Source organism: Medicago truncatula, chromosome 4 (assembly GCF_003473485.1).
Source record: "Medicago truncatula cultivar Jemalong A17 chromosome 4, MtrunA17r5.0-ANR, whole genome shotgun sequence".
Classification (NCBI taxonomy): domain Eukaryota; kingdom Viridiplantae; phylum Streptophyta; class Magnoliopsida; order Fabales; family Fabaceae; genus Medicago; species Medicago truncatula.
In genome coordinates, this window is record NC_053045.1 from 35,202,949 (window position 1) to 35,275,037 (window position 72,089).

Genomic DNA, 72,089 nt, shown 5'->3' on the forward strand with positions numbered 1-72,089 from the left:
CTATCAGTAACTATATAAAGGGAATAATTCTCTCAAACTGTTCTTTTTACATTAGCATTTAAATTTCAATATCCGTTGGTGACTGATATTGATCCATATGCTCATTTGGTTATCATAAGATATGAATTTGGTTTTAGTCTAACAAATCAAAGGAATAAAATAGGTTAGTTTTGTGCACTGTTCTTTTAATCGTTTCTTTTTCTTCTCCATCCTCCTTCAATCTCCTTTGTCATTATCTCTTGTATTGAGTACTGCATAATTAGTCATATTGACAGTGGGAGATTTAAGTTCTTTCATGGCAATGGGAGGTTTTAGTCATCTCTATGCATCTTTAAATGCTTGAACCCTTAACATATTATGTTTTTAAAAGTTAATGGTTTGTTACCCTTCCTTTATTGTGCCCTTAAAAAGTTTCAAGGACTTATACCATTTGTTTTTTATGTGCAGGTAGCATAGCCATTGACTGAAATAACAAGTTTGATCTGTTGTTAACAGATTTAGAGAAAATCAACAAGGGCTGCAAGCGATTTTAGCATAATTATGCGGCGGTATTCCTTTTGGCGAGGTGGTGCGGTTGGATCGTCCGGCTGCTGGTTTTTTGGTTTTGTGTTGAGGTTTGTTGCTAGCCGGTTTTAGGTGCAGAAGGTGGAGTTTCACTATGACGTTGGGGTATTCTTATTTTTGGTTTCGGTTTCAGCTAGAAGCTTGCTGTTTTGCTGTTTGGCTCAAGCAAGTGTGTGGTGTGGATGTTTTAAATTATGTTGGAATATGTTAATTAGCAACATGTTAGATGGGATGGGTTGTTTAGTGCTAGCTGGTGTGCTTTTGTAGTTAGGATGTGTTGTTGCTTCTGTGTTATTTTCCCTTTAGCAGCAACTATTTTTGGGTTATTAAGCTTATGTTTTTTGCTTTGTTATGGGCGGTTATGATAGCTGTTTGTTTTAGTGTTCATGTGTACTCTTTCAACATATTTGCTTTACATTTGTAATCACCTTCATTGTTGCAATAAGCTTCAAATTTGTAATAAGCAGTTCTAATTATTTGTAGCAAAATTGATGTATTCTAGATTCTAAATTCTAATAAGAGTAAGTGCAATCTCTTAAACATGTTGGAATATATCTTCCAACGTATGTGCTTTCATATTATCAATTATACGTTGCAATTTCATGCGTTACTTCACAGTAAAAGTTAAAAATATTAATAACCAACGAAGATGGTGAAGATGCTACTATAACTTCAAATGTGATCTAAAGAAAAGTATTTCGTAATTATGATAACTAATTTTGTCTTCAACTCATTTCCAAAAAATCTGCAACTCATTTCCAAAAAATACAAATGTACTGTACTAATATGGTAATACAATTTTGTCCTATGACTTATTTAACATCAATGAAAATATATAATATGACCCCGTGCGGCGCACGGGTCAGCGTTCTAATTATTATTAATTTAATTAATTCTCTTGACTAGGTCATATTTACTGTTACTTTTATATTTCCTATTCTTCAGTTAGCCGTTTTACACATGTTGAAATGATTATCGAATGACTTTTTCTTGCTTTTAATCCAAGCTTTGATTTGGTCTTTATAACAACTATTTCCCATATTTTCGGTTAGATTTTGAGTTTGGGTACATCTTTATACTAACAATTTAGAGTTCTTAGAAATAGCCTATTTCAAATTCCTTTCCTCTAAGGATGTCCACCTCATCAAAAGCCTACTTGGCATATGTTCCTAAAATTCCTCCTAATTTTTAATACAAGCTTAATAATTTTAATTATTATTAAAAACCGTTTTTTATTTAACATTAAATTGTTCATAAAGTAAATAGTTGGTTACAATCAGATAATGATTAATATAATTACTGTTTCGATTAAAATTTATATTTTACAATAAAAATTTGAACGTTACAAATCAAATAATTATTAATCTAATTAGTATTCAATTAACATTTATATGTAACATTTATATGTAACATTCAAAATTTGGTTGGTTACAAAATTATAATAAATAAATTGAATAAATTATATTTTGAATTTTGGGACGTTACACTAAGGCATTAACCTACTAATTAAAAAATTAATTGTATTAATTAGTTTTTAAGGTTATATAATTAATTTTTGTTTGTTACAAAAGTATATTACATAATTATTTATAAGATATTATTAAATTAATTTTCAAATGTTATGAAGTTAATTTTTTGTACGTTACATGAAATATAATTTAATCGTTTAAATCACATTTTATAATATTAAAGACGTTGATAATATTAATTTTAAAACTGTCAAATTGATAATTAAATTATATTAACCGTTATGGTACTATTTTTCTATATAAATAGTAGAGATTTTGGGTATGAGTACACAACAATCACAAAATATAGTTATTCGTTTTCTGTTCTTTGGTGCTCTGATATTTATATTCTAAACTATTTCTGTAATTTTTCTATTGCAAAGGAAAATGTCAATGAAACACAACTTCATCTCTAATGTTTCGCCAAGAAAACAATCGTGGACATTGGTTGTGAGGGTTGTTCGTGTTTGGTTTGGTCAAGACTAAAAAAATAAAAAAACTACCATTTTCCATGGAGTTGGTTCTAATGGATCGAAAGGTACATTTTTCATATCATTTTTCTTTTTTGTTTTTTTTAGTATTTTTTGTTTAAAGTATAGTGTTCTCATATTTTTTATCTAGGGTGATCGAATTGGTGCGTCTATACGAAGAACATTGATCTACAAGTTCAAGGAACAACTCTAAGAGGGAATGGTGTTCACGATTTCCTCATTTAATGTTGCTAGCAACAGTGGTTCGTATCGACCATCACGCAACGAATACAAACTGAATTTCACAATCAACACAAAAGTCAAACTATCTAAAATTGTTTTGGTCCCAAAAAACATGTATTCGTTTACACCTGCACCTGATGTTTTCAATGAATCTTACGACAACAACTACTTAGTTGGTAAGTGACTATAATTTTCTTCGTGTAGATTTTTTTAAATATTATTTTTGCTTACAAGAATAACACAATAATTTATATATTGAATTAATAAAATGTTTTGTTTAATATGATTCAATTGTACGTTATATTCTTTTAATAATAAATAGTAATTTGATCGATATTTTAATGTGTGTTATATATGCAGATGTAATTGGAGTCATGATTGGAGTTGGAGTTGAAAGAGAGTACGAAAGAGATGGTGTAAAAACTAAAATGAATGTCATTGAATTGGATTCAAATGGGTAGGTTTGATTTATTTTTTTTGTAATTGTAATTTTTCAAGACCTGTATTATAATATTTTTATTAATATTTGTATAATCTTTGACAATTTTAAATAGGTACGTACCGTTTTAAATGTACTCTTTTTGGAGAGTATGTTGAAGAGCTGAACTCTTTCCTATCTTCCGGTGAATCTCAAAATGCTGTTGTAGCCATTATGTTGACAAAAGTTAAATTGTTTCAAGGTAATAATTTATGACTAGCAATTGTGATTGTTTGTTTATACGAATATATATACTTGATTCATATACTTTTGAATCTTAATGATAGGAAAACCAGCATTGCAAAATGCATTTTCTTCCACTAGAATCACATTCAATCCTGAAATTGGTGAAACAAAGGAACTAAGGAAAAGGTATATATATATTTTTTAATATAACATTTTTTTTTCTTAAGTTATAATATTATTGATTGATACTTTTTATTATAGCTTTCTTAGTGCAAATACAAATTCTCCTGCATCAGGATTGATCCAGTTACCAAATTCATCTCGCATACCTGTAAATGAGGAGTTTCTCTTACTTACTCCTTGGACCACTATTGAGGAGTTGAAGAATGTTAATAAGGTTTTTTTTTTTATTACAGGTTTATTTTGGTAAAGTTTGTACACCTTTTGGTATAATGTTATTTTGTATGGTGATGCAGGGCACCTCTTTTATTGTCTTGGGAATTTCAATTTTCAATTGAACAAATCGTTTTTGTTGCATGTATTGACACTTTAATAAAAAATAAAATAAAAAATCAGTTTTCATATTTTCAATTTACAATTTACTTATGTCTTAAACTTTACACAAATTCTAAAGTAAATACAAAAATTAAGTTTCCCTAAGTGTGAATAATTAGCGATAACCTATTATTTTAAAAATATTGTTTTTGTGTTTTAAACTTATTTTTTGTTCACAAATATAAAACCAAACATGATTTGTTAATGCTTTTTTTATATTCAAAATTTAACATAATTTTTTTTTTTTAATGAAATACAAAATATACATATATTTATGAGGTAAATTTTATTCAAAAATGTGCTTATTTTGATAAATTTAAAAAATAATGTCAATGAATATTATTTATGAAACCAATAAAAATAATAGATGTAACTAAAATTTTGAATTTAAGTTTTTTTTATTTATAATTGCGATCATAGAGATCATTGTGATTAAGTAAGAAATTAATATTTTTATTTAGAGTGAAAAATTAAAACATAGGTAATATATCCATTTGATATATTGAATGACCGACAAACCAAAGCTAATACAAACTCTTACTAATTAGTTAATTTTTTAGAAATATATTAATTATTTATAGTGTTTTTATCTTTTGGATTTAATTGTACTTTTGTTGATTATTTTATCACTCTCACAAAAATAGTCATCTATAAAATTTAACTTTTTGATCTCATTAAATGATTATTTATTGTTCCATTTTAAATACGAAGATAAAATACCACATAACGCCAAAATTATGGATGAAAAGAAACAAAAACAATAATATTTAAAAAATCTGTTAAAATTTAAATCATATTAAAAAAATTTAAATAAAATGTATCCCGTGCTTGGCACGGGACGTTACACTAGTGTGTATACATATGTGGGTTTGTGGAAAATACCAAAAGAGAGAGAGAACGGAGACATGAGTTGCAGAAGTATACATATATCTTCTTCGTTTCTTGCTTGCTTGCTTCAGTTTCATCTATAATAACAATTAATAAAATATATATTAAGTTCCCTTGAGCATCCAATAACTGTTCTTGTGCCCTTACTAGTTCAGGTACAATATTAGTGAGAAGTGGTTGTTGTATCTTGGAGATTACTAGCTTTGAGGTCAACTACATCAGATGATTGACCTGACGAAATGCTTTAAGCAAGTGTGTTTGCACACCTCAGCCAATAACGATAAATTCTCCCCTTCTTCTTTATTTTAATAAGAATTATATATCTATAATTGCTGCTATGTTTCTCTATTATTATTGTTGCTATTTATTATTTAATTCTATTTCAATTTTCCATCAATTTGTTGTGCACGAGCGTATCATTACCACTTTCCATAGGTGCAAATGAGGAGTGTGAATTCTGCCTATCTTCCCTAGTTCTTAGAGAGATGTGAAACGAACCTCCTCTTGTACAAACAACTGTGAATACGAAATTTAGGTATGGATTTCACCTTGTTCTTTCTAACTTTATAAAGTATTTATTTTATATGATTGCATGGACTGTAATTTAGGAACCACAACTTTCATGACCACTTGCTTGTTTTAGTTGTAACAACCATATTCATTGAGATACAATTCTTACTATTCATGTTTTGATGATTACAAAGAAAGAGATCAAATTGACTAACTGATTGTTTAAGAGTGCAAATTGGATATATACAAATAAGAAAAGCACAATCAAAGTCTATATTATTTACTATCTATTATAGTAACATAAGTTGTTGTGACTTGGTAATAATTATAGTAGTATATTTGTTCTTATCATTTCTTTTTTTTTTTGAACAAATTCTTATCATTTCTTTGCATTAAGACTTCTTAATAAATATCATTTTTTAATTATTCCATGAATTGAAATTATATTTGTACTCTCTTTGAAACATGAAGAGCTTGATGATTATTATCAACATACACATGACTTTAACGTGTGTGAGATTAGAATTCCTGTCCTTAATGAAATATACTCAAAAGCACACATTAAGTAACCATGTAAAATTATAATCTTAATCTTTTAATACAAGAATTTGTTTATCACTTAAAAACAATTTCAAAGAGATTTTTGCTACAACAATCTTCCCTTTTTTATTGATGACAAACTTTTTAAAATTAAGATTATCCAAGGGGAATTGAATTAAAAGGAGTTAACAGCTCCCCCTCTTAACAATATAAATGGAATTTTAGATTGAACTTTTTATTTTTTTTATCCTTCGTTGAACTATTATTTCATTTTTCTTATATTGTTTGAATCGTTAATTGAAAATGTAGCAAAAAAATAAATAAATTAAAAAGTGATAATAAAGGATAAATTTAAAACCAAGGTTAGTTGAATCGCAAGCTAAAATTTAGCTCCCCCTACACATACGTGTGCAAAATGATTTGAATTCATGATAAAAGCATTTTACAAAAATAAAAAATAAAAAAAATTATACATTGGGCACGTATACAGTTTTTTTCCCTCTACTTTTCATGAGCGCACACACACGTTGCATCACTCTATTGTTTGTGAGACTCTTCCTCATCCACTATTCATTAACTTCCCACACTTTTGTTTTGAGACTTTTTCATTTGTCTTACCTTCACCTTCTTTTCCTCACAACTTCACTCTTTATTCCTTAAGAGGTAAAACCATTTTACTTGATCTTCATTTCATTACTTTTTATTTTTTTAAGAATTCATTTTCATTTTATTATTTATTTACTTTGATAATTATCATGATAAAACATTTTAAAGTTGTTATATAAAAAGACATCTTGCTAAGTTATAGAGAGCATTTTATATGTGTGTATGAGTCCATTGTCAAGAAGTTATGAATGACTACTAGAATCTATTTAAGATTCTTGTTTTCTTTTATATATATGTTCTGTGTGTTGTTCCTTTGGATGGATTGTTTTCATGTTTGGTTGTTCACATATGTTGATCTAGACCTATGTTATGTATATTTCAATGATTGAATAAAAAAAAATGGAAGAATTAAACGTGAGTTTTTTTTTTTTTTTTTTTTCATTCAGCCATGGTAAAATAAAACGCCGACAAATGGAGGTTGGCAATGAATCAATTATGTCACTCTCTTCTTCAGGCAAAAAAAAAAAAAAGGAACCATTTTTTCAAGGAATACCTTTTGTGATTTATAATTGTGATTTATTTGTCTATTATTATTATTATTATTTCTTTAATTAGTTTTTATTTTGGTAAATATCTTGATAATTTTACGTACCTTCCTTTCGGAAAGAAAAAAACACCATGTACCTTTGCTTGTTTATTTTGACTTAATATTTTCTCAAAAATTAAGCGTACCTTTTTATTAGCTTATTTTTTTCAACTTCCATTTAGATTTGACCACGTGATATATATATATATATATATATATCAAAGCAAGTAATAAGTTATTTATTTTATTGATTGAACTTGCATTGAAGAAGACACAGATATGGATTCAAACAAGGAAAAGAAATATTTGATGATTGAAATCCAGATGAAAAAAACTTTGGCAATTGGAACACAAAAACAAATGATGATCAGGTAATCCATTTGTAATATTAATTCATACGGTTTATCTTTCTTATATGCACTTTACACATAGTTTTGAAATTTTTGCTAAAATGTGAACAAGAGCTAAAACAAAGAATGTCTAAGATGGAGCTATCGTTGGAAGAAATCAAAGGGATTTTGAGGAACTACATGTGCCAACCAGTTATGATGTTTGGTGTCAATGCTGATGGAGAAAAATCTTGCAAAAAGATATTGATTACAGAAGATAGTAAGGATTGTTAAACTATATAAGGAAATGTTTCGAACAGTGTTTTTACCATCAAGTAAAAACAAAAACGACAAAGTCAAGAAACTCAGAGTAAATTATTTGGACCGTTTATTCCCAATGTATGTAATTTACCTTTATGATACTCATTTGCAACATAAATGTACCTAAAAACTTTGGCTGCTACAAATGAGTAACATAAAGGTAAATTACTTAAATTGGGAATAAACGGTCAAAATAATTTACTCTGAGTTTCTTGGCTTTGTTTGGATCTAATGTAGAACCCTATTGGAGTGCTTGTTACTACAAGAGATGTGCTAACGTTTTTGTTTTTACCTGATGGTAAAAACACTTTTTGAAACCTTTCATTATCAACAGGTTCACAATCCTTATTTTCATCTTCAGTAATCAATAACTTTTTGCATGATTCTTCTCCATCAGCATTAACTCCAGACATCATAATTGGTTGGCGCATGTAGTTCGTCAAAATCCCTTTGATTTCTTCCAACGATAACTCCATCTTAGAAATACTTTGTTTTAGCTCATATTCACCTGTTAGCAAATTTTTCAAAACTACGTGTAAAATGCTCATAAGAAAGATAAACCATATGAATTGATACTACAAATGGATTACATGATCATCATTTGTTTTTGTGTTCCAATTGCCAAAGTTTTTTCATCTAGATTCCAATCATCAAATATTTCTTTTCCCTTGTTTGAATCCATATATGTGTCTTCTTCGCTTCAGGTTTAATCAATTAAATAAATGACGTATTACTTGCTTTGAAATATATATATATATATATAATCACGTGGTTAAATCTTAATGGAAGTTGAAAAAAATAAGTTAATGAAAAGGTACACTTAACAACTTTTTGAGAAAATACTAAGTCAAAATTAACATACAAAGGTACATGTGGTTTTTTTTTTCCTACCCAAAAGAAAGGTAGGTAAAGATTTTATTTTTTTTTTTGAGAGAAGAAAGGTAGGTAAAGATATCAAGATATATTTACCAAAATAAAAACCAATCAAAGAAATAATAATAATAATAATACTAATAATAATAATAGTAGACGACAAACAAATCACAATTATAAGGAAAAATATGAGTACCTATCTGGTGCCAAATTCACAAAAGGTCTTCCCTGAAAAAATTGGTCTTTTTTTTTTTGCCTGAAGAAAAGAGTGACATAATTAATCCATTGCCAACCTCCATTCGTCGGCGTTTTATTTCAACCATGGAGGAATGAAAAATATACACATATTTTTGCTGTGTCAACTAGCGCGAAAAGAAAATGGTATCATAAAATGAGTTTGTTAAGTTTATAAAGGTAGTTCCGAATGACAAAAAATATCAAAAAGCGCATTTAATTCTGTCATATTTTTTTATTCAATCATTGAAATATACATAACATAGGTCTAGATCAATAGCATGAAAACCATCCATCCATCCAAGAATCTGAAATATATTCTAGTAGTCATTCATATCTTCTTCACAATCGACTCATACACACATATAAGTTGCTCTCTGTAATTTAGCAAGATGTCTTTTTATATAACAACTTTAAAATGTTTTATCATGATAATTATCAAAGTAAATAATGAAATGAAAATGAATTTTTTAAAAAATAAAAAATTATTAAATGAAGATCGATTAATATGATTTTACCTCATAAGAAACAAAGAGTGAAGTTGCAAGGAAAGGAAGGTGAAGGTAAACAATGGAAAAGTTTCAAAATAAAAGTGAGGGAAGTTAATGAATAGTGGATTAGGAAGAGTCTCATGATAGTTCCGCAATAGTACGGAAATATCGGTTTTAATATAAAAGATGTTGAATCCCACATAGACTAATGTTAAGTACCGTTATCTATTGTCGCGATGTTTTTATCTAAGGATGCTAAATAGTTTAGTTGCAAAATTGGGAAAATAACTTTGTTTTTAATTAGTTTTAATGACAAGAGATCGGAATATAATTCGCGTCGACCATGAGTACTAGTTAAGTTATATTTTATTATTATAACAAGAAAATATTCTCGCGCGTAAAAAGGATTAAATTAAAGTGGTGTCCGCTTTCGCTTGTTCGACACCAAATCTTGACTTTGTAATCTATTCGACCGTTTTCGCGTGTACGCCTAACAACTTCAAAACTCCGTTTGAAAAGGAATCAATTTACGCGCGAAAGGTTTATTCCTAGTAGAAAACAAATTTAAAGGTAGAGTTGACTTTCGCGCGCTCGTTACTGTAGTTTAAACTCACAGGAACCCGCTTTCGCGCGTAAAAAGAATTAAATTAAAGTGGTCGTCAGCTTTCGCTTGTTCGACACAAAATCTTGACTTTGTAATCTTTTCGTCCGCTTTCGCGCGAACGCCTGACAACTTCAAAACTCCGTTTGAAAAAAAAATCAATTTACGCTCGCTCGTTACCATAGTTTAAACTCATAGACACCCGCTTTCGCGCATTCGACTACAAGTTTGAAATACCTTTTTAAAAATTAGTAATTTCTAAATCAATTAAAGAAAACACTTTCGATGTATTTCAAAATCAATTTCTAAATTTTCTACGGTACCATACAGGTTTTACTCTTTCGATATGAAAGAAAGAAATATCACTTTATTTCAGCTTTATTTGTAAATATTTATTGTTAAAAATCAGAATTTTCAGACTTAAAAAATAATTCCTGTATTTTTAATCATACAACTTAACATAATATAATTGATATAACGTTAATCATATTCCGGATTCGATAAAAATCTACTCAGACGTAACTAAATTTATAATCCAAATTCATCTTTTTGATAAACTCATATTAAAAATAATAAAGGGGAGAAGAACCTGTGTTAAGTTGGATACGGAAATAAAGAAAAGGAATGGCCGCGACAGGAGCAAATCACAACTGTTAATGATGGATACTTTGGGCAAGTTTATTTTAACACCTACTCTAAATATAAGCAAATTTTATTTTTAGATTCATTCAATTAATGTTGTATGTGGTCTATATTATAAACCACATACATATTAATTGAATGAACCTAAAAAGTAAATTTTGCTTATATTTAAAAACAGATGGAGTATGTATAAAGGAAATAGAAATATTTGGTTTTTTTTTCTTTTCAATTTTATCCTTTATATAAATTATTTTATTTTCTATACAATCCTTTTTTATTTAATTAAATAATCAAAAATATCACATATCTATATAGCTTTACATAAAAAGATATTAATTTTTTGTGTAATATTTTTCTTCCATTTTCACTCTACACTTATTTCATACTTTTTCACCATTTTATACTTCCATACAAATCAAATAACTTAATTTTTAACATAATCAGGTAATATTTTTCAACTAATATTTTTATCATTAAAAGAAAGATGGACATGTTAGTCTCCATCTTGATGATGATGACGATGATGATAAATCTCCACAATAATTATAATAATGATAATAATAATAATAATCAGAATATTAAAATTCAGGATTTGGATCTCACGTTTCTCATGATTCCTTTTAGAATCTTCTAAAATTCTTCATGTTGAGCTTTATGTCATTTATCAGGGACTCTTATTGTCTAGACATATGCACCACCATGAAGTCATTTGTTTCACAGACTCTTTACATTTCATTGTTCTTCTTCAAGATCAAACTCCAAAATTTCACAAATTTGCTACATTAATCAAAGGCATAAAAAATCTTTACATCAAAATTGGCATGTCTGCATCACCCACACTGTCTGAGAAGAAAATAATTGTAATCATTTTCTTGCTAAGCTATGCGCTTCTTCCAATATTGGTCTCATGGTCCATCAAACTCCTCTAATAAGTCTCTTTAACCTCCTCTACTCGGATTCTATACCTATTTCGATATAATATAGTTTTTTCTTTTCTTATTTTTACTTTCCTTTTTTACTTTTTGTCCTTTAGCTTTGTAAACAAAAATTCCTTCAAATGGAAAGAAAATCTCAAAATTTTAATACTAATTAATAAAAAGCAATTATTTGATCCTTATAAACACTTCCCTTCTTCTCTACTCACACACCACAATACCAATGGAGTTCATTCTGCAATATGTTGAGCCTTCAACTCTTATTTTTCTTCTCATCTCTCTGGCAACTTATGTTGTCTTCTCACTTGGCCTCCATAGAAAAAAACTCCCATACCCACCAGGCCCAAAAGGACTACCCATCATAGGGAACATGTTGATGATGGACCAACTATCCCACCATGGTCTGGCACGGCTAGCTGAAAAGTATGGTGGATTCTGCCACCTCCAAATGGGTGCCATCCACATTGTGGCCGTTTCGACTCCGGAAATGGCCCGCGAAGTCCTTCAAGCCCAAGACAATGTTTTTGCAAACCGGCCTGCCAACATTGCCATCACCTACTTAACATATGACCGGGCCGACATGGCGTTTGCAAATTACGGTCCATTTTGGAGACAAATGCGTAAGATATGTGTTATGAAATTATTCAGCCGTAAACGGGCTGAATCATGGGCTTCCGTAAGAGAGGAAGTCAAGGCAACGACTAAAATCATTGCCTCGAAATCTGGTTCTCCTATTAATTTAGGTGAACTAGTATTTTCTCTTACGAGGAGCATCACATTTAAGGCCGCATTTGGATCCAATTTGAAAAAAGGGCAAGAGGAATTCATGGGAATCTTGCAAGAGTTTTCGAAACTTTTCGGAGCATTCAACATTGCCGAATTTATTCCTTGGTTGGGTTGGTTTAATGGGCAGGATTTCAACAAAAGGTTGGCTAGTGCAAGAAAAGCACTTGATGTGTTTATTGATGAGATTATTGATGATCATGTGACAAAGAGGAAGAAAAACATGGAGAACAAAGATATTGAGAATGAAGCAGATGTAGACATGGTTGATGAACTAATGGCGTTCCTTGATGAGAGTAATGGTGATGGTGCTGCTACAGAAATTTCACAATCAGCGCTTAAGCTTACTAGAGATAATATCAAAGCACTTATCATGGTAAGTACGTACAGTTATATTTTGTTGTTTTGTTAAAAAAAAAAAGTTATATTTTGTTGTTTGAATATATTTTTTTATCAAACAGTATTTACCAATCTTTCATTTCAAAAATATTGATTTTTGTCGTTTGAATTTTTTTATCAAACCAATATTTTATTTCAAAAATATTGATTTACTAAGTTAGTATATTTTTTAGGAAATTAACTATTTAACTATTTAAAATATAGTAACACAAAAATAACTCATAACTTTTTGACCAACATTTAATTATAGTATCTTTTATATTATTATTTTTGACTAAATGTATTTTTATATTATTTTTTGTCTTTATTTATTTATTGTTTTATACTTTTTTGACTAAATATCTTTTTATTTTATTTTTTGAAGGAAATCTTTTTATATTATTGTTTGTCTTAATTTACTGTTTTATACATTTGTGCAAATTATCATCTATATTATTTGTACTCTTATATGTTTATATATTCACTATTATTTTTTCCTTTTCTTTCGTATGTTTTTTTTATGATACCCTTTTCTTTCATATGTATCGACAAAGAAAAAAAATATCCACTATTATTTTTATAACAATAACTAATGCCTGCCTTTTATAGGAGAAATATTAAACTAATCATGTCAAAATTAAAAGAAATCAACATAACAATCACTTGTATTATTCTAAGAGAAAAGATGATGTAAAAACTCTTAAAAGTCACTACAAAAAAAACTTAAACTAGTTAGGAATATTTAGTTGAATATAACAGTAGATATTGATTCAGAGCAACAAAAAAAAAACTCGAGCAATTGGTGTTAGAGAGGGTGCAGAGGTCAAGATACGGTAAATTTTTTTTATTTTTATTTTTTTATGAGGAGAAAGGTCAAGATACGGTAACATAAAAACTATAAATATTTAAAATTCACTATTTGGGAGTCAATTATATTGCGATGAGTCTTTGATAAACAATTTTTTTTAAAGGAAAATAGACAAAATAAACCCATTAATAATAGGGTTGTTAAAAACAAACCTATTAAAAGGGTTGTTGCAATTTAAAAAGGGTAATAGTCATTTTGGTTGTTGTGTAACGAGTAATCACAATAATTCATTAATGTATCGAAATTTTAAAATAGTCTCTTCTGATTGTGTGCACTTCGTTAGTCAAAATAGTCCTTGAATATATAATTCAACCAACAAAGTGCACAATCGAGGACTATTTTAAAATTTTAATACATTGATGAACTATCATGACTACTCCTTACACGTTCATGAATCAAAATGACTATTATACATTTAAAAAATCCGATATAGGAGGAGTAAGATGTTTTAGACAAATATAGGAGACAATAGAGTACGGTCCAATATAAAAAGGTCCAACATAGTGGGCGACTTAGATATGTAGGAGATGCATATATCATATACGCATTGTCTAAAGATTCATCATTGGACTCAACTTCTTGTGCCACTATATCTTCTCTAAGATTACCAAAATGGGAGGAACTATTAGCATTCAACCTGTAATTGGTCTCAATAGTACTGTATTGATTCTAACACCTAAAACAAGTGGTAAAATGACCAAGAAAATCAATCTTATGAGTTTAACAAGTTTCATCATAAATTAGTTTTTCGTACCTATATGATTAATACCCACACAATTGTGACTTGTATTCTTTAATATTTTCATGTCTTTCTATAGTTGATAAAGTTTTTAACGTGATTTATATCTTGGTGTGGGATTGTACTTAATAGTCAGTCAATGCTACCACTACAACTGATGTACTTTCTTGTGTTTGAGTGAGAGGCCTCGTTCAATTATTAATTATTTTTATTTGGACTATTTGATCATAAAAAGAGACAAGAAGTGCAAAAATAGTAGGTAAACACTGTAGCAAATCAAATATATACCCCAACCATCACTTTTTATAAACCCCATTTTTCACCTACCGAAAGGGTGTTATTTTATTTTTTGTCTCGCTAACAAGTTTCCTAAATAAGTCCTCAAATTTCATTAACTATTTCCATCATTCAAATTTTTTGATTTTATTTGTCAGTTTTATAACTTGATTCATAAAGGTAAACAAATGTTTTTAAATGGTATAGGATGTGATGTTTGGAGGAACTGAGACAGTAGCATCAGTGATAGAATGGACAATGGCAGAGCTAATGAAAAGCCCCAAAGATCTTCAAAAGATTCAACAAGAGCTCACCGATGTTATTGGTTTAGGTCGAAAGTTCAACGAAACCGATCTAGAAAAATTGACTTATCTCAAATGCATTATCAAAGAAACATTGCGACTCCACCCTCCAATTCCCTTACTTCTCCATGAGACAGCAGAAGATACTACCGTATCAGGTTACTTTATCCCAAAATCAACACGTGTTTGGATAAACGTGTGGGCAATTGGACGCGACAAAAGCGCGTGGGACGAGCCAGAGAAATTTAACCCGTCAAGGTTCTTGAACGAGGGTATGCCGGATTTCAAAGGAAGTAACTTCGAGTTCATTCCTTTTGGGTCAGGAAGAAGGTCATGTCCAGGGATGCAACTTGGACTCTATGCTGTGGAAATGACTGTGGCAAATTTGCTACATTGCTTCAAGTGGGAGTTACCTAATGGAATGAAACCAAGTGAGCTTGATATGAATGATGTGTTTGGTCTCACTGCTCCTAGAGCTGTTCAGCTTGTTGCTGTACCTAGTTATCGACTCAATTGTCCTCTTTGATTTATTTTCTAGTTGGTTTTATAGACTGTTTCATGATTTTTCAGCCAAAAATAATGTAATTGGGCTCTCCAATTTTAATAAGTTGTAACATTTTAGACTCTTAATAAATATCACTATGTTGTGAATCGTATTTATCAAAATCACTAGCATCACACATTTCAATAGGCCGTAAATAGGAGCTGAGTGTCTACGTTGGCAAGCATATGAGCACAACGATTTGCCTCTCTCGAAGCATAACAAATTGAACATGTCCGGTCTCTACTATGAAATAGAGTATGGATTTCGTTGAGCAGAAGAATCAAAGGAGTATAAATGGTATGGCCTTTCATGACCATATGAGAAAGAGCAAGAGAAAACTTGACTAAAATATATCATTTCTTTTATTATTTAAATGACTTTTTTCTAAGACATTTTTTAAATGAAAGATGTTAGTAACCAAGTCTATAATACATACACACTTTTCATTTGTTAAATTTTATGCAAATCTCACTAAAATATACATCTGTTACTAACATTTAGTGAGACTTGCATATTTAGTGAGATAGCATAATAGCACTCCTGTTTTATTTGTTGAGAATAGGGAAGTGTTACAAAAACAAGCAAAGGTGAAGTATACTTGTTAAATTATTTTCCTTTTCTTAGTGCTTAATCATCATTTGCTGTTATCCCAATGTCACTCTTGTGAATTATTAGATATTAAAAGAAATGAAGTATATAATACACAATTCTATTTCAGTGATCAAATCAAACTACAAAAATAGGAGAAATTAATTTTCAATATTCAAGTTTGATAGTTCATCTTCATCCATCATATGATCTGATCCATTTTCAGTGGCTCTAACACTACAAAACTCGCAAGAAATATTGGGAGGCTTCAAATGCAAGCATTGACCAATCCGTTTCTCCAGCCAAGCAAGTCTTCTTTCAAGGTTCAAAACACCAATATGCAAAATCCGAATGTCATCAACATGCGCAGCTCTGGCAAAAGCCCGAAGCAAAATGTAATAATCAGCATGAGCAACATAGGACAGGGCACCTTTATCCTTCTTTCTGACATAGTGAACATAACCAAGCTTTTCCTGCTTGACACTAGGTGGTATGTAACAAAATCTGTTTTCCTCCATGTCTAATTTCAACTGTCTAATAGCTTCTGGCAAACTTCCTGAGGGATTATCATCACTCAAACATTTTCTTTTCTTCTTTTCCCTTTTAGACGTCTTTCCCACACATCCTTCATCTCTTGACCCCGTTCCGCTAAAAGAAGAATGGTATTGCTTCTCAGATTCTGATGGTTTAGTATTCTGAAAAAAAGAAAAAAAGATATCATCAATGAGAATTTATTTTGCCAAATGCCAAGCAATCTTCATAATGTAGTCAACCCAAAAAAAGGAACTCTCATAAACTAGACATAACATACAGATAGACTTGAGTTAAAATTTAATTTAGTTTGATAAAATATGCTCAACATAATTATCAAAGACTGGACATACACCCTTACGCCCAAAATTAGACATCTGGAGCGTGACCCAACTGGTAAGATAACAGGTGGTCCAACAGATCTAGGGTAGGCTCCAATACCATATTAGGTTTTTATAATGGGTCTAACTCATCCTTACAAAACCGACTTGTAAGGTGAGATGTGTCACTCTTTATAAACTTATTTCATGCCCTACCTTTATCATGTGGAACTTGGGTTTTTCCCAATACTATATAAGCAGAGGAGGAAAGGTAACATGTGGTGTAAGTTTTCCTGATCATCAAAACAAAAGTTGTTAAATATTAGAAGCCTCGACATTTTTGCAGGAAGAAAATTCCTTCCTTTATTCATATGTTTTTGCAAAATTAGCCCATAGACAATATTTCATTCTCCATATTACTTTTTTGTTCTAGTTTGGCGTCGTTCAAGAAATTATGCTGTAACAAATATAGCTTTTTAAATTTCACAGGTAAGAATTAAAAATCTAGATCAGCAAGGCAATTCAACTTCTTCATTGAAACACCCCAAAAAAGACTAGAAAGAAGTTGAAAGTAATTCCAAGATATTCTAATTACAAATGTTTGTGCATGCCTATGTAATAATTCATTCAAGTCTTCAATTACCTCTTCATTCTGATAATGTTTCCATAGGATTTCCATCATATTTGTTTCTTCATAACTCCCTAAAGATGGTTCTAATCCAGCAAACACAACATCCTTACAGTATTTGAGATATGTAGGTAAGTCCTTGGAATACTCTGTCAAAAACACAGCATGTTATGCTAGCTAGATAGTCATTAAACTGTTGTCAGAAATAGGAGGAAAGAGAATATAAGCTCACACAACATAGGTTGAACAAGATGATAAGTAAATAACTTTACCATGGGTGTCTGCAATCTCATTGTATATTGCATGAAGGTGTTGGAGAAGCCCCGTACAATCCAATTCGTGTTTCTGTTGTTCAACTGGATCTTTAGCTGAATCTTTGGCACTATCATTATGAGATAAACTTTTCTCCCATTCTCCATAACCATTGATGTTATACAAAATCCTTATTGCTACCACCAGAACTGATACAACACAAACATGAGTAGGTAGCTTAAAATAATCCTTGGATAAGGATAACCACAAATCTGGAGACATTGACCATTCATAAATGCGGCATGCGTATGGAAGAATCTTTTCAACAGGAAGAGATAATTTTTCAAGATAACGATAAGCTAATGCATAGAAGTTCACAGGAGGTAACTCCAAGCCTATAAACTGAGAAATGGATGAAGCACATGACTCTAGTTTATGTACCGAAAGAGCTCGCTGAGGCCTGAACATTAAACTTGAACTGATAGGACAGGCAACTGGTGGTCCCATGCGGCTTTCAAGTTCGAGAAAAGCAGAAAAATATGGAAGCTTCCCTTCACATGTCCACTTAATCATGTCTGACGGCATGATGGCTTCCCTGGCAATATGACATGCCAAATATGAAACAACAATAGTACAGACTACTGGAATCCTATTCCTTAAAGACCTAAACCATATAAACGCAGCTCGCTGACCAAACATATTGTGGGGTTCTGATTTGTATTTGCCACGTATGTTATAATCTTCTGGTTCTCCTGAAAACAAAAAAGAAATAAACATAATGAATTACAAGATATACTTGAAAATATGTCAACCATCTTCAGGGTGCCGAAAAAAACTATAATAGACACTTGATTAACATGAAACATTAAGGCAAATTTCAAGTCATATCATATTGTTCTTCCCGTTTACGGGCACATATTGAAGCTTTAATAATTCTAAGGTAAGTTGCACCAAATCAGATACAAGATGCAAGTGAGAGTGACCTTCCACAAATCCACAACACAATTGAAACTGTTTTTGCCCAAACATTCATAATTGTAATTTGAAAACTCCATGAACTCTCGAGAAGTTACTCTAGTTGCCACCGCAACTGCGTCCGGAGCATTGGCCTCTGCAATCGCTCTCCATTTCTTCTACCGCTCTCAAACTCACTCATCCAAAACCAATCCCTCGCAAAACGGCACCATATCTTCTTCTCGCGTTAGAAGTTCTGGGGACCCTTTTGACCCCACCAAGCGCAAAGGATACTTGTCTTGGGATGATTATTTCATGGCTATTGCGTTTTTGTCTGCTGAAAGATCCAAAGACCCTAATAGGCAGGTGGGTGCTTGCTTAGTGAGTCAAGATGATATAATTCTCGGCATTGGTTATAATGAATTTCCAAGAGGTTGTTCTGATGACAAGTTACCATGGGCCAAGAAATCTAGGACTGGGAATCCTTTGGAGACTAAGTACCCTTATGTTTGTCATGCTGAAGTAAATGCTATTCTTAACACAAACCATGCATCTGTGCTGGACAGCGGCTGTATGTGACCATGTTTCCTTGCAATGAGTGCGCCAAGATCATAATCCAGTCAGGAGTTTCTGAAGTCATTTATTTTGTGGAGAAGAAATTAGAAAATTCAGATGTTACATATACTGCCTCTCACAAGTTACTTTCATTGGCTGGTGTAAAGGTCAGGAAACTCCAACCAGTGATGAGTGAAATTCATCTGAAGTATGAGGATCACTAGATTTGAAGCTTGTCATGACATGTAATCAACGTTTGTAGTAACTATATTCAAAAATCAGAATTATGGGAAGATGATGACTGTGGCAATAACTTCAAATATATTTGATTTTCTCCTCAAAAAAAAAAAAAAAGATGCAAGTGAGAGTAAAACTTTCAGTTAAATATCAGGTTTCTTAAAAATTAAAAAGAAACAAATCAATACAAACCTTTCATGAACAAGACTATGTAATATCCCCACATATGTTGCAAGCAAATAAAAAATAATAATTAATTCGTACATTATGTTCCAATCAAAACCAATAATATGCATTAATATTCATGTTGAGAAATTGAATTTTTCATACAGAAACAAATAGGGATACACTTATTCTAATGTAGCAGAAATATTAAGGAGGAAACTAAATTTGACATTATTACCTTCGTTCTGCATCTCAGAGTCATGAATTGCTTTATCAGCCCAGTCATCATCGAAAACACCAGTCTTTGAGACAAACCTCAACCAAATTGGTCCAACCAAGCCACATATTAACGGGGTAACCTTAAACTCCTTCACCAGTGCTTCACATTGAAGCTCAATCATCATCTGCAACCCCATTATGTACCGCAACCTTATCTCCTTGTAGTACTGTTCAATGCTTACAACTGTCGAGCCTCCAAAATCTGCGGGATTCGAGGGATCACACTGGGATTGGTCAACATTCTCGGCTTTTACTTTAACCTGGGAATCATCTTCTAGCCCAAGTTTCCGAAGAAAATTGGATTGGGATGGGTTACACTGAGAGATGGGTTGCACGTAAACTGCATCAGTAGGAGCAGCTGTCCTGCGTTGGTGACTGGCCAAGTAGATACCGGCACCGATAGCATCTTCCTCTTCGGCGCCAGTGTCGACAACATCAAGATTCTTTTCTCCACAGGCAGAGCAGTAGTAGAAGCCATCCGATTCCAAAGCTTCACCCTCATAGGTACAGCTTTGACAAGTAAATGTAACCACATCAGCCATTGGAGGAGCAAAACCTTTGCTGGAAATTTTTAGATTTCAGTATTATTCTGAGCCTGGATATACAGGGTTGAGAAACAAATAAGAGAAAACTAAAGAAAAACCCCCCAATTTATCTACTATAATTCAAAGCTTTCAATTTTATACACTAGCATTATTCAGTGAAGTTCCCTAAGTCATAACATTAACATTTATGAACAAATTCGGAGGCATAAACAAAACTAATAAAAAAAAATGAGCAAGCTGCTATTACCTTCAATGGAAAGAGAGTGGAGATTGAGCGAAGATAGAACTAACCAATAGTGTAGCCACAAGGATCAATGCAACTTTGTAGGAAACCATTGTAGAAAATTGAAGACGAAGAATTAAAAATTAGGGTTTATGAAAAAAAAACTATTGAAACAGTGAAAAGATTGAGGAATCCTGTTTGGTTCTGCGTTGAGATGTCTCAAACGTGCGTTTTTCGCTGCAAACCGGATTTCATAGCATTTACCATGTGTAGCTTTTGCGTCTGGCTACAATCAATTTTATGGAAGTCTCATCATATTTTACAGCTGTACCCTTTTCATGTTGCGCTGATTTCTATCTGTTGTAATGTGCTACAGTGCCCTGTCTAAAGTTTAGGGAAGAGGAAAATAATGGACTTTTTTTGGTAATAATGAAAAATTGAAAATTGATCTACATAAAACCCATTTTGGTAATTTCCACCTTTGAATCAATTTTGACACAAATGTCCAAACATCATCTTACATACAAATCACTTTTGCTTTGATGTAACCAAACATAAATCACTTATAACCAAAATCAATTTTCGTTGTTGCGTAACCAAACACAGGTTTAGTTGTTGTTTGTAACCGCGTGGTGACGCATTCTAGACTCGGATGTTTGTAAAGAGAAAAATATTTACAATGAAATCATGTCCTATTTTGTAAAGAGAAAAATATTCACAAGAAAATATATTGATCTATTATAAGGTAGGGATGGACATGGCTCGGTTTGGGATAAAAATTGAACTGAACCGAATTGAATTGTTTGATAAATTTAAAATTATTAAACCGAATCAAATTGTTTGTATTTTGAACTAAATCAAATTGTTTCAAACCAAACCAAACATAAATGTTATCATTGATATCGTTGAAAAAAATATAAAAAATCAAACGGAATCGAATTTTAGAAAATTTTAAAATTGAACTAAACTGATTTGAACCAAACCAAAATATTTCAGTTCTGTTCCAAAACTGTTAGTAATGGTTCATTTTTTTTTGTTTTGTTCGGTTCAGTTCAGCAGTTCAGTTCGGTTTTTTTGCTTTATTGCCCACCCATAGCAGCGGGAAGAGGAGACGTGAGGGAACGCCGACACAACAAGGTGCTATCGTGGGATGGACGGCAGCCACGACAAAGTTTTCCGTCGGGTGGTTAGGGTTCTTTCATAAGATGAAAGAGAAGGAATGAAATCATTTTCTTTATGTTTTGTTTTTTAATGGGATAATTTATGCTTGTTGGTCAGATTGGGAATAATGTTTTTGATCTCGAAGTTCTTAAGATTCGTTTGATACTATTCACTTCTTCACGAGGTTATAACTTTTTGGAAAATGCTATCTTGTATCGTATAAGTTAAAAAATCAAAGGCTTAATTGCACTTTTGGACCCCTATCTTTCCAAAAGTTGCGGTTATGGACCCCTAACTAATTTAAATACAAAACAGCCCCCTATGTTTTGATTCTTTGGCAGTTTTGGACCCCCAAGGCAAAAATAAATAAATAATTTGACACGTGCACCTCACTTAGGGTGCCACGTCAGCGTTGACCGAGTCAACAATGGACTGGGGGTCCAAAACTGCCAAAGAATCAAAACATAGGGGGCTGTTTTGTATTTAAATTAGTTAGGGATCCATAACCGCAACTTTTGGAAAGATAGGGGTCCAAAAGTGCAATTAAGCCAAAATCAAATACTAAAGTTTTTTTTAATACATCTAATACCTTAAAAGTTTCAAAAGTTATCTTTTCAATATTAAGTTTGTCTTTTAATTTTATTTTTACCTTCTTAACTTGTATCTCCAAAGGACGCAAGTTAGCATGATCCAACTTATTTTTATAGTTTATAGCGATTTTTTTATAAGTTAATTCAACTAATTTTTACAATTTTTAAATTATTTTGACAAGCTAATTCAACTGGTTTATAAGTTATTATTTGTTTATCTTAATTTTACTTGTGCAATCTTAATTGGAAAAAACAATAATTAAATATATAATTTTTATGTTATTCCATACTTATAAATTAGCTCAATCTCTAATTTTACCAAACAATATAAATTCAATCTTTTATAAAAAAGAAAATATAAATTCAGTCAACTAACTTATCTCCTATCAATTATAAAATAATTTATTCACTATAATCTCTTTTTTTTTTTTAAGGATATAATCTCATTTATTATAAACTAGCGTATTATTTATTCACTGTATTTTACCAAACAAAGTCTTTGTCTAAGTAAAAAAGACTAATCTTCTTCTTTTTTTTTTTTTTTTTTTTAAGGAAAAACGGACTAGTCCTTTAAAAATTTATTTTAGATTATATTCAAAATGAACTGTCTTTGACGCAATTACAACCTCGTTTCAAATAGTTGTTTTCCTTACTTTAGTCTGCTTAGGGGTAATTTTAAACGAGTAAGAAATTCAATGGGTGCATCATAATGAACATGTTCAACATTTTTTTTTTTCATCAAGAAAGTTTGACCAGAGGTAGCCGTTTGAAGAAAATTTGGAATCTAATTTAGGTTGATATGGTGTGGTGTATGTGGTTGCTAATGAATAAAACCATATTTCAATATGTTTCATAAGATAAAATAGCTACCTTGCAATTTGTAGTAAGGGTGCGTTTAATAATCGTACCACAATTTCTACTTTTTGAATAATAAAAGATAGTTGCCGCATTCATGTCATCATAACATCCGAGACTCTTAGATTGAGATCGGACGGTCTATATTTTATTTTTTAGAAAATTAAAATCTATATTAAAATTTAGATTGTCTGATCTCAATCAATGGTCTCAGATGTTGTTACTTGTGACTGCGCGAATTTGGCAAATTGTCGACGGTAGAAAATCAAATTTCATACTAGTAGACCACTAAAGTACATGGGGATATAACCAAGTTGCTTGGGCTCCAGTGGCAACGAGCTCCTTCCAAGGACGTATCCGGGGAATACCGGGTTCGAGTCCCAGGAGGAACAACGCTTGGCCAGCGCATGCCTCTACGCAGGAGCCAGATTAGTCGCCCACCTTTGGTAGGTCAGAAACTGGTGTGAAAGAAAAAAGAAAAAAAAAAGTACATGGGGATATTCTAGGTTCTCTTTTGCACTAAAAGCAACACATTCTCTTCTACAAGATGTAGAATTTTTTTGGTCTCAAGAACTACAAATCAGCATATTCTGCTTCAACATTTAGCAGAGGGAATTGATGCGTTGAATTTGAAAGTATATGTTAAGACATGGCATGCTTTGATGACTTGGTTACCCCAATCTCACCAAATCCTGATATTAAATCAGGACCATATAAATTATTGAGAAAGAGACAAATCAATTAATCAAATCAGCAAAGCATATTATAACCTCACACACAAAAACTATAATTGGTACACTTTTTATTAACAGTAACACAAGTAGAGAAAAATATATCCCTAATATTATTTTCCTTAGGTTAGAAAAAAACCAATGATTTCAACCACGTAATGGTGATGCATATTGCAGAATGCCAAACAAGCATGAATTATCATCCACATGTCAAGTGAAGATAGGTGAGCTCACACTAGCCGCAAATGAGACATCACTTGACAACTATAAATACAGTGAAAGCAGTTAATGTTTTTGTGTGGTGAAGAGATTGTTGTTTGAGATAAGATTATAGTGTTTGAGTGAGTGAGTGAGTGTAAGAACTATGGCTTCTGCTTCAGCATCTTGTTTCAAGTCATCCCTTGTTCTTGACAAGTCTGAATGGGTGAAGGGACAAACACTCCTACGTCAACCTTCTTCTATGTCTGTTGTTAGATGCAACCCTACTGCTCCATCAGGTCTTACCATTAGAGCTGGTTCCTATGCCGACGAGCTCGTCAAGACCGCGGTACTTTTTTTTCTTCTCTTTTGAAACTGTCCATGTTAGTATTGTTAGTAGTATTATGTTAGAACTGAATATCGAACCTTCGACTTCTTATTATTCCGCTTCTTAGCCACCAAGACCACTAGTTAAAACTAGAAGCATCTCATAACTGAATTTAGTTCTTCAAGCTAACATGCTAGAAATTTTGATTCACACTTATAATTTGTTTTAATTCTTCAAACTAGCTTTGACAATCAAATTGATACATTGTAAGAACACTTTCTTGTATGAAAAATGGTTGCTAGTAGTAAAAGTATAAGATACTTTTGGATAGACATCTTAGTTGAGCACTTATAGATAAGCGCTTGATGCTTATCTTATATGTGATTATATATAAGCTATTTTTATAGTAAAATATAAAATAAAGTCAAAACTGACTTCATATAAGCTATCATCCGTTTTTATAAGCTATCTCGGAGAGCTTATAAAAACAAGTGAAAATAGCTTGTAGTCATGTCATTGTCAGAAACTGTTTTCATAATCAGAAGTGCTTAAATCAGCAGATAAACTAAAATAAATGAATTCAAAGAGTCCTAAGGTTTAAGATAGAGGGAGAATGACTCTGAGTTGTAAATTTGTTGAAACTCTTAAAACTGATGTGATACATAATGGTTTTTAAAATTTTGACAAGTAACTCTGCTCAAAATAATAAAATTCTCTTTTTACATCGTTGTTTCAATATTTTATGTTTCATTGTTCTAATTTCTTGTGTCTTGTTTTTGTTGCTTGTGTGTGGATGCAGAAAACAATTGCTTCACCAGGGCGTGGTATTTTAGCCATGGATGAATCCAATGCTACATGTGGAAAGCGTTTGGCTTCAATTGGGCTAGAAAACACTGAAGCTAACCGCCAAGCATGGCGTACCCTTCTTGTGACAGTTCCATCTCTTGGAGACTATATCTCTGGTGCCATTCTTTTTGAGGAAACTCTCTACCAATCTACAGTTGATGGAAGGAAGATTGTTGACGTGCTTATCGAGCAAAACATTGTTCCTGGAATCAAAGTTGACAAGGTAAGCCATTTGGAATTACCTTCTGTTGTTACTAAAATGAAATTTCAATTTTTGATATACTGCATAATTGATGGAAAGAATAAGCAGGAGTGCTAGCCGATGTATATTATTATGATTATGATGTCTACTTATGTTTAATTCTAATAGAGTGATATCATTCGGATATACTTGTCAGTGTGTCCATACAGAAAGATGTGTCATGTATGCCTAACATAAACAATAATATGGAATGATTATATCATTCAGAAATGAACATTCAGTCAGAAATGATGTTTAACGTATGGTTTATGTGCCATGAACAATAGGGTCTGGTGCCCCTAGCTGGTTCCAACGATGAATCATGGTGCCAAGGTCTGGACGGTCTTGCCTCTCGTTCAGCTGCATACTACCAACAAGGTGCTCGTTTTGCCAAATGGTGAGTGTACCCCTGCAGTATCCCCTTGTGGAAGCAAAATAATAATTTCTCATTTTTCTAACCACGCAAATTTCAATTGCATATTAGGCGTACTGTTGTGAGCATCCCTAACGGTCCCTCTGCTCTGGCTGTCAAGGAAGCAGCCTGGGGTTTGGCTCGCTATGCTGCAATTAGTCAGGTGAAAAAACCATTCAAATTATATAATTGATTTATTTTAATTCATAGTTATTACATCAATAACTTTTGAAAAAGGTCTATGACCTCGATCATTATTTCATTATCATGCAGCATCAAGATTTTTTGTCTTAGCAGCTGCATTTACCTATGTACGAATTGTATTTGACTAGAATGTTCTTTGGTAACATTAATCACTACATGAGTGTGATTTAAAACCTTGGCTAAAATATGTCCATTTAATGGTTTATTAGGACAACGGATTGGTCCCAATTGTGGAACCAGAGATCTTGCTGGATGGAGAACATGGTATTGATAGAACTTATGAAGTAGCACAAAAGGTTTGGGCTGAGGTTTTCTTCTACCTTGCTGAGAACAATGTCCAATTTGAGGGTATTCTCCTCAAGCCTAGCATGGTTACCCCAGGAGCTGAGTCCAAGGACAAGGCCTCTCCTGCAACAGTTGCTGACTATACCCTCAAGCTCCTTCACAGGAGAATTCCCCCTGCTGTCCCTGGTATCATGGTATGTGACACTAACCAAATACATAACATTATTCTTTCTTTGTATTTCAAATTTCACTCTTTGTTTGTTCACGTTCTTACTAAAGTTGTATTCTGCTATGTATAGTTTTTGTCTGGTGGACAATCTGAGGTTGAAGCAACCCTCAACTTGAATGCCATGAACCAATCTCCAAACCCATGGCACGTGTCGTTCTCATACGCAAGAGCTCTCCAAAATACCGCATTGAAGACATGGGGAGGCCGCGTAGAGAACGTGAAGGCAGCTCAAGAAGCGCTTCTTTTCCGCGCCAAGTCCAACTCAATTGCTCAACTTGGAAAGTACACTGGTGAGGGTGAATCCGAGGAAGCCAAGAAGGAATTGTTCGTCAAAGGCTACTCTTACTAAAAATGTTGGTAGTGAATATGATGATATATGTTATGTTAGACAGCAGCACTAGCAGTTAATGATGGTGTTGACGGAGGATGAATATTATTCTGTAAGACTAATTATTCAAAAATGTGTAATATTTTATAGTCTTGGAGACTATTTTTGATTTTTTGTTTTGTTTTATTACATGCACCTTTACGACTTCAATAAAATCTTTTGCTATGAGTTTGTACTTAATCATGTCTCAACATACACCCAATTAAAAGGAGAGACAAAAACTCATAGCCATTTACTCGAAATTGTCCTCATAGATGATGATACATGGAAGGAATGTAGCAGCATGATCTAATTTTTTCCTGCTGAACTTAGTCCTACACATGTTACATAATCTGAACTAGATACTAAATTAGCAAACTCATATAAAAATAAAACAATAAAAAGACATTGGTATCATAGTTCTCTTGAAAGTGCTCCATTCCTTTGATTAATCTAGATAAAACAAAACAAATAAAATTGAAAGACAATGTCATTTCTGAAATACACAAAGCAAAATTACTGAACATAAAAACAACAACAACCAAACAATAGCAGAAAATTACTGAACATAAAAACAACAACAACCAAACAATAGCAGAAAATTACTGAACATAAAAACAACAACAACCAAACAATAGCAGAAAATGAAGACAAATCAACTCATAACATGCCATCTGATTTTGCAGGCATCCTCCTGAGGAAATTTTGTGGAAATGCAGGCATATCGAAGCGAAGCCTTGGAGGTCTTAACACATAAGTGACTGAAATGAAGAGTATATATCGAAAAGGAATGAAATAAGTCAAAATGGCAGCAATCAAACAGAAAATTAGGAACAAAGCCTTTGCTCTTGGATCCCTCCAGCTGATAAGAGATTGCACCCTCTCTCCTTGAGTTGCCAAATCACCCATCACAACAAGCACTCTCCCTGAAATGCCTCTCAATCTATCATACCTTTTCTGCAGATTACCACCGCTAAATTTAGTTGGAAAAGGATCAAACTCTTCTTCAAGTTCTTCAGTAGTAGCTGTATCAGCATGAGACAATTTAATATCCATGAGAAGGATATCTTGGCCTTATTCGGTATTGCCAAATCCCATTGAGGAGTAAGAAGGTAAATGTTAGCGGCAAAATAGCTCCCGGCTTGTAATTGAAAAAGCAAAAGATTGAATAACCACCTATCGTTGTAACTGAATTCTTCCAACTGTGAATTTCCTCAATTAGTTTAACAATTGAAACAAAACCTCTGAGAAGACTTGTGATCCTGTAAAACTGAGCTCTCCCTCTCCTCATGCTCCACACATTTGCCCTCATATCTAGCATGAACTCAACAACCTCTTTACTTAGAGGCGGTTCGGCCCTTCTGAACCTCAATATGGTGATTGCAGCAGCTTGGTTTCGCAGACTGTCGATCTGAAACATCGACAATGGACATATGTAGTGCATTTTTGGGAGCAGAGGTTGAGCATAAGTTTGCAAAACATTCAACAGTGAAGGACAAGAGAATCTCACTGCCAATTGAATTTCTCCCATTTTCTTTGCTCCTTGAGTATGCAAGTTTATAAGTGGATAAGAATGAGTATAAATCCTATCACTTTCGAGTGTTGAAAGCCTAATCCTTACCTTGCCAATTCTCTTATCAACTCCTCCATCACCATTTTTCCCTCCAACATTATTCTTACCTCCTCCATGTAAGTGTCCATTATCAAACACCACAATTGTGATAACTGTGCAAGGATCATAAACTTCCCAAGTATATTGCTCATTCCACCTTGGTGAAAGACTATCAACAATAGTCCTTGTTCTCACCCATTTAGAACCATACTTAGCTACACAATATGCGTCGGTTCGATCCTTCTTCATCGGGGAGAGTCCCACAGCATTCAAGATTCCCAATTCCAAAACACCAATACTTGGTTTGTTCAAATACTTAGATGACGGTCTTAGATCACTACTATAGTGAGTGGCCTCATCAAGAACATGGTACCCTCCATCCAAAGAGATTCTCAAATGCAATCTAGTACTAAATTTAACCTCTTCTTTACCTTCAAGTTCTTTAGGCTTTTGAAGATTGTACCAAACACTAGCTGTTGGAGTTGCATCTATCCTTCTCTCTACATCTTTAAGATGAATCACACAACTTCCCAAATTTTCATGCTTGCTAGAATTCCCTTGCCCCTGTTCAACGCTCAAAAGCAAGGACTCGTCGAAAGGTTCTGCTGCAACAAACATCAAATCCTCATTCCATACAGGGTTTGGATTAATCTTCATCGGACGACTTCTCAAAGATAAGTTCCCTAGAACACCTTGGATAAAGATCTCGTTGTTGCCTTTGAGCAACAAATCTTGGGCTTGAATCACATTAACTCTAAGATACCAAAGTCTAGGAGAAATATACACTTTTGAACGAGTGTAAGTGATGTTTTCAACACTAGTAGTTGTTGCGTCTGAATGCCAAGCATCGGGAAAACTTTCATCAGCTTGAGTTCCCATCCAAACAGACACCATTAACTCTCCTTGATCAAGCTTCACCATATTTTGACCCTCAAGCTTATACCATTGTGGTGCTAAAGGACTATCAGGAGGAACCCTCATAGGAATATCAGAAATTGTGAATGCTACTCGACCAATGACATCAGGGTGATCAGCAACGGGATCTTTTTCCTTCACAACAATCTCCAAAACTTGTTCTTGAATCCTCTCTTTAGAAAAAGCAAAAACTTGGTTCCACTCAGGGTTTGAGATTTTCTCAAAGACCCTTGTTGTCCCTACGAAACTTCCAAGTTTAACTTCCACAAAAGGGTTGCAAGTATCAGACTTACCGGTTTCTGGCAAGTCTTTGGCTCTCACTACCCTTGCAAAAAGAAACTTCATTTGTTCAACAAGATCAAATGTTATTGGAAGCCTATCACCACTTATCACTCTTCCAGCATTGATGTTTGGTGTTGTCTCCTTTAAATCAAAATCTTCCTTTGGCTTCCTTTGGTTTTGATTGTGATTTTGGTTTGCCATGGCGTACTCTACAAAAACAAGAGTGAACACAAAGTGTAAGCCTAAGTGCAAAGTCAAATCATCATAGACATCTATATCTATAACAATATGTAATGGCAATATGCACACAACAAATGCGATTAAATAGATATACAACTAAACACAATTGAAATGCGACAGACATGTAGATATAAGCTTGCGCATTGCGCTAATATCTTGAATATTTAGTTTGTGAAAACGTTAAAAGAATAAATAACTTCTGATTATTCATGGAGTAAAGTTCTTCCCAATATATGAAATTGAAGATAACAATATGAAATATAGGTTGATATTAATAAAAGTCTACAAGTAAGTTCAAACTCACATAGTGAGAGGTGAGGAATGTTAAAAAAATTCTTAAATAGAAAATAATAGAGTTAAGGATTGAGGTTGTTGACATGTCATTCCGACATTTTACACATTAGATTTAATAAACCAAATCCATTTTATCAACCTATTTTCACATCTCTACGTATATGTGCTGGAGTAAAAGATGAGTTATTTTGTTGAGAATATAAAGCATAATCAATCAATTCTCTCCTAACTTTCAAGAGCAAATGCATAAATGAAAATACAAAGATATATATGGTGTGTTCTGCAAAGCAGAATCATCCCATCTCTATTGATAAAGTAAAATAATATATTTGCAAATAAAATCAATGAATCTGAGATAAGAATGCTAACATATTCGATGCTAACACAAAATAATGACCTAAAGGCCAAAAGATACATTATGAATCAAATATCAAAACTGACATCATAGAGCATAAAGACCTAATCATATACTATAGGATTCTATCATTCTAAAATCACTTCATAAACAATGATTTTACAATTATAGACAACATTTCATGCTCTATATTTGCGTTAAGAGGGTTATAATCGTATTCGCATGTATAATGCAAAAATGAAAAACATGAGGATAGACAAAAGTTAATAATAAGGAAGAGAAAGTAAAATTCATACCACTAAAAATCAAAGCTTCGCGTGTAACCGAAAGTGAAACAATATTGCTTGCTAACTTCTTGATATTGAAGGTGTTATGTGACTGTAGAAAAACAAACTTTAGAAGCATTAGCATTTGAAAAACAAACTAAGAACAAATATTTTGATGAAAAATGAGAGTTAGTTATCAAATATTTTGGTAGAAGTACACAGACTAAGAACTAATTACCAGACAAATGGAGCCACCTTCGAAAATTGCTAACAATGTCTTTTGGAATGTTTTTTCTTTTTTGAAACTTTGAAAGAGTGAGAGTGTACATGCGGTTTAAAAATGAGAATGTTAACTGCTTTTTTGAGTTGATACACAAAGATAACAACTACTTAATGAATCGGTTATCATATTATTTTTGTGATAAATGCACATTCAATTAGATTGAATTGTTATAATGTGTGAGGATATGTATAATTTGCATGATTATTGTCAGAAAAAAATGTATAATTTGCAGAAGTATCGGTCGGTTCATCTAAGTCAGAAGTAGAAAAACAATAAAAAATCAAAAGATCCACAATCACATAAAGTCGGCTACTAAAACTATAGCCATAACTTAATTATTCATATACTCCATTTGGACGGACATACATATATATATATATATATATATATATATATATATATATATATATATATACACACACATGTATTCTAACCTACATTTTTCCTATGTGTCACCTTACCAATGCCCCCCTTTCTAACTATCTCTTTATATGCATTCTCTCTCATTCTAAACTACACTTTACTTATGTGTCACCTCACCAATAATTCTTATTTCTTATATGAATTTTATTATATGAATGAATGCATTCTCCTATGGCAGATTTAATTGTCACAACTACAGGAATTTTTTTTATTACTCATCTCCATGAATTGTATGTAACTGCCAAAAAATTATGGAAGGATTTTGTGCGCTAACTTTTGTTTTCTCTAAAAATATCATTTGGTTTTCAAAGTTCATACAATGAAAGGGTTATAATATCTAGTGTGACATAAATATTTTTAAACATGTAACTGCCACAATCCTTCAGAACAACATATATGTATGCAATTTCTCAACAAAAAAAAACATATATGTAACTGCTAAATGCAAGCACGAGTTATTGGCCAAATGAATTGTGATTCACTGATTCGTGACTCCCATGAATTTATTGTGGCAATCTCTGTGCAACTCCCATTTACCAAAAATCATTTGCTAATTTTTTAATTAATAATTACCAAAACTTGAATGATTATGGTGTAGTAATGGTCAGTTACACATCTTACTTATTACCTTTATTATAAGCGGCTGACAATTATATGGGTAACTCCTTTTTACCAAAATTATGTACCTTTATTTCTTATTGTAACTCCTTATAGGTTACGGTTTTAATATACCATGCCACACAAAAGTAATGGTCACAATAATCAAGGTTCACAATTTTTTTATTTCTATCACCAAGAATGCAATATAAATATAAATAAATAAACAAACAAATTAGAATTTTTTTGGTCAAACAGTTAGTTAATTTTTTTATTCCTATGAGAATGTGAGATTTATGCTCTTACACATGAGAATAAAATAAAATGAAGAAATTATTTGTAAATATCATTCCTTAAGGTTTGTCAACTAAATAAGATTGTAAAACATTACGACGTAATTTAATTGATGTAATCATCCTCTCACTTGATAAAAAAAGATATTAAGATTAAAGTGACTCAAGGAAATTTCTTCACTGCCCTTAAGGTTCCCCGATATTAAGGTTGTCGAAACACATTTTAACATAGTCAATAGGAGGGAGGGAACACGAAGGGAAATTAAGGTTCTAGAGGTTTTTGGTGAGAGATTTTAATTAGGGACACATCATCAACATTTTGGATAGTTAGGAATCATCCGGTAAAGGATTCTGGCTTCTTCATTTTATTTTTTCATTTTTTTAATTCAATAATTTAAAATGTGCCATTTTTATTTTTTTTTAAATTGTTAATTACACACGTGGCATGCCAAATAAACGTTGATTTGGTCAAAATTGACCAAAAGGTTCAAAGGGGCTAAATCTTAAGGGGTTAAAATTGGAGTTTTTGTATATAGAGGGTCAAAATTGCAACTTTTTAAAAGTTAAGGGGAGAAAGTGCATTTTATCCTTATTTTTTAGAGTGGAAATTATTGATGATTGAGAAAAGTAGAAAAAGTAGATATTAAGGTTCGATCATCTTGCCTTGGGGCTAATTTTATGTAACATTTTTGTATATTGATGCTCGAAAAATAGTTATTTGTTTCTTAATACATATAGAGTGCAATTATATATTGTCGCAACAAGTAATAAAGAGTAAGTAGAGTATCGATCCCATGAGGATTGCCGTAGATAAGTTCTATGTATTTTCAAATGTTAAGTTTAGTTGTTTAAGATTCAAAAAGACTAATAACAAAGACAAGGTTTTAAGATACTAAAGTCGTAAAATGCGGAACTAAATAAAGCATGTAAAAAGGTTTTAGAGATTCAAATGAAAAAGTGTGGTTAAGGAATTAACTTGACAAAGATAAAGGTTTGCAAGATTTAAAAAACTACAATTCTGAGATGGAAGCTATAGCTTCGTACAACTTTTGGAGGAATAATGTAGAAAGCTATAGTTTCACATAGTTTCCTGGCAACCTGGTGGTCACTGGGAGTGTTGTGCACTTAGCCGTCACGTTAAGCACGTGAAAATGTATGGTCGGAGTACAATCACATAATCCTAACATGCAACATTGCTAGGTTAGGTCATAAACATTTACCACCGAAGTGTTATTTTGCCGAGCCTTTGGCCTATGACAAGAATCTTAATTAGATCTCAGCGCTTAAAAGGCTCCTCTAAGACCTTGCACTCGTGCAAATTAGTCTCTCTTGTTCCTTTCACCTCTCGATGCGTAGGGACTAACTCATATCAAACAAACATGTTCCATTCTGATACCTTCTCAGTCTCGTGGAACTATAACATTGAAAGCAAAAGAGACCGAGTTTTACTTTCAAAGATTTTGAGTTAAAACTGTTTGTTTGAAAGAAGCTTTGAAGGTTGTAACAAACTAAACTTGCAAACATAATTAATTATCTAACAAACATAATTATTATCTAATCATTCCCTAACCACAAAAAGTGGTTAGTGCAATGAACATAAACACAAAAATTGAAATGGAGGAAGATAAGAGATAAAAACAAAATTGCATAAATCATTAGATAAGATTAGAGTTTACAAAAGAGAAATTACAATCCTTTGAGAATGAAGGTGGGTTCTTTGCAGACCTCCCTTAACAAATTACTCTAATGACTCTAAAACTTTAAGACTCTAACTACTATGCTTCGAAAATGAAATGGATGAAGGTATGAGATGAAAAAGAATGATTTGAATCTCTAGAGATGAAGGTATGTTACCATTATAAAAAGTCATTTTTATCTTTTTATAGTCATTTTATTTCCATTCTAATCCCATCCACAGTGAAAAATAATTGTCTAAATAAAGAATTCTTCAATTGTTTCATACCTTAAAGAATATTGACCAGTTATTTTTAGGGAAACTTTTTTTTAAAATTAGGTCACTTATTATTTATTAGTACAATAAAAATTAATTAATTTTTTAATGAGTCTATGGGCCAGCCCGCCATTGACCGCTTTTTCAACATACCATATGGGACAGACCAACTATGGGTGTGGGCTCAAAACCTCAGCTGAGTCCAACCAAAATGACGAATTAAACGGATCGATCTCACGGGTCAAACCCGTTTTGTCACCCTTATAGTTCGACCCCAAGCAAATTCCAGTTTTCAATTTAAATCCGAGTTTTTTTTTTCTATACACTCTTGAGATATTAACTTGATTATAATTGTTATATGAGTGTTATATGATTTTTGCCCCTGGAAAAGAAAATGAGAACTTTTTAATTGTCAAAATCAATTTATCACACATTTATGATCAATTTTGAGCCCTCAAAACACGAGTACACCCAATTGAATAACACTTTTATAGGTTTGTAAAAAGTGATAAATTGCTTGCAGATATTCTCATCAGGCCATTTTCTCTGAATGTTGACACTATTTCAAGGGTGCAGTGTTGCTTGTTCGTTGCTTCATTGCAGGTTTTGATCGAGTTCATTTGTTTGAGGTAAATGCCAACTTGTTTTTCTATTTTTGTAGGTTACTTTGCTTGGTAGAAGAGACTTTAGCCTTTATGATATGTGGTGCCAAAATTACAAACAAACAAAAGAAGGATAAAAAAAACAAAAATAATGATGGTTGTGCACACAGTTCAAAATAAAAAGTTACTAAAAAAATCTATATATTTTGTGAATCATGTTTAGGGCTTGATAAATGGTTAACATTGGTATTTTGGATTGCAACTATTATTGAAAAAAATTATAAATCACCATACTAGTTAGGTTATATCTTTATGCTTTTCTGTTAATAACTTATTCCTTATTGATAATGAACTTAACACTGTTGTATACCAGTAAAGTACCAGGGGAATATTCTAGGTTCTTTTTTACAGTACCAAGCAACACATTCTATTCTACAAGATGTAGAAAATTTTTGGTCTCAACAACTACAAGATCAGCATATTCTGCCTTAACATTTAGCAGAGGGAATTGATGCATTAAAAATCTATGTTTAGACTTTAGACATGGCATGCTTTGAGTCTTTGATGACCTCTTTACCCCAATCTCACCAAATCCTGGTATTAAATCAGGACCATATATCTTTGAGAAAGAGACAAACCAATTAATCAGCAAAGAAAATTATGACCTCACACTTATTTTTCCTACAAACAAACAACTATAATTGTTACCCTTTTTGGTGCATGTTATACACTTGTACTACTAGTAACACAAGGAGAAAAATATATAAATCTTCAAATTATAGTTCATTTTTTAAACGGTTAGAAAAACACCATCCATTTAAACCAGCAATGCAGAATACCAAACAAGAAGGAGTTATCATCCACATGTCAAGTGATGATAGGTTAGCTCATAGCAGCCTCAAATGAGACATCACTTCCCAATAATAAATAGTTAAGTACACTACAGAAAAAGAAGTGCATAAGTTGTGTGGTAAAGAGGTTCATTGTTTGAGGGATAAGATTGCAGTTTCTTGTTAGACAGTAAACAATGGCATCTGCATCAGCATCTCTCTTCAAGTCATCAATTGTTCTTGACAAGTCTGAATGGGTGAAGGGCCAAACCCTCCGTCAATCTTCGGTGGCCGCTGTACGATGCAACCCCGCCGCTCCATCAAGTCTCACTATCAGAGCTGGTTCCTATGCCAATGAGCTCGTTAAGACCGCGGTATGATACTTAACTTAAAAAACTTACCAATTAGTATAGCTGAACTTAGTTCTTTAAACAAATATGCTTGAAGTTAAATATTCATATCTATAAGCAAGTTTGAATTCTTTTTTTGCATAGTGGTATTCTAGTTTTCAAAGTAGCATGTTGGTTAAACCATGTATAATATTAATGAACTTCAATTATTATTGTCCATGTTTATCTACTTAGAGCATTTTCAGTAGTGTCTTGTTGAGCTCTAGAAGTTAGGAACAGGTTCTTATTTGGCTTTACCACTAGAGATGGTTGAATTTCATGTGGTTATCACATTCAACAACTTTAGTGACTTAAAATGAAAAAGTAGACTTAAGAAAGTAGGAGAAGGAAAACAAGTTGAAAGTGAGATAAGGTGAGATACATGTTACATAGTTGGAATAAAAAATTGTTGAAATTCTTAAAACTGATGTGGCATGGAAAGGGACATTAAAAATGGATGAAGCTATTATGATTCTATTCAATGTTGGACAAGTTGTAACTTCTAAGTGATGATGATATTCCACTTTCGCATTGTTTATGCAGTGTTGTATGCATCATTATATTTTTTCTAGAATGTATGGGATTTTTGTTGAGAATTTGTAGATGCCCTAAGTAACGATATTCCGATTTTACATTGTTGATAAAATATTGTATGTTTCATTGTAATAATCTATTGAGTCTTATTTTTTGTTGCTTGTGTGTGGATGCAGAAAACAATTGCTTCACCAGGACGTGGTATTTTGGCCATGGATGAGTCCAATGCTACTTGTGGGAAAAGTTTGGCTTCAATTGGGCTAGAGAACACCGAAGTTAACCGCCCAGCATGGCGTACTCTTCTGGTGACAGTTCCATCTCTTGGAGAGTACATCTCTGGTGCCATTCTCTTTGAGGAGACTCTCTACCAATCCACAACAGATGGAAGGAAGATTGTGGATGTACTTATTGAGTAAAACATTGTTCCTGATATTAAAGTTGACAAGGTATATCTGGAATTACTCTATGTAACTACATTTTTTGTTAGATGATGAATTTTCAATTTGTACTATGCTGAACAAATAATGCAAAGAATAAGACCGAGTGCTAGTTGATACCATTATGATGTCTGTTTATTTCTACTATCATTCATACTTACGTGTCTACTTATGTTTATGTTCTGTGACTATGAACAATAGGGTTTGGTGCCCCTTGCTGGTTCCAATGATGAGATGGTGCCAAGGTCTAGACGGTCTTGCCTCTCGTTCAGCTGCATACTACCAGCAAGATGCTCATTTCGCCAAATGGTTAGTGTCTACTTGACCCCCTTTGGAAGCAAAATCAAAATTTCATGCACTTATTTGTCTTTTTTTACTGTCAGTATTTCTTGTCATGCTCATTTTTTTAACTATTCAAATTTCAATCACATATTAGGCGTACTGTTTTGAGCATCCCCAATGGTCCCTCTGCTCTTGCAGTCAAGGAAGCAGCCTGGGGTCTGGCTCGCTACGCTGCAATTAGTCAGGTGAGAAAACCACTCAAATTATACAAGTGATTTCTTTTAATTCATACTTATTACATCTGTTGAATATTAGCACAGAATCAATCAGATTTTGTGCTGTTTGACTTATTATAACTGGTTGTAAATACTAATTAATTGTAATTAGCTGTATTAGAATTAGAATTTAAAGGGAGAATAAGTAGCATTTATAGACGGAATAATTTGTTTTATTTTCTGGCTAGACTAGCACTCTGCCTACAGTCCCTTGTATTCTATAAATACCTCCTATGTACTGTTTTATATATCAATGAAATATAGAGCATATTTCCATATGGTATCAGTGGCAGCAAGAAATCCATAGGGTTTATTTTGCTTCCGTATTTTTTTTATCCATCCCACATAATGTCTGATTCCATGTCTGATAGTGAGTCCCAGCATTCACCCAAACCTGAATCACCCCAACCTGTCAAGACATACCATGAAAACCATCCTGTTCAGATCACAACAATTCGGCTAAACGGTGCTAATTACTTTCGTTGGTCACAGTCTGTTCGGTTGTATATCAGGGGGAGAGGAAAGATTGGCTATATCACTGGCGACAAGAAACAACCAGACAAGGTAGGCGCAGATTATGATACATGGGATGCTGAAAATTCCATGGTCATGACATGGTTAGTCAATTCTATGACTGAAGAGATAGGTGCGAACTATCTCTGTTATGCTACCGCAAAAGATCTTTGGGAGAATGTCTCTCAAATGTACTCTGATTTGGGAAACCAGTCCCAAATTTACGAATTAACTCTCCAGCTTGGAGAAATTCGGCAAGCTGAAGATTCAGTCACCAAATACTTCAGTTGTCTCAAACGTATTTGGCAAGATTTGGATCTCTTCAATGAATATGAGTGGAAGTCACCTGAGGACTGCAAGCACTACCAGAAGATGGTGGATGTTAGCCGTGTCTTCAAATTTCTTGCAGGTTTAAATGTTGAGTTTGATGAGGTTCGTGGTCGAATTCTTGGTAGGAATCCTATCCCTCCAATTGGTGAAGTCTTTGCGGAAGTGCGTCGCGAAGAGAGTCGTAGGCAAGTGATGCTCGGAAAGAAGAAAGCTGCTGTCCCGCCACCAGTTGAAGGATCTGCCTTGGCCGTTCCTCAAGTCAATCACAAATCTTTCTGTAACCCACGAGGTGGTGACAAGACTCATTTAGTTTGCGACTACTGTGGCCGCAATCGTCACACCCAAGAAACTTGTTTCAAACTACATGGTAGGCCAAACAATAGCAAGGCTGGTAAGTTTGGTGACCGACCTATGCCTACAACCAGCAATGCTGCTTCATCTCCATTTACTAAGGAGCAGATGGATCACCTTCTTAAGCTTCTAAAGTTCAATTCATCCCCTAATACTCCTGTTGGTACTGTGGCACAAACAGGTAAGGATTCTTGGGCACTATCTGTCCAAAACCACTCCAACCCCTGGATAATAGATTCAGGGGCATCTGAACACATGACTAATTGCTCTCATCTATTCAGTTCATATTTTCCTAGTTCAGGTTCTGAAAAAGTTAAGATAGCTGATGGTAGTTATTCCAGTATTGCAGGCAAAGGCAACATAAAAATTTCAGAGCAAATCACTTTGCAATCTGTTTTACATGTTCCCAAATTTGCTTGTAATCTTCTATCTGTTCATAAACTGTCTGAGGACTCTAATTGTTCTGTTCTTTTTCGTCGTTCTACTTGTGTTTTTCAGGACCAGAACTCGGGGAAGACGATTGGAACTGCTAGAGAGATTAATGGACTGTACTACTTTGATGAAACCCCTCTTGGCAATACAGCAATGTTTGGTTCAAGCCGTACGAGTCCACCTCTTGTTTCAAATAAAATCATGTTATGGCATAAAAGATTAGGTCATCCTAGTTTTTCTTATCTTAAGCATTTGTTTCCTGAATTTTCCAAAGAAATAAGTTCTTCACAATTTCATTGTGATGCTTGTCATTTAACTAAAGATCATCGTGTGTCTTTTAATTCAAGAGGTTATTCTGCTTCCAAACCTTTTTATCTAATTCATAGTGATGTTTGGGGTCCTTCAAAAATTAAAACTTTATCTAGAAAAAAATGGTTTGTGACATTTATTGACGATCACACACGGGTTTGTTGGGTTTACCTCATGGAAAAGAAATCAGAAGTTGAACAAAGGTTTCAAGATTTTTTTAACATGATTAAAAATCAATTTTATACCACGATTGGCATTCTAAGGTCTGACAATGGCACTGAATACTTCAACAAATATTTAAGTACATTCCTAGTAACTAATGGGATAATTCATCAATCCACTTGTCGTGATACTCCACAACAAAATGGTATTGCTGAAAGAAAAAATAGACATCTCCTAGAAGTTACTAGAGCTATTATGTTTTATATGAATGTACCTAAGTATCTTTGGGGTAATGCTTTATTAACTGCTTGTCACCTCATCAATCGAATGCCATCCCGTGTGTTACAATATGAGACTCCCGTGCAGGTTTTACAAAATAATTTTCCCACTTCTCGCATTATTACAAATCTTCCCCTTAAAGTTTTTGGTTGTCTCTGTTATGTTTACATCCCAAATATTTTTCGTTCCAAGTTGGATCCTAAAGCTGAAAAATGTGTCTTTCTTGGCTATGCTTCCAATAAAAAGGGATACAAATGTTTTAACCCAGTTACAAAGAAATTTTTTGAAAGCATGGATGTCCACTTTGTTGAAGATCAACCTTTTTTTAGAGAAAATTCTCTTCAGGGGGAGAGTCAGAGTAGTAATGAGGAAGATAATTTTTGGGAAATTTTACCTGTTCTTGATGATATTGTAACAAATGATCATCTAGATGCTAAGATAACAGAACCTAGAAATCCTAACCTTGAATTGCTAGAACATATGGTATTTGAAACAGGGGGAGAAGAGGGAGAAACGCTGATTAAGAATCCTGAACTTAGAGTGTATGTTCGGAAAAAAATTCATAAAGATGGTACAGATCCCATTGTCTTTCCAGCAGAAGTTCAATCAGATTCTCCAAGTGAAGGTCCTACTGATAATCCATCTTCTAGTTCCTCCGGTAATTCTTCTCACTCATCCAATGATTTACCTGATTTGTCTTTTCCTGATATTAATCTTCCGATTGCTGTGAGAAAAAATATCCCTGACCTCAATATTCCTATTGCTGAAAGAAAACGTACCCGTACATGCACTAAACACCCCATGTCTAATTACTTGTCGTATGACAAGTTATCCCACAGTCACAAAGCATATGTGTCTAGGATTTCTAATTTGTTTGTGCCCAGAACTATTCAGGAAGCATTAGGTGATCCGAATTGGAAATTAGCAGTGAAAGAAGAGATGAATGCTTTGAACAAAAATAACACTTGGTGTATCACTGATCTACCTTATGACAAAAAGGCAGTAGGATGTAAGTGGGTCTTTACAGTGAAGTGCAAGGCTGATGGAAGTGTGGAAAGATACAAAGCAAGATTAGTAGCAAAAGGATTCACTCAAACTCATGGTATAGATTATCAGGAGACTTTTGCCCCGGTTGCTAAGATCAATTCCATCAGAATTCTTCTCTCTCTTGCAGTAAATTTCAACTGGACCCTACATCAATATGATGTTAAAAACGCCTTCTTGAATGGAGAATTACATGAAGAAGTATATATGAGCTTACCTCCGGGATTTGAAGATAAGCTTGGAAGAGGTAAAGTTTGCAGATTGAAGAAATCCTTGTATGGATTAAAACAATCGTCAAGGGCCTGGTTTGAGAGATTTGGAAGTGTTGTCAAGGGACATGGCTTCACTCAAAGTCAAGCTGATCACACTATGTTCTTCAAACACTCACGTGAAGGTAAGATTGCCATCTTAATAGTGTATGTTGATGACATTATTATGACAGGAGATGATATTGGAGAGATTAGTGATCTAAAGAGAAGACTTGAGGCTAAGTTTGACATCAAGGATCTTGGAAAATTAAAATACTTTCTCGGTATGGAGTTTGCAAGATCGAAAGAAGGAATTTTCCTCAACCAGCGGAAGTATATACTTGATTTACTCACAGAGACAGGGATGACGGGGTGTAAGGCAGCAGAAACACCAATGGATCCCAATGTGAAACTAAAATCAGTTGCTGAAGATGAAATAATAGATAGAGAATGCTATCAACGGTTGGCTGGTAGGCTAATTTATTTGTCACATACAAGGCCTGATATAGCATTTGCTGTGAGCGTAATAAGCCAATTTATGCATGCACCAGGGCCAGCTCACTTTGAAGCTGTTTTCTGAATATTGAGATATTTAAAGGGAACTCCAGGAAAAGGGTTAATGTTCAGAAACAGAGGGCATATACAGGTTGAAGCCTATACAGATGCTGACTGGGCAGGTAATATAAATGATCGGAGGTCTACATCCGGATATTGTACCTTTGTAGGTGGAAACTTAGTTACATGGAGGAGCAAAAAACAAAATGTTGTAGCTAGGAGCAGTGCAGAGGCTGAATTCCGATCGGTGGCTCATGGTTTTTGTGAAGTACTATGGATCAAAAAATTCATGCAAGAATTGAAGATTGCAGGCCCAACTCCAATGAAAGTTTATTGCGATAATAAGGCAGCTATTTCTATTGCTCATAACCCTGTTCTACATGATAGAACGAAACATGTTGAAGTGGACAAGCACTTTATTAAAGAAAAAATTGACAGTGGTGAGATTTGTATGTCCTATATACCTACCAAAAGTCAAGTAGCAGATGTCCTCACAAAGAGCCTACCTAAGAGACAGTTCGATGACATGGTGTGCAAGCTTGCTATGAATGACATATTCATGCCAGCTTGAGGGGGAGTGTTGAATATTAGCACAGAATCAATCAGATTTTGTGCTGTTTGACTTATTATAACTGGTTGTAAATACTAATTAATTGTAATTAGCTGTATTAGAATTAGAATTTAAAGGGAGAATAAGTAGCATTTATAGACAGAATAATTTGTTTTATTTTCTGGCTAGACTAGCACTCTGCCTACAGTCCCTTGTATTCTATAAATACCTCCTATGTACTGTTTTATATATCAATGAAATATAGAGCATATTTCCATAACATCAATAATTTTATCAAGGCATTAAAAAAGTTGTGTGACCCGACCCTAACCGCAACATCAAGGTTTTTTATGTCTTGGCAACTGCAGTTACATAATATTATAAGTTGTATTTGACTAAAATTTTCTATAATAACAATGACTGCTACATGAGCGTGATTTAAAACCTTGGCTAAAATTTGTTCATTTGATGGTTTATTAGGACAACGGATTGGTCCCAATTGTGGAACCAGAGATCTTGCTTGATGGAGAACATAGTATTGACAGAACTTTTGAAGTAGCACAAAAGGTTTGGGCTGAGGTTTTCTTCTACCTTGCTGAGAACAATGTCCAATTTGAGGGCATTCTCCTCAAGCCTAGCATGGTTACCCCAGGAGCTGAGTCCAAGGACAAGGTCTCTTCTGCAACAGTTGCTGACTATATCCTCAAGCTCCTTCACAGGAGAATCCCCCCAGCCGTCCCTGGTATCATGGTATGTGAAACTAACCAAATACAATTTTCTTTGTATTCCAAACTTTTATCTTTGTTCATACAATATGAAGCAACGACACAGGTACAGACACCAGGCACGATACTAACACGTTCATATGCTGACCAAAGTTGTATATTGTATTTTGTTATGTAGTTTTTGTCTGGTGGACAATCTGAGGTTGAAGCAACGCTCAACTTGAATGCCATGAACCAATCTCCAAACCCATGGCACGTGTCATTCTCATATGCAAGAGCTCTCCAGAACACCGCATTGAAGACATGGGGAGGCCGCATAGAGAACGTTCAGGCAGCACAAGAAGCACTCCTTTTCCGTGCTAAGTCCAACTCACTTGCTCAACTTGGAAAGTACACTGGTGAGGGTGAATCTGAGGAAGCCAAGAAGGAATTGTTTGTCAAAGGATACTCTTATTAAGATGTCAGAAATCATACATGCATGTTAGTAAACAGCACCAACAATTAATGACGGAGAATGCAAGACAAGTTTGTCAAAATTGTGTAATGTTTTATAGTCTTGGAGACTATTTTTGTTTGTGGTTATATGCAACTTTACAACTTAATAATATCTCTTGGTATGAGTAGTTGTCGTGTACTTGAATGTGTCTCAACATAAACCAAAATGATTTCTTTTTAACATGTATTTTTTAACACACTCTTTAATTGATTAAAGTTTACATAGATCATAATTTATGCAAGATTTATTTAATTTGATGGGAACTGTGTGACTTTTAACAAATTAAAAAGAGTGAGTTAAAAAATGTGTGTTAGAAATTTTGCTAGCACCCCTCATAAATTATTGTCAAAGTTAAAAAGATAGTGGTTTCTATAAAGATTTAACGAAGCAAATAGTTTCCCCCCAAAATCAATTAGATGTTAAATTTGAGTTATAAGTTGGTTTAGTGGTTTAACGGGAAAACAAAGAAAGAATTTCCTTTTTCATCCTCCACACTTCTCGTGCACCCTTCAATTTGACGAAATTACACCCGTTCGGATTTTATAAGCTAAACCATTTTTAAGAATTTTTGGAGTATATAATTTGAATTCCCTACAAATTTATAAAATAAGTGCAAGTTGCCTTGGTTCATCTAGATATTGGCTAAACATGATTCGAAAAATAAAATTCAAATAAATCGAATAGTAGTTTGAATTATATAATCCGAAAGGTAAACCACCCCTCACTCTCCAAAGATCCGTTTCAAAGACTAATTACAATTCATAAGTTGACACGGTTCAGATTATAACATCCAAACTGGTAAAATAAATATAAGCAAGACTTAAAAAAAATTAGTATAAAAATTTACAATAAACTAATTAAATTTAATTCCTTAGAGATTTATGATATGAATTCTTTAAATTAATTTTAGGAATATGACCTAACTTAATAAATCACATTGAGATGAAGCCCAAATTTCATTTTATGTGTCAAAACAACGGAGTATACTATCTCACGTAACTAATTCCCTAACACAACTTGTTCAACTTATGCAAATTTTTATATTTGTTATGTCCAACTTTAATCATATGATACTTTTTTTTGAAGAGGCTAAATGAAATATATCACCACATCAAAAAGTTCTCCCTAGTATAAGGTATGCCAGAGAGAAACACTAGAGTCACAACAGTATTTAGTATTTACATTACAACAAAAAGCATTAACTAAAGAAAACAAATAACTATTAGCATATGTCCAAAATTGTGAATGGACTAAGCCACCAACCATGATAATTGAAGGGAAGTGAAGGAAATTTCGCCTTCAACCACATGAAAGTGATTGACTTAATTTTATCAACCACGTGAACAATTGGTCATTGAGTGCCTTTAAAGAGCATGTTATTTCTTTCTTTCCAGATTTCTCACGTTGTTGCATACCAAAGAACATATGATACTTTTAACTAATATATTTGTGTTTACAGCTTATTGATGCATCATTCAACCTTATAATTAATTTTTAGGGATTGTTTTTCATGACTATCACAAAATCATAAAATAGAAACAACAACAATAATAAAGAATTAGTAAAACAAAGAATGGGGTCCAATGATCAGTGGCGGAGCCCTTCATGGGCTGGGGTGGGCCACAGCCCACCCGGAAAATTAAAAAATCAATGATTATAAGTCTATTTTGCGAGATTTTATACAATTTTGTGTCGGTTTTAGGTTTTGATTGATCAAAATTCCCGTAAAGTGGTGTAGTGGCCCACCCAAAAAATTTAAATAATTCAATTATAGATCTATTTTCGAGATTTTATACATTTTTATGTCGGTTTTAGGTTTCGGTTGATTCAAATTCCCGCAAAGTGGTGTAGTAGTCCACCCGAAAAATTTAAACAATTCAATTATAGGTCTATTTTGCGAGGCTTTAAACAATTTTTCAACGGTTAATTTTAGTGATCCACCCTAACTTTTTTTTCTCGCTCCGCCACTGCCAATGACCGTAAGATTTATGCGTGATATTAATTAATGTAGCGTGACCAATTCAATGGTTTATAAAGACAAACACAACACTTCAAAACTTTAAACAATAATTCTAATTTTAAAAATGAGGATTTTGACATTATAAATGATCGTACAATTTTCTATTGTTACATAGGAATAAGGAAAAATATGGCTGAAATTCTCAAGTTTGTTTATATTATAATTATTTTTCTTTTCATCACTGAAATCAAAGGCGATAAGTTTGTTTTTGACAAAAATGGCGGTAAATTAATACTTTCTGTTTTCTTTCTTTCAATTTTTTTTCTTTTATCTTATACACAAAGTTTTATTTCTATTATTAACATTTATTTTCTATTGACATCACAGCAGATCGATGCCGTTCTATTCTAGATTGTCCTCAAGACAAGTGTTTCCCTCTTCTAACTTTAGTATGCGTAAATTTTGCTTGTGATTGTCTGCACGTGTAGCAAATAAAATCAAAAATAATTCCTTAGTACTCCTTAAAATATAATTGGATTTGAAATTATATAGTTTTTACTTTTATGATTTCTCTCAAACAACAACATTTGTTCTCTCTCCATGAAACAATTGTAAAATGATCATTAGTGCCACCGTAATTAATAATAATTTTTCCCTCAATTTTTATGTACTATGAAACTTAATTATTCGCAAAAAACATAATTATGTCTTATTCTAATCATTTGACACCTCATCGTTTTTTATTCATTTGTGTCTTTTTTATCAAAAAACCTTTTAGATGAGAGAGAAAATAAGTGTCGAAAGATTGAGGTAGTTTTATAACAAAACTTCTATTTTTATATAGTTGTATCCAAACAAATTAATTTTTTTAAAAAAGAAATTTTTATTATGATAAACAAACATAAGATAGATTTTGATTTTTTTTTTTTAATAAATATCTATAAAATTAATCTCTAAATTATTTTTTGTAAAAATCATTTTTTATTTTAATCCGTAACAAACAGGCCATACGAGACCGTTTGTTGTAACTTTTTCAAGAAAAATAATAACTTTTTTTAACAAAATATCACTTTAAAGAGTAGTGTATCTGTTTTTTTGCAGTTTAAAAAAACAGAATCTGCAATCCAGCCCAAATTAATATTTTTCTTCTTCGACAACAATACTTTCATAACAGAACCAAAGCCCAAATTAATATTTCATGGACTTTTGTTTACATGGACCAAAAACACTTTGGTAATGCTTGTTATAGCGAAAAATTCAACCGCAAATACATTCCAAAGAGTGTATCGTATTACTGTATTAAAGTCTCGCTTTTTCCATCCCACCACCTATTTTTTCCGCTAAATGAGAATCCTATGATGGCCATGTTTCGTGAAATTTTTACGGTGTTATTTCTCGCTAGAAATAGTGGTGCTCAAAACACTTATATCTTGTAAAAAGTTTTTGAAATTGAAACTAAAATTAAAGACAAAATTGAACATGTACTTTGTGTAAATTTATTCAGCACTAGCACTCAATCATAATTTGCCAACACAATAAAAATAATACATAATTCCTTTTATTTAAAAACTTCATAATATAACAAATGAAAGAGTTATGATTGAATTTCAATGTGAAATAACTTTACACGACATTGTATATCAATTTATCTCAAAATTAAAAATAAATTAAAAATACATAAGAACTAAACTATAAACATTTCAATTTTATATACAGCTTAAAACATATTTTAACTCTTTCTTACAGGTATATATTGGTAGTGATATATATTAGTCACTTACAGGCATATGGCGTGAAGCTTATCAATAACAATAATTAGAATTATGTTCCACATCGGATAATATGAACGGATAATATGAAGAAATATGCAAAGGTTTGGTCATATAAATAAAAGTCTTGTGTGTTAGTATTTCTTGCACCAATAGTTAGTGGGTTTTTGCTATAGCTAGCATTACTTCTACTATTCAAAATTTGTAATTATTAATTACATTATACAATCTCTTTCTTTTTATATTTTATTATGGTATCAGAGTCTGTCGAATTCAATGATCACCTACCGATTCTGCACCAAGCCCAAAGAATATATTTGGGTGTAACTAAATAAGAATAAAATTGAGTAAATTAAAAAATATGGGGAGCTGTATGCGAGAAATCCCACATGAAACTTCTCTTTATAAAAGGCCTACTAGTCTTTATTCTGAGTTTTGCTTTTTCTTCATCCCCTTGACACTTTTGCATGTGCTGCACCAAAGGCGTTAGTTATGGAATTCTGAACTAGCTTTTTTTTACGTCAGACTTCATAACAAGCTTGGAAATTAATTTACTTTCGTTAGTTAGTAAACTTCATGGGAATATCCAAAATGTCATTGTTTGATCATGGGAATAAGTAAACATCAAAGAAACATATGTTTTTTGCTTTCACTCTAAGCAAATACACGTACATTAACAAGTGACTATATATATGAAGTTACAATTTAAAATGGATTAGCCTATGCACATGTTTGTGTGTATGAACACACGAGGTGGATCGTTGGAGTTGGTGATGTAATCTTCGCGTCTATTGACTGGATTCTACTTCTATGGTTGTATGCTCATTTTTTAAGCGAAGAGGGTGTATCTGTAGAGATACTTGGATGTCAATGTATGAAAGGGTCTAGTCGATATAGTTAGTAAGTGAGTGGAATGACGAGTAATCATACCTTGGTAGTGAACATCCTATTCATAGAATTACTTGATTTTAATACGTTCCATGCAGTTGTTTTCTTTACTAAGCTATCATTGCGATTGTATCAATATAAATGTTATCCTTCAGCGTAACTAAATAACTAGATATGTGGGAGTTTAGGGTTGATACAAAGTATATGTAATTATACTAAATAATTTTTTTTAATGAAACTCACAAATTTTTGTCCTCTTCTACACAGTCTATCGCGGCAAAACGCATGCATAAAACTCAGAAATGAATATGAATAACATTCAATTTTGATGTTAAATGAACTCAACCTAAGTGGTAAGGAGAATTTTTTGATCTTGCATAAATCATTATCTATCACTTCAGTTTGCAAGTTCTTTAGTCCTTCAAACCTATGAAGGAGAAAATCCAAAATGCAATAAGCCATTAGGCCAGTGCAACAATCAATAGAAATATTGTCTTTGACTCATCATCCCCACAATTATACGATCCTTTGTAGTTTCGTTTTTCTCTTTTTGTCACCACTTTATGGTGCGTATAACACATGCTCCGGACTTTGGTCCGTTATCCATTATGCCATTGCCAGCTATTGGGGAAGAGTTTTTCAACCCTACAAACAATTAGCCTATTAGTATTAGGTTGATTGCACCTTGATGACTCATGTAAGAATGTCAATAATTAGAGATAACTTAAGTTATTTAAAGATTAATTAACATTGTCATGTCAAATGTTATTGTGGTTTCTCTGTCACATCACAGTTTAATGTAACCAAAAAAGAGTTTGCCTGTCATAGTAGGGTGAAAACGTGAGCTTGATTTGCGGTGGGATATTTTTTTTTACTACATTTGCGCCGAAACATATGGTGCTAAGATAAAAGATATATGGACGTGAAAATTTAAATATTAAACTTAGGTGATATTTGTTTTAACTTCGATGTTATAGAATTATACCGAAGTACTCATGAATATAATGAATGTTCTTGGAATTTTGTTGGAGGGATAATGTTTTAGGAATGTTATTATCAAGAATACCATAAATGTATCAATAATGAATAAATAGTAAGATAGATATTTCGAACCTCTTAAACAAGTGGGAGAGGATTAGGCTTATTCTAAAAAAAAAGTGGGAGAGGATTCAATCTCTAATTTTATTATTATGGATGCTATTGTCAACAGAATTTTTTTTTATTAAGGATGAGTCACTTATTTTAGATTTTTTATTTTTTAGGGACTTATTTTAGATCTTGCATGTTATGAATATTTAGTGAAGTATGTGTTTATTTATTGTTATTGTGTATTATTGTTTTGATGATTTGCTATATGTGGTTGATGATTTACAAAGTAACAAGGCAAAGCAAAAAGAGAATAAAAAATAAAGTAGAAATTAAGTTTTAAATTTATCTATTAGGATGAGAGGCGGGTAGTCTTAAATATGATCTCCCTCTTTGATCATAAAACTCGAACACATACTTTTGTTTTCTAAGAACATACACATTGATTATATTAGTGAACTCTTCGAAAAAGAAGGAAGGAATTGAGACTATTAAAGATGCAAAGAAGAAACTATAACCAACTAACTGTCTAGAAACTTCGTTCATCTTCGTCTCATGTCAAATATTTCTGATTGAAAATATACTTCATACTTTTACAATCAATGAACACTTAATATCTTGCATGGTCTAAATACACAACTACTACACATAATTAGTTGTGATGAGCTAATAATGTAAATTATTTACATTGACACTATATGAAAATTCATATTTTTTCTTTTCTATAATCAAAGTTGCAAATACCATTTGAAATTCATACATACCGATTTAAGTCAAAGTATCCAAATTTAAAATATCAATATTGTGAATTGAATTAGGTCAACAAACATTAATGAATATGATATTAAATAACACATATTATATTAAATTCATTAAAATAACACAGTTGGTTTTAAAGTCACCGATGAAATAGTAGAAAAAATAAATAAATAAAAATTGGAAGTTGTACCACATTCTTAACTGCAGTGACCGTTACACACACAAAACCCCAAACACAAACGTGCTTCCATGCTCACTCACTCACTCCATCTATAAACTTCAATTTCAACTTTCAATCTGTATTGTATTGTATGGACGGTTTCAAATAACCAGTATGATTCATTAACGCTAGTGGGTAGAAGTTAGTTCTGTCCCCATTTCCTCACGCGCTTAACCCGCGTTTGTATCACACTCGCTTACACCTCCACACAGCACCTTCCATCTGTTTACACCGTCACGTGATCGCTACACCTTTTTCTTCGATAATCCAAAACAAAGTCACCAAAAGCAAGGTCATATTCGTCTTTTTACTTATTATTGTTATTTTTTAATTTTTCCCCCACCTGGCTATGGCTAAAACAAAAGTCAAATTAAAAATTAAAATAATATATACAAAAACTGAAACATCGTAGAATTTTGACACTATCAGATTCATATCAATTCCAAAAAATGATCGTGTAAAGCACAAAAAAAAACTCTCGTCTCACTCACATTGCGTGTTGAATTTGGTAGGTTACTTCTTATTTTCTTTTTTCTTTTCAGATCGTGGCTCGTGAATTGTTTCATATTTTTCAACTGTTTTATTAATTTATTTATTACTAGTAAGTAGTATTTTTCTCATGATGTATCTGTCTTTTTCTTTTATTATTCTTCTTTATGATCTCGGTGTGTCGGTAACGATTTAATTCTATATATCTTTTTCGGTTAATAAATTCCAAGTTTTAATGCTATTAGATTTTACTTCCTCAGTTTCAAATCATTCAGTTCAGTTTTGAGCTTTGATTTGAAACACTTGCAATGTCTCAGACACCAGACACGACACTGACACACAAACACCTAGGATTTTGAAAAACAGAGAAGAAGGATGAGAGAAGAAGGATGAATAGTGTAAACTGAAAAAGAAGGTAGGACCTGTTTTTGTTAGGGACCAGTGAAAAATCTGTTACTTTGTTCTCAAGCATTGTTTAAGGTGGTCGCTGCCAGAAAAAGTTTTCTATTCTAAAAATCATAATTGGTTACTGTAGAAGGAAGGTTTCAAATACATGAGTTTTGGTATGGCCCATCATCACTTTTTCTCTTTTTATTATTCTATTCTTTGTTTGAAGCTTTGTATCAAAGAATGGCTTTTAATTTAAAGCATATTATAAATATGATTTGATTTTAATTATGATTATGATATTATCTCTCTCTTATAACAGAAGTCTTGTTTTTGGTCCTGATAATATTTGCCAACTAACTATGATAAAAACGTAATTAGATAGCATTCTGTTTTTGTCTTTGGTCTTTCTTTTTCTTGGTTGGATATAATCTAAAGTTAGATGGTTGTTGTTGATATTGTCTAATTTTTATTAACTACCGCAATTAATGGGTTTTTGTTACCTTCTTCGTTTGGTAAATCCATCATTATGATTAATTTATGATCATTATGTTATGCAACTTTTCTCTTAAATGTGTTGCATTTTAGGAAATGAAGAATCACTTTAATAATGACCCGGTTCGCTTTTTCTCTTTTAGGAAACATGGGTTGTTTTGAAATGGGATTAGCTTGTTAATTGAGGTGGAAAAAGAGGGTTTGGAAGTGTGAGAAAATGGGAGCTATTGCTGGAGAAGAGTTGTCGAAATGGGAGAAGATGAATGGAGTTAGTGGTTGTGAAGAGAAGATTCTTGTGTTACTTAGGCTTAGGCCTTTGAATGAGAAGGAAATTTCTGCTAATGAATCTGCAGATTGGGAATGTATTAATGATACTACGATTTTGTACCGGAATACATTGCGTGAAGGTTCTACGTTTCCAAGTGCCTACACATTTGGTAAGTTAAATTTCTATTTTAAATCTAAATGTTGCTTTATTTTTCTGAAATTTCTAGAGTTGTATTTGAAGTAGTTTCAGATTCTGCTGTTTCGAATCTTTGACTAGAATGGTCATTGTCCAAATCCGACCGAACTTTGATTTATCAAAACCCCTTCTCCCTTGAACCGAGGATTAAGACTTATAAAAGATTCCACTGCATTTGACTCTCCCTAGCTTAGATGTACACTTCCAAATTTACATGGTCTTAACTTTTGAAAATATTTAATGCTGATATGAACATTTGGTCAATTTTTATTTGCCTGTTGGCTAAATCAATTTACATAAATTGGTAAGGTGTCAATGGTCAAACACATTTTGTTTTTCTTCTCCAAACTTGGATATTTATAATCGATCTTAATTTATTATATTTGAAAATGCATTTTACATAGTTATTAAATGACAACATTTCTGACTTTTTTTATATTATGACACATTATATTGATGGTAATTTATCATGAGCAGAGTTTTTCTGAATATTTGTTGTGGTTGGTGGCAGACAGAGTATTTCGGGGTGACTGTGAAACAAGGCAGGTATATGAGGAAGGAGCTAGGGAAATCGCTCTTTCAGTAGTCGGTGGAATTAACTGTGAGTATAAATTATTATGTTGGCTGGTTGCTTGTGATCCATCTTTCACTTTTTTATTAACATAGGTGTTTATACATTCATTCAGCGAGTATTTTTGCATATGGGCAAACAAGCAGTGGAAAGACATATACTATGGTTGGAATAACTGAATTTGCTGTAGCAGATATTTTTGACTATGCTAAAAGGGTAATTAAACTATTAATAATTTGTATAATTTATAATATGTCAAGCGCTTCAGTATCATTGTTCTCTGGAACTCTAGTTTTTAACATAACATAGTGCTATTAACACAAGGTTCTGCTTTGACTTGTTTAGCATGAAGAAAGAGCATTTGCATTGAAGTTCTCAGCAATTGAGATTTACAATGAAATTGTTAGAGATCTTCTCAGCACTGACAACACTCCACTTAGGCTGCGTGATGATCCTGAGGTGAATGCCTTTTAAATATATTGGACTGATAGATACAAGTTTAATACATAAAGGTTGCATAATTAACAATTATATCATGATTGTTTTCCCTTTTTGTTAGAGAGGACCCGTTCTAGAGAAACTTACGGAGGAGACTCTACAGGATTGGGGGCATTTTCAAGAGCTCCTATCCTTTTGTGAAGGTAAATGAATTTGCATAGCTTTCTTGTTATATATGGTAGTCAGTAGTCAGCGACGCCATTGTATCCAATGTTAAATAGTGGCGCTATAGCGCTGCAGAATTGGAATGTGTCGCTATTGTTATGCGATACACTATTAAATACAAAATGTTGAAAAGTAGTGACTATAACGGCACTATCGCACTATTGCGTTGCAGAATTTGAACGAACCGCCATTTTCTGCGATCTGCAATTGTGTCATACTGATTATATTGTTTACCTTATTCTTGCAGCTCAGAGACAAGTAGGAGAGACATACCTGAATGAAAAGAGTTCAAGATCTCACCAAATTATCAGATTGGTATGTGTCTGCTAAAAATATAGTGCTTTATGTTTCATACTGATAGACTTCAGTTAATGGAGTGTTTTATGTAACCTTTCAGACCATTGAAAGTTCTGCCAGGGAATTTCTGGGCAAAGGAAACTCAACCACCCTATCAGCTAGTGTAGTAAGTTAAAGTTCTTTCAATCCATCACTTATTCAGGGGATAAAATGGTTATCGAATATTATGTAGTTATATAATTTCGCTTTATTTCTCTGCAGAATTTTGTTGATTTGGCAGGGAGCGAGCGTGCATCTCAAGTATCATCAGCTGGGGTGAGATTGAAAGAAGGTTGCCATATAAACCGGAGTTTACTTACTCTTTCGACCGTCATTCGTAAGCTGAGGTTGTTCACTTCACCCTCGGAAGTTTAATTTATGTGGAAGTTTAGTTTATGTTTACTCTTTCTTCTACGAAAAGTTTGAAGTTCCGCTAACATAATGTGTCTGAATGCAGTAAGGGAAGACAAGGACACATCAATTACAGAGATTCTAAGTTGACACGCATACTGCAGCCTTGCTTAGGTGGCAATGCTAGAACAGCTATCATTTGCACTTTGAGCCCTGCACGGAGTCATGTTGAACAAACTAGAAACACGCTTCTTTTTGCTTGTTGTGCAAAAGAAGTTACCACTAAAGCACAGGTTAATGTAGTGATGTCTGATAAGGCCTTGGTCAAGCAATTGCAAAAAGAGTTGGCCAGGTTGGAAGGCGAGTTAAAAACTCCTGCTACCTCCAACACTGATTATGTAGCTTTGTTGAGAAAGAAAGATCAACAGATAGAAAAGGTCATAATTTGCTGTCTGAATTCTTATGCTATATGTTAGTCTTGATCATTGATCGTGTAAATATTCCTTACTCCTTAAATGTTGATAATATGAGTTTTAATTATTCAGATGGATAAGGAGATTAGGGAGCTAACTAAGCAACGTGATCTTGCTGAATCAAGGATTGAGGATTTGCTGCGCATGGTGGGAAAGGAGCAAATATCTAAAAAAGTAATTCACATTTCATAATAGCTGAAAATCTATTATTATGTTTGAGTTTATGCCTCTAAATTTGTATTGCTTGTTTTTGTTCTGCCTTGCATTAATGTTAATAATTATATTGATTTGGCAGGAAGGAGAAGATTTATGGGAAGAGGACTGTTCAGTATCAGAGTCATCAAGCATTTGTGGTCCCAACATAAGCATTAGAGAGTTCAACAATCCTCACTATAGTGGTGGAGACAGTGGAAGTAATCAAGATGGTAAAGTCCTTTCATATTCCTTCATGTATAGTAAATAGTTTGGTAAAATTGATAATGTATTCTTGAGTAGAATTGAATGATGTCCCGTCATTATACATTTGTTAGCTTTTGCTTGTACAGAAGAAGACCTTGATGAATACTGCAAAGAAGTTCAATGCGTCGAGTTGGAAGAGTCAAGTAGAGACAACTCAGAATTACTTGATCCGTCCTTAAATGACAACGGGGATTTGGCTTTGACAGTATCTGGAGGGGAAAATGGAACAAGCCATGAAATGTCTACACATTTGAATGAAGACCACCATGATGAACAATCTCTACATGCCATGTCAGGAAACATGTCAAATTATAAAAATCTCAAATTAACTAGAAGCCGGAGTTGTTCGGAGCATCACATGACTGCTTCCCCTGAGACAGGAGAAATGGAGAGGACACCATTCAATGGGGTTGAAAAAGGATTCCCTGGAAGACCAGATGGTTTATGGAGAAAGTTCAATCCATTAAATTTAGATGGTTCAACAAGATTTTCAAGGAATGATTCTCAGTCTTCTATTGGAAGTCCGTCAGTGGATGACCTTAGAGGCAACAGCTTGAGATCATCTGGTGATGAGGACATTACTAGCATCCATACTTTTGTTGCTGGGATGAAAGAAATGGTCAAACTTGAATATGAAAAGCAGCTTGTTGATGCTCAGGTGAGAATGAATAATTTCAGTTGCCTTATTGTTTCTTGAATTTCAATTGAAGAGTTGACGATCTTTTAATTCTCTGTCCTTGGTAACCGAAGTAGTTCATATGCTATTTTCTGTTTTTCTGAAGAGAACATGTATCATAAAAGTATTGGACACTTATCCTCCTAGGATACTCCTATCAGACAAGTATCTGATTTTTTTATTTTATTTTATTTAAATGTTACTGGATACGTTTTGGATACATTTGATGTGGCATTGCTAGATATGTCTTCATTGAGGGTGGGATGCTGACAGGATAGGATAGAGTGGGAGCATTGCTTTTTTAGAACTCTTTTATGTTTACAAACTTAAATGCATTATTTATAACATTTATTTTATTATTTGAAAGAAAAGAAACCCTCCGGTAAACATAGAGAACCACCATAGTTCCCTTTCTTTGTTGTTACAACTTTTGTGCCAGCGACAACATTAACATATATTTGTATTTTCGTGAAATCTGTCAAGCCTTTTTTTATTACAACTTTCTGTAAATCGTGTACATTGTTGTTATACATTAATGAGGAATGATCAATGTCTCGTTCTTTAAAATTATTTTGTATCTACATAAGTTCTTTTTATATCATCTAAAAAAAGATATTTCTATAAAATTTTGTTACCATATATAGGACTTGTCGTAACTTGAATTTAAAAAATTGCTTGTATCCATGTAATATCGCATTTGACATTATTGTATTTATATCCAGGAACTTGTATATGCCACTATATCTTGATGCTTCACGATGTTTTTGACCACATTCTTTTCTGAATTGCAGGGTCAGGAGACGGATAGAAAACTGAGGAATGTGAAAGATGTAGGTGTTGATCCAATGCAGGAGGCACCGGGAACTCCTTTAGACTGGTCTCTGCAGTTCAAGAGGCAGCAAAAAGAGATAATTGAACTGTGGCAATCTTGCTATGTACCATTAACCCACAGGACCTACTTCTTTCTTTTATTTAGGGGTGAACAAACAGATTCCATTTACATGGAGGTAGAGCTTAGAAGACTATGCTTCCTAAAAGAAACATTTTTTGATGAAAACCAGTCTGAGAAAGACAGCCAGACAATCACATTAACTTCAAGGTTCACTATTTGTCATTCCTACTTTTATTTCAGTATGTGATATATTTAGAATCTAAGTGGTCATTTACTCGTGTACCTGTGTTGACATGTGTTTGTTTTGGGCACAGTGTGAGAGCTCTTCGGCGGGAGAAAGAAATGCTTATGAAGCTTATGCGGAAGAGGCTTTCTGAGGAAGAGAGGAAAAGGCTATTTAACGAATGGGGAATTGGATTGAATTCAAAACGCAGGAGAATGCAGCTAGCAGACCGGTTATGGTGCAACACTGATATGAATCACGTAATGCAGAGTGCTGCAATAGTTGCGAGGTTAGTGAGGTTTTCAGAGCAGGGACGAGCCCTCAAGGAGATGTTTGGACTTAGCTTCACACCTCAGCTCACACGGCGAAGCTATTCATGGAAAAGTTCAAGAGCATCTCTTCCTTAGTCATTCTTTTTTGTTTTGCGTCTCCAAAGTGGCATTGCTAATATACGTCTTCATTAGGAGTGTGTACAGCAGGGTTAGAATTTTTTATCACAGTTTCTGATTGATCTTTGTTCACTCGTTCAAACTATACAAACTACTCACTTTAGTGGAGTTAAATCCTGAAACAAGTGTCTCTACATTGGGATAGAGATGTGTATTACTATTAACCTACATTCTAGGTGGTTGTATTGTATCTTATCATGTCGTATCGCCATTATGGTTATGTTGTACCAGTTGACGAATTTGACCGTCTTTTCTTCTCTTTTTCTTTCTTACCAAGCAAATTAAGGTGTGTTGTGTTGCTTGCTTCACTGTGTGTGTCTTGATCATCCTCCTCCTCTGGACAAATTAAAACATTTTTATAATGTATTATATTTATTTTTATTTCTTATACTTGAGCAGTTCAGTTTAAGATTATTTTAAATTTAAATGCCATCATTGGCAGACTGGATCCTCTACAGTTGAAAGTAAAGTGTTGCAGCTACAGGAACCCTTAGATGTAAAGAGAAAGTTTCTCATTGGAGGACACTCTAGAAGCATTTGGAACATAAATATGTTTTGAATAAAAAGAATCTCAGAAAAATTTAAATACTGCGTTATCCAGTACATATTAACTATCTAGAACAGAATGTAAACTCTAAATTTGAGTTTTCCGAAAATACGGTCTGGAGAATCAAATTTCAAGTTTTTCAAAATGTTTATGCAGTTCAGCTAAATGTGAAAAAACTCAAATTCCATGTAGAAAATATATAAGGCTTGACATAAGTTTATAAAGAGTACTCTCACTTTACAAGCCAACTGTTAAAATCATAATATGGTGCAAGAGTTTATCCATTCAAGGCTATGTATCCACCATGTATAGTCACACACCAAGCATTAATAGTGAGTGTATTGAAAAAAAAATCAACGAATTAAGACTAATTAAAAATCATAATATGGTGCAAAAGTCTATCCGTTCAAGGTTATGTATCCACTATGTATAGCATGCACCAAGAATTATTAGTGAGTGAATTGGAAGGGAAAAAAAAAAAATCAAGTCATATGTATAAGATATTTGTAAATAGTGATATTCCTTACCTTACAAGCTAATTTTTTTAAAGATAATGGATCGTACGAAACCATTTCCTAGAGATTTGACAAAAGTTCTAAGCCTGAGCTAAGTCATTACCGAACTAGGTAACCCTGGCCCAATTTTACGTACTTGGATAATCCTCTGCTTACTTGGTACATGCCAATAATGTATGGGGTTCATATAACGGTCAACAGAGATTAGACACAAAAAAAACACATAACATCTGGTCCGGATTTAATTTTTCGGAAATCATTAACAATCTAGTTCGGATTATATAATCCGAACCAGGGGTATTTTAGAAAATTTTGCAGGGCATACGAGAAGGCAGCAAGGTGAAACAGAAATAGTCAAATATTTTATGTGTATGCCCTTTAAATTTAAAGGGAAAGAAAGATTTTTTTTAACAATTGCGAGGAGGGTAACTACAACTTTTAAAAAATAAAGAGAGAAGAAAGGGGAGGTGTGAATAGTTGCTTTCGAAGATAGGTCGTTTACGTCTCTATTTTTTTGGTTACCGTTTACGTCTCTATTTAAAAATAAATATGAACGTTTATTTTTCAAAAGAAAAACAAATTTGAATGGTTATACTTTAAAAATGGAGAATGTTAACGAGTACCCCAAGGGCATTGGTTAAACATCCAAAATAAATAAGTTTTTATAAAAAAGTTGTGCAATCATTATTTGATCAAAAGTAACATCTTATATTTCCAAGACAAAATTTCTATATGTAGATTCCTTAACCATTGCCCTGAGATAATAAAAAAAATTCATTTCTCGAGTGTGTTTGGATGATATAATTTGAAAATTTTAAAGAATTTAGAATTCTAGGCAATTTAAATGGTTCAATTAAATTACTTTCATTTCTCAATTTTTTTGTTTGGATGAAGTAATAAAAAAATTCATTGTCATCATTTTTCGACAACTTTTATAAATTTTAAATTTTTTTGGCCAAATTTGAAAATTGAAATTAGGGGTCAAATTTTAAATTTCAAAAATTTTTAGGGGTAAAATTATAATTTTTGAAAAAATTGAGGGACCAATTTGCAATTTATTTGGGTCAATTTGAAAAATTTGAGGATCAAAATGCAAAATTTGAAGAAATTTGAAATTCTTGGCTTTTAAATATCATTTGAAATTCTCTAAATTTAACTTGAACAAAATACTTCATAAATTTCCATCATTTTAAAAATTATTCAAATCATTATACAAACAATGAAATTCACCTCAAAGTATTTGAATTCTCTTAAAACATTCCTCCATCTAATAAGTTTTATCCGACTTTCCATGTATATCTACACTTAATAATGTTTCCAAGAATTTGCTTTAATCATGTTTCCACTTGATTATATTCAAGACTTACTCTGTTAGTATACTTCATTTATTAAAATCAACGAAAACGATATGAAATTGGATTTTGCTGCTTGTCTATTTAACTGCACAGATGTGGGAAAAATACTTTGCTTGAAATACACAACGAAGTCTGATTATTTCCCTTAAGAAATTGGTATCAAAGTTGATGGTTACTAAAGGGACCGATTCATTGTTTCGAAAGTCTTTTTGATAATGGTGGTCAGACGACGTGTTTCATTGATGTGGTTGGTGTTAACGACGTGAATTTGGTTCATTTGGGTGTCATTAAATCTTGGGTTAAATAAGTTTTTGGTCCCTTTAAAATTTTCCTGCAACTTATAGTCCCTATAAAATTTTCAATCTTCATTTTTTGTCCCTTTTTTAAAGTAAAATCATATTTAAAATTCATATTTTTTAATAAAATTTTCCAGAAAAATTCAAAATATTATAAGAATTACTTCCAAAAATATTTAGAATTTTTTAACAAAACATGAATTTAATATGAATTTTTATATTTTTTACGGTTAAAAATTCATATTTAATTTGTGTTTTGTTAAAAAATTCTAAAATTTTTTAGGAATTTTTTTTAGAATATTTGACACATTTCTGCACAATTTAATTAAAAAATACAAAAATTAAATTAAAAATAGGGACCAAAAGTAGTGATTGAAAATTTTATAGGGACTAAAAGTTGAAGGAAAATTTTAGAGGGACTAAAACAAAAGGTTGACATATTTATAGGGACCAAAAACATATTTAACCCTTAAATCTTTAACTATATACATATAGATACGCTTCGTCGAACCAACTCACGAATCAAATGAGTCGAACTATATATAGCTCAAGTTTAACTCATTTAATTAACAAACTAAATTTTCAACTCATTTGACGCATGAACCAAGTTCAAGGAGTTAATTATGGTGTCGAGTTACAGACTATATTAACGGTTTTACAAGTGTATGTGGATGAAAACACTTTCACATTATTCATATGAATGAATTGACTCACGCTTAAAGAGAAAGATTGTTGTAACAAATATGATTTAGAAGTTCACATTGGATGAGAAAATTAATGTTGAACAAGATATAAATAAGATGACTCATATACTATGTCTTAAAATTTTGGATAATGATGTGGTGTCAAATTCTTTATCCGATTATTTTTAGTTAATTTTATATGCTGACCTCATAACCCAACATAAAATTATTAGGAGACATACATTATGTATATCCTAGCCCCTGTGACTTTCATACGTTATCCCTATGTTCCTTGAATAATTGATTATGAACAAAATGCAATGAATCATGAATCATTTTTATTACTAGAAGAAAGTATCTTTCATTAGAACAAAGTTGATTTATTGTTTTGTACAACTATCCTTAGAAATATTAGGCCAGACAATACTTTAACTATGGTTCGTTCAATCATAAATCCTTTAATTGCTGATCCACTTAAGTTCCACAATATCATAGAGTGAAATACACGACATGTCTGGTTTATCACGCAACGATGTGTTTAATGTTTATAGTTCATGTCCAAGAAAGAACCATGTGGGCACCCAAGAAGATATATATGCTGAAGTAACCAAATTAAAGTTTTCTTCATCATCAGTTTATTCATGAAATAAAATCATGACCTACTATACCAAATTAAAATAAACTATATGGCCTAATTTTTTCTGGTCATCAACCAGACCCCATACACAACTGTTTTGTCATTTAGCATATAAAATAAAAAGACCCAATCCTCTGAAAGATAATGGTACAATAATATTATGACGATGACGATTATTCGATGATATAAAGTGTAGCATTTGCACTTTTATTGTAATGGCTTAGCTCTTTTTTGAGGGAGGTGAAAACTGGGAACCAATCATCTTGCCAATGATCGTTATCCCGTTTGGTTGGGGCCTATCCCAATCATATATTTCTGGTTAAAGCAGCAACCACACCATACATTGTTAGCCACAAAATAGCAACTATCAATTATATATACTCACTTGTAACTTTTTTTTTGTGGAAAACTCGGTTAATTAATTGATTAATTTTTTTAATTCACATATGAGGAAATGTAGATAAGTTTTTTTTTTTCTTTAATAAAAAACTATGAATGTTAGTATTGTTTACCATTATGTTAGGTTTGAGGATGGAATCATTCATCTTTTTATCATTGCACTTCTTAACTCTTTTACCTTAGCCCCAAAGAAATTCTATCTATATCCTTTAAAATGTACATAAGAAATGTTAGATAATAAAGTATCGGTTTTACACTATTTGATTTTATATTATTAAGTTAACAATTCATTAGGTTTTATTATATATTTGTTTGTATTCTATATGTTATGCAAGGATTATCATTTGTAATCTTTGTTCTCTATTGAAATCTTAAATTGTTAACAAATAATACAATGCATGAAGTGATTACACTTGTGATGACTATTATTGAGAAATAGATATCCAAGATCCAAATTTCTTAAATCCAACAGTTTTAACTTCACCGTAAATTAACAACTATATATAGGGAATCCACTTGGTTAGTTTATTATTTGGGTTATGGATGGTTGTGTGATTTCATGTTGTAAATGTCCACAAAGGTCACATAACATAATGAAAAAAAAGGTCTAAATCCACTTGGTTATTCTTTTAGTCTTTGTAAAAATATACTTTTGATTGTAGTCGTCGTAAATATACCACGTTTTGCTTTTGGTGGGATTACAAGTTATTTTAGCTTTTTATCCCACTTATATTGAAGGGATTAAAAATAAATTTGGTTTGTTTATCCTATGCAATATTGCATAGGTTAAGAAAGCTAAGATTGATAATTTATATCGACATCAACAATGATTTATTTAAAAATCATGTATTTAATATAAAGTGCACAAATTTTAAGATAAACTTACTTTTTTATTTTACTTTTTAACATATACAAGTTTGCATCTGATAAAAAAAATTAGCAAAATATTATATTACATGAACAAAATCTTTATTATAATTAAATTTTATTAGGATTCAAACATAACAACAAGGGCGAAAAATAAATATTTTAGCAAACACCGAAAGTAAAAGGCGGTATATTTGTATGAATCAAATCATATTTAAATTGAAAAATGCATACATAGAAAATAAATAAATAATCAATAAAATTTATGGGACCACAAATGCCATGAAATTGAAAGATGCAAACCATATGAGACAACAAATAGAATGAGTCAAAAAAAAGAAAAGAAAACAACAAGTAGAAAAAGCGAGAATATTAAAATCGAAGATATCCATAAAAGCTAAAGGTTGATGATAGTTTATCATAAGAACTTTTTTGTTTATATAAAGATCGAATCTACGTAGGATTAAAAAAATGAAGAGAAGAAAAGTGAGATTAAAAAAACATACAATGAGACAACAAATGTAATTGGAAAGGGATCCATTCACATCGGAATAAGAATTTTAATTTTGCTAAGCCACTTAATGATATATTATTGTTTAATATAATAGTTTGGTGACTCAAATAATAGGTTGAGATAAACGTTAAATAAGTCAATGAGCAAAAATTAGAGCTTAATTTCAGGATATATAGGTACCGTTTAGCCAGACTTTTTTTCGGTCTAAAAGCTACTTTAAAACAAAGTTAAAATAAAGCTCTTTAAGAAAAAGGTTAAAGCTGTTCGGTTTCTTTATTTTTTGTAGTTCTAAAGTTATTTTTGAGTTAAAAGCTGTTTGGCAAAATATTGTACAAAATTTTGAATTTATTATTTTTTGGTGGTGTCTGGGGTTCGAACCCGGGACCTTGCATATATTTATGCATTGTCTATAAATAAATTTTTTTTGAATTCATTATGAATTAACATAATAAATAAAAAAATGTCTAAAATATTTTTTGAAGTGAAAAAATATTTAAAATATAAAAGATATATTTTTATCAATACTATATTTACTCAATGACGTTTATTTTGTGTAACATGAATACAAATTTGTATCATCATATAAACGACTTGTTAAATATTTGAATAGGAGAAATAATTTAAGGAGGCTCAAATAATAACATAAATAATATGAAAGTAGTTTGGAAAATTAAAAACAATAATCATTTTTTTTAAAGACATAAATCATCACAAACTCAAACATTTCTACTTTCCATCAACGCAACTCCTATTTGATTTCTAACTTTATTCATGTAGCCTCCATCTTGCACTCTTCCTGGATTATATGAACTGATTTCTTCATTTATATTGTTTTCTTCGTCACGCTCAATCATATCTATAATATGTATATGTGTGTGTATATAATGAGAATAATTGGTTTTTTCTTTTCCAATTATACTCTATAACAAATTTTGTTATAACAAATTTTGTTACAAGAATACCATATTTTTAGTGTTGGTCAAAAAGATAAGAATTTATATATATAATATTATATTTGTTACATTGCTGGTGTCATTGAAAAAGATATGTTTAGTTTTTTTAATAAGAAAAAGATATGCATAGTTTGTTACAATACAAATGTGTAAATTATATATAAGTATAATTTTTTTAGGCAACTACACTTGTACTTTTAATTAAAATCAAAATTTTATAAAAATAATTATACGCATTACACAACACCAACAAAAATTATACGCATTAGCATAACAAAAAAAAAACAGAAAGAGGAACATAAAGTATTACTCTAAACACTAATGCGTTTGTGTATTTCCGTGGTTGAAGAAAGGGAATAAAAATATTCGGTGTCATTCATTGACAGCGTGAATACAAATATTTGCATGGTTGTGATGATCAAAAGATATTGAAATTAATATATAAGTGATAAAAAGATAATAAAATTCCTTAAAAAAATAGATAATAAACTTAAATGGAACCTCATTAAAAAATTAAATTGACCGGTTAGAAAAAATAAAATAAAATAAAATGGAAGAAAAAAGCATATTGAAAAAATAAAACAAAAGGTTGCCGGCGGGAGTTGAAGAGAGGTGCTTGTGAAATAAATTGGGGGAGAAATAGTTTTTTGAAGTAGCATTCAACAACTTTTGGTTAAAGCTCATTCCATTCAATTTTATGCATTCTAAAAAAAGTACTTTTTTTCAAAGGTACTTTATTGATATTGTGTTTGGCCTAACTTCTCCTTAAAAACGTAGAAAAGCTGAAAAAAAAAGCCGGACCAAACGGTACCATAATTTGACAAAAATAAATTTAACTCATTTCATTAATCAAAATCGGAGCAATACAATCTGGCAAGTAATCAAATACTTGAGTGTTATAGCCGTATATATAGTCGCTCTAGCTAATGCATGGAAGGCCATATTGGCTTGCCTACTAACTCGATCAACGAGCTTGAACATAAATTTAGAAAATGGAGAAAACAATCTCTAATGATGAAACCAAAAGGTGACAAATCCAAACATAAGTTGTTGAAATCATCGACCACTACTTTTGTATCCACATTAAATATAACACTGTTAAGACTCAATTCACAATCCATTTGATAGCTTGTGGTAGACCAAATGCTTCCTCCTCCTTGACTTGAAGAGATGGAGGGAAAAAAATGGTTTTAGCCTTGACAAAGTTCCTCTTGTGATCTCTAATACACGTATAATACCACCTTTGTTATGCATAAAAGTTGCATCCACATTATATTTCAACATACAAAAGGAAAATTTCTTCCAAGGTATCACACTTGGTCGAGGAGTTGAACTTGTATTCTATTGTTGTTGTAAATTGATCCATTGTCATTGATTGAGAAAGGAAGCGATTTGATCCCACGATTTTAAATTAAAACTTTTTTTGTAAACTCCATAAGTTGTACACCACATGCTACGTCTCGTCTCAGATATCTTTTAGACAAATAACTAAAAAAAATATATTATTGTTTAATATTTCTATATAACCTCATAAATATTTGTGGAGTTCAACTTGTAATATTAGCGATTTTTAGTGTATCCCTTGTTACAAAAGATAAACCTAATATTAATCCTATTTTTATGTCGGGGCCAAAACTTAGAAAACAAATATTAAAACTTCATATTCTTTCATTTGGTTGAATAAAAAATGTTAAACTGCACTTTTCGCCCCCTAAGTTTTAAAATGTTATGAGGGGCCAAAATCACAACATTTTAAAATTTAGGGAGAAAAAAGTGTAGTTTAGCCAATAAATATTAAGAGGAAAAAACATGTTGAGAATGTGTCTTATACTCAACGTTTGACAACTTCTAAAGTGTATTCGGGGCCGTTTTGAATATTCTAGAGGTCATGTTTTAATTTTGAGCCCTCAAAAGTTTTGGAGTCGAAAATGGTACTATATGCAAGAATTTAGGACATCAATATCTTGCTTACCTCTTCTCTAGACTTCCACGCCCTTAACACCCGAAAGGATCAATATACATATCAACTCATTTTAACACGGTATTAAGTTTCACTATTTTCAACATTCTTAATTTGCAATATACCCAAACATAATGTGACGTGTTCCCCATAGATATGTATAATGTATTTTTTCCATCACTACCATATATATAATTCGGGTTATGCTAACTTGTATCTTAATAACACAATTTAAGAAGTTAAAAAAGAAATTAATCAATAAATACATAAGTTGAAAAGATAAAATTTAAAGTTTTCAAAATTACGAATACACAATTTCCAATATTTTATTTTTACTTTTAATTTTTTTATCTTATACCCTTATAACGCAAGTTAGCATTTCTCATATAGTTCCTCACTCTTTCGGTGCATAATGTCTGCAATATGTACTAGTCTTATGTTCACAAACACGTACCATCAATGCTTAAGAAGTTTTGTCCTCTTAAGAAATGTGCTAAACTGTCTTTTTCACTAACACCACGATCATGTATGATTTCTGAGGATCAATGAAGTTCAAAATGAATGCTTATAAGTTTTGAATATATAGAGGAAGTTCCCTGGTTTCATAAAAAGGGGACATATAGTAATATATGTGAATTAGAAGTAGTAATATAGTAGGGCGTATTATGGTTGGTTGAATAATATGTTGATCTTTAGATGGAGTTATATCTATGTGTCAATCGGAGACATATAGTAGTTGGTTGAAGAATTAGAACTAGAAGCTTGCTCCCTATCATCTTAAACCAAGCTTTTTCAGACAGATCAAAAGTAATGTAATGTATTGTTGATGCCTACATCCTCATAGTGCATTTTGGAATGTTATTTTTAAAACTAACATGGTTGAAGTCCTACATCGGAACTTTGAAAATAAAGGCGAGATAAGATGGACAAAAATATGTAGTGCAGTTTCACTCATATGAAAATAGGTCTGGTCGATTTATAAGGAGGTCTACGATCTATTCTATGATATGCTAGATCAGACTATTTTTTTAAATAGAGAAGGTTTAAACTTTTTTTTAAAAGTCTATTTAATTAAAAAAGAAATCACTTAGACTTATCAGGTCGGTCTGCTTAAGTAAATATGAATAATATTATTTTTTACTAATATTATTATATTTTATAATTTGAATTAAATTATAAATTTGTTACCATTTTCAGTAACTTAAGCGCTTATTAGTAGACATTAATTTTTTTTTCATATTTCAATGTACTTTTTTTTTATGAGTATTTCAATGTATTATAATTATAAATTAGAATTGTAATATGATATAATATATAGTCAAATTCTCTAAAAATTCATATATATATATATATCAAAAGGTAGTTTAATATCATTGATCTATTAGTTTCATAGTTTAGTTAAACTTAGATCACGTTACTTATTTAAAGATGTTTAAATAAAAAAATATTAAATAGGCTCAGGTCATCAGATTTTTCAAAGGTCAGACTCAAACCTAAATAATAAGCTTATAACGTGTCATAGGATGCAAAGCCTAGCTTGATCTAACCTTAAATTTTTTTACAAACCAGATTTAGATCATACAAAAACTTTGCCCAGCTATAAAAGGCAATAATAACAAAATTGAGGGGGGCCTTCTTTTAGGCTCTATGAAGTGGGTCATGTTGCACCTGCACAAAGTCAGTCTTGAGTATGTGATTTGAATTAGAATTTTCTGTGATTTAAATCAAGATGAAAAATGAGTTATTGTTGGTTGTTGTGTTGTGTAATTAGAATTAGGTTGCTCGGTAATTCAAATTTGGTTATTACATTTGCATCCCAGGTCTTACTACATTGTGTAATTAGAATTAGGGAGCTTCTATGAAGAAGTCGGGGAATTGACTTTTTCGGTGAAGTCGTTTAATTCAGCCAATCAGATTTCAAGCCATGACACGTCATATGTTGGGACAAATTCTAATATGGATCACTTGTTTCATATGTTCCACCATAGACAAGTTTATTTCAAGATCTTAACGGTTAGATTTGTTTGGTCTCTATGTTATTGTGGTACACCCTCTACACATGATTTTTCTTATTTTTCCAATTCTCTTTCCTCTTTATCACTCATTCATCTCTCTCATATTTCTTTCTCTTTCTTTATTTATCCATATTCTCTTTCTTCCATATTTTTATCAAATCACTATGTCACTCTTCAACATCTTCATGTGAAAAAAATCGGAAAAAAAAAGAAGAAAAAGAAATTACAAAATAAAAAAAATAAAAAACATAATAAGTAATTACATTTGCATAGAAACAACAACAACGTAAAAATGGAGATGAAGCTATAGATCCATCACAATAAACCTACCATAGATTCAAAAATGTCAACAACAATTTTGGATATTTTTTGTTGAAATTAAATTTATTTATTTCAATTTGAGTGCTTAAAGTTACAAAACATTGCTTGAAATCGCAAAAAAATGTTACTTTTGTTCATGAATATGAGTTGAAAATGAGTTTTTGATGATAAAATGACTTAAAGTTATGTTTTTTTGGTTTTGGGTCACATGGATTTTAACCGGGTCGTTATGACCCGTCTAGAGGTAGAAGATGAAGTATTAAAAAAAAAACATCTTCCAACATTATAAGAATCGAACCTATGACCAACCATTTGAAAAAAAAAACTCCTTTTTATAAGATACAAATGTAGAAAATTCCACCGACCAAGAAAATCAATTTTTTTACTATACTACCGGAAATTATATAAAAAAACAATTATATTGATAATTTTTTTTGTTGATAATATTATTAAACTTTTAAAGATATCAAAGAAAAATCATAAGCAATAATTTAATGATTTTACTAATAAAAATTCTTTTATATCTAAATAATATATTATTTTTCTTATTATTTATGTCATAATATATTGTTTTTCTTATTATTTAATAGGAAATTGACCATAAAGTCTATCATAACAGTGACACTAAGAGTACGACTGAGGATAATTTTGAAAAATTTATGGTACATAAAAATTCAACATAAAATCACCTGTCTAACCGTACCCACTAAAGTAAAGTCATAGCCCTTATGTTTTAAAAATTGGACATGTCATTAACACAGCAAGGGTATTGAACTAAATTAAATCAATTGACTTAGTTGAATAGTTGGTCTCTATAAAAAATTGTAGGTTCTTGTTAATCGATGTCTTTAGGATAATACTTAAAGAATTGACAAATAAAAATTTTGTCTTAAAAATATTTAATAAAAAACATTTATTAATGTTGATATTTTGAAATAGTCATGAGTTTTCAAAATAAATAAATTTCTTTTGGAGATATTTTTAAAATAATAATGAACTATTAAAGTTTTATCTTCGGTGTAAGTCGATCTGACAAACTATCACATTTGAAACTTAGTCAACATGGAAGAACATTGATCCGACCATCAAACGGACCAAATCGACTAACGATATCAAATATAATCAATCAGACCGTTGAGTATGACCTTATTAGAATAAGAACGAAGTAGGAATTTGGATTTTGGAAATCGGAATCTTCGGTGTAAGTCGATCTTACAAACTATCACATTTGAAACATAGTCAACATGGAATGACATTGCTCCAACGATCAAAACGGACCAAATTGACTTAACGATGTCAAATATAATCAATCAGACCGTTGAATATGACCTTATTGAAATAAGAACGAAGCACGAACTGAAATTTTGAAAATCAGAATCTTTGATGTAAGTCAATCTGACCAACTATCACATTAGAAACAAACGGAAACAAATATAATTAACCAGACCGTTTAATTAGATTAACTTTTTTCTATAAAGATACAGGAGTACAAAATTTACTTGTCAATATTTTTATTATTTTTATTTCAAATAAATATCTCAACAAACTATTAATCTTATCCACAAAATATTTTATTTAATCTTTTTATTGAATTCCTAATATTTTATGTAGAGTAAATATCTCAACAAACTATATGTAATACTTTCAATCCTATACATTAAATATTTCACTCCATTTGTTAAATAATTATTGGTTTAATGAATTAACGGCTACTTTAGTTTTAACATTATTTGTTTTAATAAATTTAGTTTTATATTTATTTTTGAATTTACAAATTTTCAATAAGTAGTAGCAGTATAAATATATAATATATTTCACTTGATTACTAAAACAAGTACTTGATATAGTGATTAATTTTTCAAGGATTTACTTTTAAGTATACGGTTCGAAACCTTGAGCCTTCAATTTTTTCAAATTCTGATTATTTTTTTCTATAAAAATCAAAAGTCAAAGTTGTTCCAAAGTAATTGCGCATTTATTTTGGTATTTACTATTATTAATAGGCATATCAAATCTAATAAATGCTTAATTATGTCTTGTCAATTGCAAAACAAAAATAAAGAGAGCAGGGATCGAACCCGCGACCAAAATGTTTTGAAAATTCACTAAACCACTGCAACACATAAAATTTATTTGTACTTTTTTTCGCTCTTTTCTATTTGTAATACAAAGTCCGATTAAAAAAAAGAGGAAGTCGTCTTCAACCTCCAACCGGGTCGTTTAAACCCGATTCAGACCATTGGCACCCGAAATTGAACCCGATGATTTGTACTTATTTTCAAGGTCGAAAATGATGATTATAATTCGTTTTCAATACTCTTCTAATTCTCCTCTTCCTTCCTATCTATTTAAATCACAAAATCAGATGTTTGGAAAAAATGTTGTGTGTTGTTCAAACAACATTTAAACCATCGCCGGATTACTGTTGTCATCGTCACGTTCATCCTATCTTTGCGCCTATGTTGCTGAATTTTACGACATAGATCTGGAAACTTTCATAACACAAATCATGACATTTTAATTTTTGGAGGTGAATTAGAGTAGCTATTTTGTTTTTTGTTCAATAAAGAAATGATGAAGGTATGAACATGGTGATGATGTTCATAATCTTCCAGGATTTATTTATTTTTAATAATTAAATATTTTTTTATAAAAAGGATTATCATAAAAAGGTTTATTTAAATATTTTTTGAAATAGAAGGAAGAAAAATTCAAAAAGGAGAAAAGAAATAAATATAGTGTGAAAGGCAACACAATAACACTAGTGAAGTGTTTAATCCGATGATTCAAAAAATCTAAGGGCTAAAATACAATTAAATTTGACTGAAGGTACACAATACATACCATACATCCGCCACTATAATATGACATAACTAACACACGTGGCATGTTCTTATTAACTGTAGGATTACTTCACCGAAGAAGTCATTTTAACAACTTTATCATGGAATTTCCCTTAGAATTATGGTGGAGAGAAATTTGAATTACAAAATCTATGAAAATAGAAATTTTAAATCAGTTTTAATAAGTCCCTAATAGAGGGTGGGGTTGTATGGTTAGAAAACACCTTTTAAATTGATAAAAGTCAGTAATCATTAAGGATTGCTCTTGATGATATGGATCCCACAAGATATGGCCATAATTTGGAGGGATTGTTCTCCCATTCTCCTTCTCGAGAATTCTTACATGTGGATAGAAATTGACATCTCTAAATTGTATATATAAATCTACTTATTTAACCCGTATTTCGTACGAGCAATAACCCTTAAATATCTGGTCCATTTAATTACCGGACAGTTGTTTTGTTTAGCCTAAAAATAAAGGAAATGCATTATTTACCCGTATATCTGGTCCATTTAATTTCCATTTAATTACCCGTATTTCTTACAT

The 72,089-nt window shown here is 32.0% G+C and overlaps 5 protein-coding genes, 1 long non-coding RNA gene and 2 pseudogenes across 12 annotated transcripts; 6 read left to right on the forward strand and 2 right to left on the reverse strand.

The window, feature by feature from the left end:
- The first annotated feature begins 11,254 nt into the window (after positions 1 to 11,254).
- Positions 11,255 to 15,535, forward strand: LOC11440199 (cytochrome P450 84A1). Its single transcript, XM_003607010.3, has 2 exons — positions 11,255 to 12,719; positions 14,812 to 15,535. The coding sequence occupies exons 1-2, from the start codon at positions 11,784 to 11,786 to the stop codon at positions 15,430 to 15,432; spliced, it is 1,557 nt and encodes a 518-aa protein (XP_003607058.1). The 5' UTR covers positions 11,255 to 11,783; the 3' UTR covers positions 15,433 to 15,535.
- Positions 15,536 to 16,087: 552 nt separating this feature from the next.
- LOC11437670 (TATA box-binding protein-associated factor RNA polymerase I subunit B) lies at positions 16,088 to 21,118 on the reverse strand. Of its 3 annotated transcripts, XM_039833318.1 has the most exons (6): positions 20,752 to 21,118; positions 19,919 to 20,554; positions 17,790 to 18,521; positions 17,533 to 17,666; positions 17,106 to 17,182; positions 16,591 to 16,733 (listed from the first exon to the last, which is right to left on the reverse strand). In XM_039833318.1, exons 2-5 carry the CDS (start codon positions 20,499 to 20,501, stop codon positions 17,111 to 17,113), a joined length of 1,521 nt encoding a protein of 506 aa, XP_039689252.1. In that variant the 5' UTR covers positions 20,502 to 20,554; positions 20,752 to 21,118; the 3' UTR covers positions 16,591 to 16,733; positions 17,106 to 17,110. The 3 variants fall into 3 exon arrangements, with proteins under 3 accessions (XP_039689251.1, XP_039689250.1, XP_039689252.1); XM_039833317.1 differs by lacking the exon at positions 17,106 to 17,182 and having other exon boundaries at positions 16,088 to 16,733; positions 19,919 to 20,520; positions 20,752 to 21,115; XM_039833316.1 differs by lacking the exon at positions 17,106 to 17,182 and having other exon boundaries at positions 16,088 to 16,733; positions 20,752 to 21,115.
- LOC112421333 (deoxycytidylate deaminase-like) lies at positions 18,823 to 19,508 on the forward strand (annotated as a pseudogene).
- Positions 21,119 to 24,359: 3,241 nt separating the features above from the next.
- Positions 24,360 to 27,375, forward strand: LOC11445395 (fructose-bisphosphate aldolase 1, chloroplastic). The gene is made up of 6 exons (XM_003607017.4): positions 24,360 to 24,611; positions 25,390 to 25,659; positions 25,965 to 26,074; positions 26,162 to 26,252; positions 26,503 to 26,772; positions 26,878 to 27,375. Exons 1-6 carry the CDS (start codon positions 24,429 to 24,431, stop codon positions 27,154 to 27,156), a joined length of 1,203 nt encoding a protein of 400 aa, XP_003607065.1. The 5' UTR covers positions 24,360 to 24,428; the 3' UTR covers positions 27,157 to 27,375.
- A 408-nt stretch (positions 27,376 to 27,783) lies between these two features.
- On the reverse strand, positions 27,784 to 30,195 carry LOC11444361 (FT-interacting protein 4-like; annotated as a pseudogene).
- A 6,038-nt stretch (positions 30,196 to 36,233) lies between these two features.
- Positions 36,234 to 44,210, forward strand: LOC11440200 (fructose-bisphosphate aldolase 1, chloroplastic). The gene is given in 7 exon segments (XM_039833974.1): positions 36,234 to 36,491; positions 37,217 to 37,486; positions 37,679 to 37,710; positions 37,712 to 37,786; positions 37,914 to 38,004; positions 43,288 to 43,557; positions 43,711 to 44,210. Coding segments are annotated over 7 exon segments (1,194 nt in total). The 5' UTR covers positions 36,234 to 36,314; the 3' UTR covers positions 43,990 to 44,210.
- A 1,936-nt stretch (positions 44,211 to 46,146) lies between these two features.
- LOC11440590 (uncharacterized) lies at positions 46,147 to 46,661 on the forward strand. Its single transcript, XR_003011716.2, has 2 exons — positions 46,147 to 46,271; positions 46,376 to 46,661. It is a non-coding gene; the product is annotated as an uncharacterized lncRNA (long non-coding RNA).
- A 4,404-nt stretch (positions 46,662 to 51,065) lies between these two features.
- Positions 51,066 to 58,025, forward strand: LOC11437671 (kinesin-like protein KIN-7E). Of its 5 annotated transcripts, XM_039833057.1 has the most exons (16): positions 51,088 to 51,218; positions 51,460 to 51,762; positions 52,225 to 52,518; positions 53,056 to 53,145; positions 53,231 to 53,331; positions 53,461 to 53,574; positions 53,675 to 53,756; positions 54,026 to 54,093; positions 54,176 to 54,241; positions 54,337 to 54,461; positions 54,572 to 54,902; positions 55,011 to 55,112; positions 55,234 to 55,363; positions 55,484 to 56,055; positions 56,865 to 57,172; positions 57,280 to 58,025. In XM_039833057.1, exons 3-16 carry the CDS (start codon positions 52,299 to 52,301, stop codon positions 57,593 to 57,595), a joined length of 2,625 nt encoding a protein of 874 aa, XP_039688991.1. In that variant the 5' UTR covers positions 51,088 to 51,218; positions 51,460 to 51,762; positions 52,225 to 52,298; the 3' UTR covers positions 57,596 to 58,025. The 5 variants fall into 5 exon arrangements, with proteins under 5 accessions (XP_039688992.1, XP_039688991.1, XP_024637572.2 ...); XM_039833058.1 differs by lacking the exon at positions 51,460 to 51,762 and having other exon boundaries at positions 51,066 to 51,218; XM_024781804.2 differs by lacking the exon at positions 51,088 to 51,218 and having other exon boundaries at positions 51,295 to 51,762.
- Positions 58,026 to 72,089: the final 14,064 nt, after the last annotated feature.

Bases quoted from the DNA above. Each gene is read 5' to 3' on its own strand.
- LOC11437671 (XM_039833058.1), top strand. From the start codon at position 52,299: ATGGGAGCTATTGCTGGAGAAGAGTTGTCGAAATGGGAGAAGATGAAT. The intron at 54,094-54,175 runs GTATGTGTCTGC...GTAACCTTTCAG, and splicing joins CTCACCAAATTATCAGATTG to ACCATTGAAAGTTCTGCCAG. The intron at 55,364-55,483 runs GTAAAGTCCTTT...TTGCTTGTACAG, and splicing joins CAGTGGAAGTAATCAAGATG to AAGAAGACCTTGATGAATAC.
- LOC11440199 (XM_003607010.3), top strand. From the start codon at position 11,784: ATGGAGTTCATTCTGCAATATGTTGAGCCTTCAACTCTTATTTTTCTT. The intron at 12,720-14,811 runs GTAAGTACGTAC...TAAATGGTATAG, and splicing joins ATATCAAAGCACTTATCATG to GATGTGATGTTTGGAGGAAC.
- LOC11437670 (XM_039833317.1), bottom strand. From the start codon at position 20,501: ATGGCTGATGTGGTTACATTTACTTGTCAAAGCTGTACCTATGAGGGT. The intron at 17,667-17,789 runs GTAAAGTTATTT...TGTTTTTGACAG, and splicing joins TGAGATTGCAGACACCCATG to AGTATTCCAAGGACTTACCT. The intron at 16,734-17,532 runs GTAATTGAAGAC...TCTTTTTTTCAG, and splicing joins AACATTATCAGAATGAAGAG to AATACTAAACCATCAGAATC.
- LOC11445395 (XM_003607017.4), top strand. From the start codon at position 24,429: ATGGCTTCTGCTTCAGCATCTTGTTTCAAGTCATCCCTTGTTCTTGAC. The intron at 26,075-26,161 runs GTGAGTGTACCC...ATTGCATATTAG, and splicing joins GGTGCTCGTTTTGCCAAATG to GCGTACTGTTGTGAGCATCC. The intron at 26,253-26,502 runs GTGAAAAAACCA...ATGGTTTATTAG, and splicing joins GCTATGCTGCAATTAGTCAG to GACAACGGATTGGTCCCAAT.